The 60,948-nt window shown below is 45.8% G+C and overlaps 4 protein-coding genes and 1 long non-coding RNA gene across 13 annotated transcripts; all 5 read right to left on the minus strand.

Annotated features, from left to right (window-relative positions):
• Positions 1-2,178: 2,178 nt before the first annotated feature.
• Positions 2,179-4,590, minus strand: LOC133903586 (protein DETOXIFICATION 49-like). Its single transcript, XM_062345001.1, has one exon. The coding sequence runs from the start codon at positions 4,181-4,183 to the stop codon at positions 2,498-2,500; it is 1,686 nt and encodes a 561-aa protein (XP_062200985.1). The 5' UTR covers positions 4,184-4,590; the 3' UTR covers positions 2,179-2,497.
• Positions 4,591-32,469: 27,879 nt separating this feature from the next.
• On the minus strand, positions 32,470-36,703 carry LOC133903825 (ARM REPEAT PROTEIN INTERACTING WITH ABF2-like). 4 transcript variants are annotated; one of them, XM_062345285.1, is made up of 3 exons: positions 36,567-36,703; positions 36,310-36,437; positions 32,470-34,390 (listed from the first exon to the last, which is right to left on the minus strand). In XM_062345285.1, exon 3 carries the CDS (start codon positions 34,356-34,358, stop codon positions 32,682-32,684), a length of 1,677 nt encoding a protein of 558 aa, XP_062201269.1. In that variant the 5' UTR covers positions 34,359-34,390; positions 36,310-36,437; positions 36,567-36,703; the 3' UTR covers positions 32,470-32,681. The 4 variants fall into 4 exon arrangements, with proteins under 4 accessions (XP_062201269.1, XP_062201268.1, XP_062201270.1 ...); XM_062345284.1 differs by having other exon boundaries at positions 36,310-36,440; positions 36,567-36,696; XM_062345286.1 differs by lacking the exon at positions 36,310-36,437 and having other exon boundaries at positions 36,567-36,685.
• A 1,985-nt stretch (positions 36,704-38,688) lies between these two features.
• Positions 38,689-45,545, minus strand: LOC133903411 (protein COFACTOR ASSEMBLY OF COMPLEX C SUBUNIT B CCB2, chloroplastic). 6 transcript variants are annotated; one of them, XR_009907262.1, is made up of 8 exons: positions 45,312-45,545; positions 45,123-45,232; positions 44,966-45,037; positions 44,713-44,856; positions 44,290-44,443; positions 43,715-43,927; positions 42,840-42,899; positions 38,689-39,190 (listed from the first exon to the last, which is right to left on the minus strand). XR_009907262.1 is itself a non-coding variant. In XM_062344777.1 (7 exons), exons 1-6 carry the CDS (start codon positions 45,487-45,489, stop codon positions 43,731-43,733), a joined length of 855 nt encoding a protein of 284 aa, XP_062200761.1. In that variant the 5' UTR covers positions 45,490-45,545; the 3' UTR covers positions 38,689-39,190; positions 43,715-43,730. The 6 variants fall into 6 exon arrangements, 4 of the variants coding, with proteins under 4 accessions (XP_062200761.1, XP_062200760.1, XP_062200758.1 ...); XR_009907261.1 differs by lacking the exon at positions 38,689-39,190 and adding an exon at positions 39,199-42,624; XM_062344777.1 differs by lacking the exon at positions 42,840-42,899.
• Positions 45,546-50,612: 5,067 nt separating this feature from the next.
• Positions 50,613-52,886, minus strand: LOC133903601 (F-box protein PP2-A13-like). Its single transcript, XM_062345021.1, has 3 exons — positions 52,255-52,886; positions 51,802-51,920; positions 50,613-51,310 (listed from the first exon to the last, which is right to left on the minus strand). Exons 1-3 carry the CDS (start codon positions 52,588-52,590, stop codon positions 50,872-50,874), a joined length of 894 nt encoding a protein of 297 aa, XP_062201005.1. The 5' UTR covers positions 52,591-52,886; the 3' UTR covers positions 50,613-50,871.
• Positions 52,887-57,077: 4,191 nt separating this feature from the next.
• Positions 57,078-59,131, minus strand: LOC133902996 (uncharacterized). The gene is made up of 2 exons (XR_009907182.1): positions 58,154-59,131; positions 57,078-57,412 (listed from the first exon to the last, which is right to left on the minus strand). It is a non-coding gene; the product is annotated as an uncharacterized LOC133902996 (long non-coding RNA).
• Positions 59,132-60,948: the final 1,817 nt, after the last annotated feature.

A 60,948-nucleotide genomic window follows, 5' to 3' on the forward strand; every position in this document is an offset into this window, starting at 1 on the left:
CTGCTCTCTGGCTATAGCTTAATGTAGTTTCCATAGTCCGTATGGCCGGCATGATCCATCTACCCATTTGAAAAATGCAAGCATGGATCAGTTTACGCAAACATTATTGTTCAGAAAAAATTGCAACCATGGGATTGGCAACAGGATCCTTTTCCTTACGTAAGACATTACATTGGCTGGATTCCTTTTCAAACTTCAGAATATGCAGACGTATAGGATCTGTACTATTCATCATTATTCTATGTTGATATGGATGATTGGATTTGGAGAATTATATATACAAATGAGATGGCTGCAAATTGCTCTCTGGTCTTGAATTGACAGCGAGATGAAGAAAGCGAAGCACGCTAATAGATATGCAGAACAAAGAAAAAGTAACAACTGGGCTATTGTAATTTACCCACACCCTGGTCAGTGTAAATGATGTCATGTACGTGAGAAATTCTCCATATGTCGATCTAAGATTGTGTTTGAGCAACGGCTAACCGATATGTTGATGCATGTACACATGGGAGAGTGTCAGGTAAGAACTGGTTTTATACATGGAGAAAAAAGGTGGGAGCTTAACCTCAAATACAAGTTTCCGTGCGTTAAATTGCGGGTGCAAGGTTATTGTCAACTTATATAGACTATCTCCAACCGTATTCCCTTCATTTTATTTCCTTCCCGATTCACTTTATTTTCTCTCATCTCCAACAACTTTCTTTTGAGGGAAATCATGAAAAGAAAGGAGAGAAAATCCTATCCTGAAGGGAATGATTTTGAAAATCCCTTCATGATGGAGATCACGAAGGGAAACTATTGGAACGGTGAAGGGAACGAAAATCCCTTCACGGCGATAATCTAGACCCTGAAGGGAAACTCTTGGTCATGGTAAAAAAAATAGCATCTCGCTTGGGAAGTTGTTTTTAGAAAGGCAATGTTATTAATTAAACCGATCGCTACAAAGATGACTCGAAGCAAATCCCCTCATTGCACCATATCGTTGTTTCATTAGATCATTCCTAACCGATTTCTATCATGATTCAGAATCTCTTCACGAAAGTATTTTCGTTCCCTTCAACGCTCCAACGGTTTTCCTTCACGGTTCCCGTCACGAAGGGATTCTCAAGGTCATTACCTTTAGAACGGGATTCTCTCTCATTTTCCCTCACGAATTCTTTCGAAGGGAAACTATTAGACATGAGAAAAAAATAAAAGAAATAAGAACGAAAAGTGAAATCAGAAAAAAAAAACGAAATAAAGAGAATATAATTAAGGATAGTCTTATATTGATCGCTTGGGAAGTTATTCCTAGTTAGATGTAGATAAAAAAAGAGGGGGGATGACTTACATGGATGCATGCATGCCCTGTGAGAGCTCCACAATGCGATCATCGATGAGCTAGACGCACGTACGCTAGTGTGCACACGAGAACATGTCAACGAGCATACAGCAGCTGCATTTCCCGTGGATTGGCATGACCCGTTCTTCGGTTCTTACAGCACGGTTATAATACAGGCAAAACATCACACTCGATCACGTACATCCTCGCTTACGCTCGTTGGCCGGTGTTTGACGGCCTTAGAGACGACGTATCACGTACGTGCGCGTCGCTGTCGCGCGCGCGGTGTCGGCGGAGGCAGCAGGCTGCCGCCGGACCGGGCGCGCACAGACGCGCTCCGTACATCCTTAAACGCGCACAGTCTATTTTAACCGACCATTTTTTCTACCTGATATTTATCTATTTATTGATTCTCTTATTTACTAGACGATTTTTTTACCTTTTTAACATGAATCTCAATATAAATAAACAGTTCTGTTAACACATATACTCGTATATCCTTACGGAATTTTCATGATCACCAATCCACCGCCGTTTGCTTCTGAATTGAACCGTAGACATACACACAACCAGACACAGATCCTCTATAGTAATTACAGATACATTAGCAGTCACTGATGCGTAAACCCGGATACACGTGTCACTTACTGTTAATGCATCTGCAGGTCCCAGCGGCACGCAACCGCTTTTGTGTGTTCTTCAAAAAAAGATGAAGTACCTAATGCATGGCAGTGTTGGCACGTATAGCTGATATGTAATGTCTAAGAATGCTAAAAAGTGAAGCAAGAAATTCGATCGCATCCTCTGTATTGTGTGCACATGTATAAATATCCATCATACAACAGGGGAAAAAATTAAAAAAATTACAAAAAATGTCGGCATTCATGCCACCTAAAAGTGAACAAGAACCGAACTAGTTCGCTCAACACAACTAATTACGCCAGCCACGTAATTACTGAAAACACCTACCTTTTTGTACCTCAAAGTTTCAGGTGTTTTCCGCAATAACGTAGTACATGTACGTACATACTAACCAGCCAATATGAACCCCGAAAAAATGTTCAGACTGCAAAAAATGTGTTTCACTTCACCCGTACTATACACAGGCCAGGCTACCAGCTAGTTACCGTGATTCATACGTAGACGGCCGTCGTTGTCAAGGTGTTGTGCCGGTCAGCCCTGCACAGTGATGAGCAAACTGGAGTCCTCGTCGCCATGGGGCGCCGCAACCTTGACACGCGGCCCCGTGTCTTTCCCACCGTCTCCGTTCACATCGGCGCGGCCGCAGTCGTCGCCGGGAGCGACAACATTGGCGAGCACCTGGGCGAGCTTGGCCTGCTTGGTCCAGTCCGTGCGGGAGATAACCACGAGCATCACGGCGACGCAAGCGGCCTGCGCGGCGAGGAGGCCGAGCCAGAGGCCCTTGAAGCCCTGCCCCGCCCAGAACGCCAGCGCCACGGCAAAGGGCGTGCCGACGCCGTAGAACGCGCCGAGGTTGATGTGCGCGCCGTCCTTGGGGCGTGCGCTCCCGCGGAGCACCCCGCAGCCGGTGGTCTGCGGGCAGTTGCCGAGCTCGCACAGCCCGAGGATGGGCAGCACCGACGCCGTGAGCGCCAGGATGGCGGCATCCGACGTGAACATGCGCGCCCACACGTCGCGCACGGCCAGGGCGAACATGAAGGAGCCGAGGCCCTGGAGCGCGCTCAGCGCCAGCCCAGCGTGGGCCGCCGCTCTCGCGGCGCCCGGGCGGTTCGCGCCGAGCTCGTTGCTGACCCGCGTCGACACGCCGAAGCTGAGCGACGACGGGAAGATGTAGAGCAGGGACGTCGTCTGGATGAGCACCCCCATGGATGCGACGGTGGCCTTGGGGTTGGCCAGGAGGCCGCAGAGAAGGATCATGATCTCGTACCACCACCACTCGAGGCAGACGCTGGCGCAGCTCTCGACAGCAAGCCTGGCTAGCCGGATCCACCCGGTAACGTCCTTGAACAGCTTGTCAGACAGCGTGAAGCCACCGGTGGCGCGGTGCACGCCGGAGACGTAGATGTAGGCAAGGAGGAGGAGCACGAGGTTGAGATTAGCCCAGGCAGAGGCGAGGGAGACGCCTTCGACGCCGAGCCCGAGGACCGAGACGAGCAGGTAGTTGATGGGGAGGTGGATGGCGACGGCGACCGCGGCGCAAGCGGTGAGCGGGAAGTTGACGGACTGGGTGCGGAGGTAGATGCGTAGAGGGTGTAGGAACGACTGGAAGAGGAGGTCCGGCAGGCAGAGTAGAATGTAACGCTGCGCGGCGGCGGATATCGCCGCGTCCTGGCCGCACAGCAGGAGGAGCGGCTCCATGTGCGCCCAGAGGAAGGCGATAGGCACGGACACCGCGAGGAGGAGGAGCACCATCCGCCGCATGGTGGCGCCGACGAGGGGGAGGTTCTTGGCGCCCACAGCCTGGCCGCACACCGGCTCCATTCCCATGGCGAGGCCGGACAGGACAGAGTAGCCCGTGATGTTGGCGAAGCCGATGGCGAGGGACCCGCCGGCGAGCGCGAGCTCGCCGAGCCGGCCAAGAAAGAGCATCGAAATCATCGGCCGGACATAGAGTATGAGACCCGTCATCATCATCGGCAATGACATCCGCATGATCGACGCGGCCTCCCTCGCCACGCCCCTGTTCAACGACGGCCTGTGGGCCAAGACCAGCGGCTGCTGCTTGCACGTTGTCGTGGTCGTCGAATCGTTCACAACAACAACAGCGACGTCCGGAGAGACGACGACCGCGCCGAGCTGATTAGCATCACCGACGCCGCCGTCGCGGGCATTGCACCGGCACGGCGGCAACAGCTGGCCAATGAGCCCCTCACACATGGCGGCGCAAGCTTCTGCCACTGCACGTGTGTTTGTGCAGCTTTTGGAGGGAAACCGGGGGGAGGGGGGGTTCAAACGCTAGCAAGAGGCTAAATTTATAGGCGGAAATGGATATGATCAATCGATGGAAAAGAGAAAAGAGACTAAGAAAGATTCGAGGGTGGATTAGTTTAGGCGGAAGTGCTCGTCGTGTAGCAGCGAAGTGGCTGCCTCCCAGGCTCGCCGCTCGCCCGCCGGTCCCGGCCGGCCGCGGATCACCACGTACGACGCGCGCGCAAGGGGCGTTGTTGTATCGCGCGGCCCGTAGCTCGAGGAGGCTTCGCGAACGTACGCGCGGCGGCTTAGTTGGATCGCCCCCGGCTTGTCTGTATGGAAGGGGACAAATCGAGCGAGGAGCTCACCGAGGAGAGGGTGAAGGGGATGAGGAGAAGAGGAGCAGAGCGGGGTGGGTATTTATAAGGGGATTCGAGTCCATGCGTGTTAGCCACCGTCGAATTTGATAAACTAGCGCATCAATCCGTGCGGCTCTACGGACTAAAAATTTAATTTACGGTTGAATTTTAGATATTTATGTTAATAATAACTGCATACTAAGATACATCAACTATTTATATTTAAATATTAGAATGTAAAATATAAATATATTTTTTGTTTATAATATTGGAATCATGTTTATTATTTGTGAATAGATCTAATTTATAATTTTCATTTTATGTGTTATGCAAATTGATTTTTATTTGTTTCTTGATTTTTTGAAATTATTATTATTTTTAATGTCGTCACCGTATCTCATATTATTTTTTGAAATACATTATAAATTCTTTGATATTATTTTTGTGTGATAATCCGTAATATGTTTGCGTTATGTTGTTTTAATTTTGTAATGTTTGATTATAATTGATTTGAAAAAATGTATTGATTGCTAACGTAACTAAGTTGTAGTCTGCTAACGTAACTTTGTTGGACAAATGGTATCTACAATAAAAAAGGGAGGAAAGACAAGGTAAGAAGTAGTTTTGGGACTGGACTCTATGATTTATTTTTTAATCTTCTATGTTGTTTCGTCTGATTATAGATCAATGGTTATAGTTAGTCAATCAATTAATTCGACGGTCGGATGTTTTATTTTTTTATGAGAATTTCTAGGATTTTTTTAGAATTAACGTGGAGGCGAAAAAAGAGCCTCCAATTAGTAAATATAAGATTAACAAAGCACATGATGCTTGAAATGCCATCGACTATATAGTCTGTTATTAAATCATCATCCATTATTAATGAAGACTTTCGTAACCATAATTTCTAATATTTTGCACCCTTTACATACGTCATCTAATGCCTCAGTTATTATGTGTCCTCGAAGAGTGACCACATAAAAAATATGATTGTCTTTTTTATGAAGAGTAATGCTATTGCGACTTCGCCATATTAGTCTAATGCAAAGCAACTACGCGACAAGAATTTGTTTTTTATCTTTATGCCCTACACCCGCTAGCCAATCACCAATCATCTGGGTAATACTCCTAAGCATGTTTATACTAAAGGCAAGCAAAATAACAATCGAAGAATTGGTGTTGTATGCTCTTATTTTCATTAGAAAAGCAGCATTTAAAATTTTCATTCGAATTACGTTTTGCTAAATTATCTATGATTAGAATGATCTCTCTTTCTAAATACCAAAGGAATATCTTTATCTTTAAAAGAAGTTTTTGCCACATAAATTTACTTGGAAAGGATGTGTCTTATTCATATGTTCGTACACAGATTTGACTGAGAATTGTCCATGCACATGTGAATTCTATTTGAAAATAGCCCTTTCTAGAGATAAGCTAAGCTATGCCAAGCTATTAGTTTAGCTCCTATGATATATGAAGCGGGATAGTACTTATTATCGCTGCCATCATGGCATGTTTTTGCCTTGCAATGTCAAAAAACAATGGGTACTGTTCACTAAGTGAGTGGAGAGTAGCCAATTTTGTTTCTAAAACCATAGAATTTGTTGGCTAACTATGCGATTTATTATGGAATAGATTAGTAGAAGTCTCTGTTGATTTTGATTATATATTTCTTTAACAAAAAAAAAATATTGTTGTGAAGTTTCAGAGTTCGCTGTCGGGTCTACGAAGACGAGCAATGATGTTGCAAAATGGCTAATATAATGGAGTCAATGCCTTTTTTTTTTTTTGGTGTGTTCCATTGATTTCTTTCATCCTTTCGCTTTATTGAATTGTGAATAAAAGAATATAAGTTGAGAAGTTCAATTTGTATTTCTGGCTTTGATATAGTACTAATATGTTGTTTGACTTTTGGCATGTAGATTTTGGATCTATTTAGTTGAGCTCTATCTGATTCAAATTTTTTGGATGGAGTAATTCTCTAAGAAAAATAATTTTGGGTTGAAAGTAATTCTCTAGCGATTCTCTAAAGTATACTTTATAGATAAAGTGATTTTATATGTGAAGTGAATTAGAAAAAACTTTTTTTTTCTCTTAGCATCTAGTTCATTTTAATAAATCATTCCTACAGATTCTATTCGAAAAGCTAAAAATTGGAAACTCCTGCTCTGGTAGCTATGCCACTCAGCCCCATTATGGTAATGGTGTTCTGAGTTTTGCTTTTTATCCCCACCTCGTCACAATTTAATAATGTGACAACATTTTATATCTGCAATTCTGCATCCATTTATATTGGTCAAGACGGATTAAAAAGGTAAATCGCACTCTTGACCTTCTCAACGAATTGGATGTCCTTTTTAGCATGAAAATCTAGACGTATATTGGGTGGGATAGGACAGGGGGTTATAAAATGAAGAGAATGGTAGAAACAAATGAGCAACTAACCATGATATATCCGTAGAGACGTAGTGTTAAGAATTAATGTCTTGGAAAATTTGTTGAAGACGAAGGGAAATAAATGAGGGGAAATAGAGAAAATATCATTAAATTAGCATGCATGTTCTCTATTTCAAATAAGGTTGACGAATATATATGTCTTGCATTTCTATATAACTTTAGTGAGAGGATTATTTAATTAGATTTTATTTATTTATGTGTGTTTTAACTTCGCATTTCACCATTCTTGTACTAATCATGTTACCTTATTTGGATGCATGGCAGTAATATTTCTTTTCTAGAACGTGATGCATGGTAATATTTTTATTTAACGAACACAGTATGTTCATGCGGATTTACGGAACCTTTCACCAATACCAGTGCAAATATTGTGGATTTTTTTTTTCTGGCTTGCTATAGATATTTTAAATGTAAGATATATATTAATACAATTTTCTCTATAAGATTATTTGAATATGTAATCGTAATCCCTGACTTTTCTTTTTATATTCTTCTTTTTTTTGGGGGGACTTTCCTTTTTATTGACTTACCTTGGTATAAGGATTAACGATGGTCAACTAATATTTTGTATAGCGGATTAACAGGCTTCTAATAATGAGCTGTCAACAGTGGTCATGGTTGCTAGAGGTGAAAACGGATCGGATACAGACGGATATAGCTCATCCTTTATCTCTTATCCTATATTTTTTTAAGTTGAAGTCGGACACGAATAGTGCTAGATAATTGTTTCTTCATCATGTATTATATCCTACATTTTTTTTCTCGTAGTCGGAGCGGATAATCAGATAGATGTCGGTCAGTATGATAAATAAAAAAATTTCACTTCATTTGCATCCTCATACAGCGCACTAAATAGTATAGGGGTGCAATCAAAGTGAGCTTATAGAGAGTGATCGGTGAGATGTGAAAATAAGAGTATTCAGTATTATCTGTGTATAAATGTGTGATAATCTACTTATATATTATCATATTTTTAGGTAAAATCATAAAAGATTTTTTCGTAACACCTAACATTCAGATACTTCAGATGAATAACAATTATCTTGTATCCTATCCTACATTTCTTATCAGATCTGGAGCCGGATACGGATAGTATCAAATAGTATCGAACACGAATACCGGTCATCCCAAATATTTTCTTTGCAAGCCTTCAGGTAGTCGAGCAGACGGAAAATATTCGTCCAGTTTTCACCCCTAATGGTAGCCAATATGATTCACCATTAATGCTAAGTACTTTTGAAGAACATTGTGCTAAGTGTTGTACTAAGGCTACTCTCGATGCTTTATGTCTTAGGTTATATTTAAAGAGGAGAGAGACTAAGACATTAATATTAAGCAACAAGTTCGTAACGCATAGTGTCTCTAAGTTATTTCTTAGATGTTACAAAGCAATTAATTGTTGTATCTAGTGAGATCAAAACTTTAATTTAGTTCATGTGGCCACTTATGTTTCTATTTTATTGTAGAAGAAAAAAAACTAAATAACTGGTACTTGTAGATAACTAGATAAGTTATTCTCACAGTCATATTATAGGCAGGATATTAGACACAAATATGCATAAGCTATTCTCACAGCCATATTATATATTGGATAAACTATTCGTATAGCTATATTATAGATAGGGTTTGAAATAATTTATAAAATTAGTACATCACATGGGAAGAATATTAATAGATTTTTCTAGATTTTTGAGAAATTATTTTGTGGCATTAAAAATTACTAGAAGTTATAAAAGTAGTTAATTTTAGAGAATTTTAATTAACTTTTAACATAAGCTTTCTGGTCAAACCAATTAAAATGATTTGCTAGTTAGCTACAGTTTTCTTATAAAAAAGTTTAAAAAATTTAGACGACTACTACCACAAATAAAATTGAGAATTAAATAAAAAATATAAACACACGTGCACTCGGCCACGTGACCACCGGTCTCTGTCCTAGCTCGACGCCATGAAGCACCGTGAAGTGATCTCCTCACAGCAGCCCCGCTCCAAGCCATGAGGCCGCTATTCGTACGCCGTCGAAGTCCTGCCGAGCCAACCTTATCCTCTCTCACCATTTGTCTTCTCTCTCTCATTCTTCTCCCTGAAGAAAGCGCACAAAACCTCCAGTGGAACTTCTCCTGGCGTCAGCGGTGGATCTTCTCCTAGCTCTACGACAGGTCTTGACTCCTGTCCAAGGATGAACCATGGCATGGGAGATGATCGACTTGGCTATATGGAGCAGCGGATCAGTGGGGGGGAGAGAATGCATGTGAAGAGGAAACCCCAACGCCCTAACGTGGCTCGTGCGATGTCTTCGGTGTTAGATTTTGCAAGTGGCTTGTTTCTTTGGGAAGACATCAAATCTGTCGGTGTATTGAGTAAGGGTATCCTAGCTAATAAGTCTTACGAGGGATGCAGTGATCAGCGGGGTATTTTCTGAACTCTGGCCCATCGTACGACCAGCCTCCATGCAATATAATATGGTCTCACGACCAACCTTTGCTGGTCACGGGACGCTGATACCTAACATGTCTAATCATATTTGTTGATACCTACTTAAGTGTTTTCCTTCCCGAAGTACCTCCTCTAGCAAATAAAGTCATGACCGACGCAGATAGGGTTGTGCCATGTCCCGTAACATTGATTGAATGGAGTGGGGTGTTGCTGAATGTACATGATGTCGCCTAGAGGGCGGTGAATAGACATTTCTTGGAATTTAAAACTTCACAGCGGATTACAGATTTCGGATACTCCGGGTCAATCCGGAGACTCCAGGTTGTCCTGGATACACTGGGTGAACCCAGATAGTCCAAAAATAATATAAAATAAAAAACTATGAATTTTTAAGCAAATATAATTGAGTCTATGAGTTACCACAGGTTTCAATTGATGTATGAGTTTCTTTTCAACAACCATCTGCGGTCACAAACTCACAAACAAGTAGATTGTGGCAAACCGCCTAAAAGATCAACTAAACAAGAAAGTATGCAAGAAAGTAAAGAAGGCAAGTATTTGTTTCTCGAAGTTCAGATCGAATGATCCTATGTCTCCACGTTGAGGTGCTCACAAAGAGTCCGGTCTCTCTCAACACTTATCCTCACCGAGCGACCACAAAGATCGAGCTCGGGGCTTACTCAACCTTCATCTTCCCTTGTGAAAGCGAGAATGACCTTCACAAACTTCCCGGAGCACTCCACAAGCTTGAGTGCTCTCCGGGTGATGCCTAACCGTCTAGTAGCTTAGAGCTCCAAAAGTAATGAATGTGAGTCAACGGCTTGACGATGAACTCAAGTGCTCAAAAGATAAATGTAAGCTCACTAGCACTCAATCTCACTTTCCAATCCAAACTCTCAAATCATTGCTAGAATTAATGCACTAGAGGAGTGGGAGGGCTCTAAAGAGGCCATGAAGTCTTTTGTCTTGAGTTAGTTCAGCAGCTATGGATGAAGAGGGGAGGGGGTATTGAAACCCAACCCCCAAAAACTAGCCATTATAACACTTTTTGTACTGACCCAGAGTATCCGGGTTCACTCGAAGTATCCAAGTTGGCCATCGAAAGAGCCACAGAGACCTCTATCCAGAGCCCTATTCGGAGGGTTCGGACCTTCACCTTATCTCAGAGTATCCGGGTCAACCCGGAGACTCTGGGTTAGGCACTCAAACCCAAACAGAGAGCTTAACTCAGAGTCTAACCCGGAGACTCCGGGCCATTGACCAGAATCCGAAGTATCCGGGACAACCTGAAGACTTTAGATTTAGTACTTAGGTTCTATCCGAGCACCCTTGGCCGGAGCCTTACCTGAAGGTTTCGGCAACCCAGAGACTCCAGGGCAGCCCGGACACTCTGGGTGCAAACAAACAGTAAAACCTTATTGGAGTTTGTGGGGTGATTGTGTGTCTCATATTTGGTCTAAAAGAATTATTTGAGCACTGAGATATCTTCAAGTTAACCTAAAAGCATATCTCTTGATAATACGGCATTCCTAAACTCAAATTCGAGAATAAAAACAATTTAAACCTAATGAGTAACTATATGCCACTTCTCTTTTCTTTTTTAGGGATGCCAACGTCGTTTAACTTCTCCAATGGGACTAAAACTTGCTCATAACTTCAATAAATACATTAGTCCCTTAATCGTTTGTCATCAATTAACCAAAAAAACATAGGGGGCCTAGATGCACTTTTAGTTGCGGACCGAGTTGCGCCACGCGACGAATGGGACAAGATCTTTAGAACGACGAGGCAAGTGAATAATTTTTGCAGTAGACTTGCAGAGCGCAAGAACAGGACGGCTTGGCAGATGAACTTGCAGTGCACGGCGATAGGACAGGCCGGGCGACGCGGGGAGGAAGGTACGGTGGTGTTCCACAAATGGGATAGTCATGTAGAGCTCTCATGGCAAGTTGGGTTCATCCGGTTCTCCAAGATGATGATCCAAGAGTAGAATATCTGGTCACACATGGGTCTACTAAGCAGGACTCACTTGTAAGTTCTCCTTCTCTCTAGTATACAAAGAGGGGAGGACCCGTTTGTAAAGGTAGAGAGAGGAGGAGTGGAGAAAACTCATTAGTAACCAGTTCACAAACTTTGATAACAAAATACACAGGATATAGGGCTATTATACTTAGGGAAGCCTGAACCTGGATAATCCCTATGTTGTAGAGTTCATCACAAACCTACATGCACATCACAAGCATTGTTCACATACCCATCGACCGGTACACTCTGGAATCATTGTTAGGAACTATCCCTCAATAGTTGGCATTCCAGGTAGGGGCGGGGGTTTCTGTGTTTCGGTAAGTATTGAAGATTAGATTAGGCTACTGTTGGTGAATCAGGAACCAGGGGTCCCCGAATCCCGAGGTCAGGCCAGCAATCCGCCACGTGGCACCATCCCGCGGGGTCACCTCCGCGAGGTAAAAAAGTCTAAGTCCCGAGAGGGCGCTCGGGGCCACAGTTAGTGGTCCTTGAGTACCCAGGTTCCCCGATGATCTATGAAGACTAAGTGACGGGAAGAAAGTGCTCGAGGAGGTAAACAGTAACCCCCGAGCACCCAAGCCCCCCGACGACCAGGAGAACCAAGTACCGGGAGGGGTGTGCCCGGGGCTGCGAGCAGTAGCCCCCCGGGCACCTGAGTACCCCGAGGGCCCAACTGAAGGAAGTTCTGGGAGAGAGTGCTCAGGGCTGCGAGCCGCGGCCCCCGAGCACTCGGTTCCCCGAGGATCTGTACAAACATGACCAGGAGAGAGTGCTCGGGGAGGTGAACAGTAGCCCTAGAGCACTCGGTTCCCCGAGGACCAAGGAGGGGCGTTCTCAGGAGAGAGTGCTCGGGGAGGCGAACAGTGACCCCCGAGCACTCGTTTCCCCGACGGCCTAGGAAGCCCCTCCGTCAGTGGCCCCCACATGGGTCCAGCGATGAGGTGTCAGCAGGTGAAAGGCCCGAGGCCGCATTTAAGAGCACGCGTGGCCTGTCACCTCCAACTGCTCCTGCCACGCTCGGTGTCAGTTCCTGCCATATTCTAGCAGAAGGGCGTGGGGACATTAAATGCACGGGTCCCATCCAGTGCCATCCGGCGCGCCTCCGGATAACGTCGCAGGGGCCGAGGCGTTCCGTCTGCCGCGCTGCTGTGGCAGGAGAATAAGACAAGGCGGGCACGCCGGGCCGCTCTGCGACTGCCCGGTGGGCCCTCTCCACGACGCCCATTGCCAGTGCCATTATGGCGAGTGATGACCGGGCACGGGGCGCATTTTCAAGCCCTGGTCACTTCGTACAGAGGCTATGATGACGCCCTTTCTATTTATGGTGCCTTGGAACTCGTGCCCTCCCATTCGGGGCACGCTACTGCCGACGGGTATTTAAAGCAGCCGGTAGCACGGACAAAAACAGGTCTGAAAGGTTGAATCTCTCTTATAAGCGCACAAGCTGAAAAAGCCCAACAAGCTCTGCACGGTTGAAGAAGTTAAGGAAGTAGAGAATATCGAGAAGTCCAAGAGCACCCAAAGCCAACAGATACACACAGACCGAAGAACAAGGAGCCCCAGGCTCTATGATAGACAAACATTCTTGTAACCAGCAACATCCTTGAGGGACATTCTCAGGACATTTATAGCATCCATACAGGAGTAGGGTGTTACGTCTCCGTGTGGCTCGAACCTATCTAAACCCTAGTGCATTTACTTCATTCCGCACTAGATCATTCCACCCCGTCAGCCATCGCATTCATATCCATTTATTTCTCCAGCAAACATATTCAGAATCATCCCCCTGGCCGAATTTCTAAAAAGGGGTCCCTCAGGATCCCTGCGACAGGAGTTAACCCCCTGACAGCTACCATGGCCAGATCCATAGTAACCGCTGAGTCCCATTCCGAGGATCCCCTGTCACCACGAGGTGTTCATCTTGAGATACGACCTAGATGAACCTGGTGTGCTCCAGGAATGAAACATAGAATCGGAGCCCAAGGGCTCCAAGGCTCAATGGTAATTTTGTATGATAGTTCATGCAACGAGGGCAGCGGTGGCTCCCGTATTTCAGGTGCCGGCAATGATTCCTAGGCCATGCGCCCAAAGGGGAACCAGACCGGCGCTAGACACAGGGACGCTATGGCACAGCCTCAACCACCACAGCGTCGTAGCCCCAACTGAGGAGCTGCCATAGAGGACCCAGTCTTTGGTGGTGGCATCACCAAGGTTGTCACGTCGCACGAATGCCAAGAGCTCCCCTCCCCCTCGCGATATGTCACCACTTCGCGCTCGGTAGCTCGACTATGAGGCCATGATGCTTGCATAGAATCTGTAGACCGTGCAAATGTTTCTTAGCCACCCACCAGTAGCAATACCATAGGGTTCGCCAATTGCGCCATGGTTGTGTGACCTTGCTCTCCTGGTTGAAACCGCTCGATGTCAAACTGCAACGATAAACACCACATCGATTGCTAGGACTAGTGGAGGTTGCGATCGCCAAGAATCATGGTAGGCCCTATGGTAGAAAAGATCTCGTACTCCCTTGGTAACGGAGAGCACTCGAAGACCCCTGTCGCATTGAGACAGCCAACCCTCTGACTTGCATAACTCTCTCCACCAATGTGACTTCTATGGCGTGATCCAAAGCCAGATGGCCACACGAGAGCAGGAGGACCGTGCCCGGTGAGAGCAAGAAAAGGGCAAGCAACCCTACCACTCGCCTCTCCCACGTAGGGAGGCATCAGATTCCTCCATCCCATACCAGGACCACATGACTGTCATCTCTTCCCAAGCACGCTCCGTCACCCATCAGTGAGTAACTCTTCCTTACAGAACAGGGTGCAACGCCCTATCAGCCTGACTGCGAGAGGTGTGTTGGTCAAACAAGTTTCTATCGGTCCTAGCTGAAAAGTATGATGGCTCGACAAACCTCGAGGAGTTCCTGCAGATCTACACCACTATGGTGCAGGCCGCATGAGACCATGGGAAGGTCATGGCCAACTACTTCCCGATCGGCTTGATCGGTTCTGCCTGATCCTAGCTTATGAACCTCCCTCACAAGTCGGTTCGCTCCTAGAAGGATCTATGCGACCAGTTTGTCACCAACTTTTAAGGGACCTATACCCAACCCAGGGTCGAGGACGACCTGTACCAAGTCAGGCAGCGATAAGGTGAGTCATTGCGAGACTTCATCCAGTGTTTTACTGAGCGCCGAAACACCATTCCAAGGATCACGGGTGAATTTGTGATCATAGCATTCGAAAGAGGGGTCAGAGACCGAAAGATGGTCGAGAAGCTGGCCGGCCACCAAGGAAATCTGAAGCACTACTAAGCTCTTCGAGCTCGCAGATAAGTGCACACAGGCCACCGAGGCTTGGGAGTGTTCGATTGATGCCACGTCGCTACCGACCTTCAACTAGCCCGCCTCCTCCAAAGGGGTCAGTTAGAAGGAGAAAAGGAATAACAAACGCAAGAAGGTACTATCCGACATCATGGTGGTCAAGTAGACCAGCCAACCACACCAATGCTTCGAGAAGAGGGAGGGGAAGAAGGGTCATGGCTACTGCCCAATCCATCGCACAGATGCCCACGACCTAACTGAGTGTAAGGTTGTGCGACGTATCATCAACAAGAAGCTTGGAGAGCGTAAACCTAGGCACGACGAGGTTGGTGAGGATGGGGTCAACCCCGACCAGTCGGCACTGGGGAACTAGTAGGCCGACCACATGGTCCACCACATCTTCAGAGGCGCCACGACATATTCCTCAAACAGAGAATACAAGTCAAAGAGAAGTGTGGGCAAGCACGCCGGGCCTAAGCCCGTGTCTATAGTGATAGCGGGTGCCCCTTACCATCAGTCAGGCTGACCACCCCACGAGTGTCAAGCGACCTGGTCGCTACCCTATTGTGGTCGAACCCACCATTCAAAATATCTGACTAGGTCGTGTGCTAATCAATTGAGGGATCTCCATCAACCTCCTCTTCGCCGATGCGTTGGGCGCCCTACAAATCCCAAGGAGCACGTTGAAACCATCTCCCCCCTTTTTCAGGATTACCACAGACTCTTCGGCTAAGCCCTTAGGGTGGGTCGAGCTGCCCATCACTTTCGCCTAGCCAAGTAACTTTAGAACTAAAAAGGTCATGTTTGATGTGTCAGACTTCGGGACCGCTTATAACACGATCTTGGGGCGACCAACAATTGCCCAGTTCATGGCCATCACCCACTACGCATATCATGCGATTAAGATCTCTGGTTTGACTAGAGCCATCAGCATTTTTGGCAACACAAAGATGGTCATGCACTGCGACAAGAGGAGCCTCGACATGGTCAAGCTAACTCCCGGGTCACAACCGGAGAAGGCTACACCTAGTCACCGTCCACTGAAGGTTCGAGTTGCCGCTATCTAGGACGAGCAGCTCAAGGCAGTGTGCCTTGATGACTCCGACCTGACCAGGATTGTCCAGATATGGGTCGGTCTGGACCCCAAATAGGAACTCACGCTCATCACTTTCCTCCGAGTGAATGCGGATGACTTTTCATGGAGTCCATATGATATTCTCGGAGTCCCTAGGGACGTGATCGAGCACAGCTTATCCATGCGACTTGACGCACGACCAGTCAAACAAAAAGCATATCGGTTCACAGCCGATCAAAAAGAAGCACTTCGTAAGGAGATCAATAAGCTCCTGGAATCAGGCTTCATCCGAGAAATACAGTACCTAGAGTGGTTGACTAACTCAGTCATGGTTTGAAAACACAATGGTAAGTGGAGAATGTGCGTCAACTTCACCGACATCAACAAGGCGTGCCCGAAAGATCTCTTCCCTCTATCCTAGATCGACCAACTTGTTGACTCAACCAATGGTAGCTGTCGGAGGGTGAACTCCTAAAGCAAGGACCCGGAGGGACCCCCTTTGAGATTCGGCCGGGGGGATGATTCTGAATCTGTTTGCGGGAGAAATAAATGGACGTAAATGCGATGGCAGGTGGAATGGAATGATCGGATGCAGAATGCAGTAAATGCACTGGAGATTTTTAGACACGTTCGGGTCGCACTAAGCGTAATACCCTACTCCTGTGTGGATGCTATAAATGCACTGAGAATGTCTCTCAGGGATATTGCTGGTTACAATAATGTTTGTCTATCCTAGAGCTTTGGCTCCTTGTTCTTTGGTTCTCAGCTTCTGTGCTTGTACTGGAGTGTTCTTCTGTCTTCGATCTTCGTCCGGACTTCGGATGTGTCTCAATTCGGCGCCCCTTTCCGTGTCCACCAGCTCCTCTTAAATACTCGCCGGTGGTAGCGTACCCAGAAAGGGAGGGCACGAGTTCCAAGGTACCATAAATGGAAGAGCAACTATCATGGGCTGCTGCGCGAAGTGACGGGGGGGTTGAAAACGCGCCCCCGCCCGGTCTCGGTCGTCATGATGTCGTTCTGCAACGGGCGCCGCGAAGAGGGCCCACCGGACAGCCACTGAACGGCTCGGCGTGCCCGCCCGGTCTTGTATACCTGACACAGCAGGGCGGCAGGCGGGGTGCCTTGGGCCTCGCGATGTTATTCCGAGATGCGCCAGATGACGCGGGATGGGACCCGTGCATTAAGTGTCCCCACGCCCTCCTGCCAGAATGTGGCAGGGACTGACACCGAGCGTGGCAGGAGCAGTGAGAAGTGGCAGTCCACGCGCCCTCTTAAATGCGGTATCGGGCCTTTCACTGGTTGATACCTCACCGTTGGACCTCTGTGGGGGCCACCGGCAAAGGACTTCTTAGGCTGTCGGGGAACTGAGTGCTCGGGGATCACTGTTCACAGCCCCGAGCACTCTCTCCCAGATATGCCCTTTTTTGGTCCTCGGGGAACCGAGTGCTCAGGGGCCACTGTTCATGGTCCCGAGCACTCTCTTCCGGAATTGACTATTCAGATCCTCGGGGAACCGAGTGCTCGGGGGCCGCTGTTCGCAGCCCCGAGCATGCCCTTCCTGGTACTCGGCTTTTCTGGTCATCAGGAGACTTGGGTGCTCGAGGGCCACTGTTCATGGCCCCGAGAACTTTCTTCCCGGCACTTGGTCTTTGCGGATCATCGGGGAACTCGGGTACTTGGGGACCACTGTTCATGGCCCCGAGCACCCCCTCCTGGGACATAGTCTTCTCGTACCTCGCGGAGATGATCCCCGCGGGAGGACGCCACGTGGCAAATTGCTGATCTGACCTTGGGACTCAGGGACTCCTGTTTCCTGATTCACCGACGGCAGCGATCTTCTAAGCTTCTTAGGTGCCCGTTCGGGGTACCACCAGATTAGCACGTATAAAGAAGATAAGGAGAAGACTGCTTTTGTGACACCCTTTGAGGTCTTTTGTTATGTAAAAATACCTTTTGATTTGAAAAGTGCCAGTGCCACTTACCAGTGTTGTATTTAGCTCATTCTTCGACCACAACTCGGTAGAAACATCGATGCATATATTGATGATGTGTTCGTAAAGAGTAGGACCAAGGACGACCTGGTCACGAACCTCCAGGAAATGTTCGATAACCTTTGGAAATACCACATGAAACTGAACCCTGAGAGGTGCACGTTTGGAGTCCCATCAGGGAAGTTGCTTAGGTTCCTCATTTCCAGTCGAGGGGTAGAGGCAAATCCTGTCAAGATCATAGCCATCGACTAGATGAAATCTCTGACCAGGCTAAAGGATGTCCAAAAACTAACAGGATATGTGGCATCTTTGAGCAGGTTCATCTTAAGGCTGGGAGAGAAGGGGTTGTCGCTCTTCAAGCTCTTAAAGAAGAGCAACCACTTCTGCTAGACCTTAGAAGCAGAAACGGTCCTCCAAGATCTAAAAAGGTACCTCTCCTTCCTTCCTGTACTAACCGCACCTCGAGCAGACGAGGAGCTCTTGCTCTATGTTGCAGCTACCCCACAGATCGCAAGCGCGGTATTGGTCATCAAGTGAGAAGCATCAACAACCAATATGCTATCTCAGTGAGGTCCTACACGACACGAAGTCTTGGTGCCCACATGCTCAGAAGCTATTATACGTCCATTCTGATGGTCTCTTGCAAACTTAGACACTACTTCCGGACCCACAAAATTAGGGTAATCTTCGCACTCCCGATTAGAGAAATTCTCCACAAAACAAGGATGCGGCAGGAAGAACAGCAAAGTGGGTAGTAGAGCTCGGGTAGCTCAATCTCCAGTTTGTCCCCTGAACTACTATCAAGTCCCAAGCGCTAGTCGATTTTATGGCTGAGTAGTCATCCTTTGAGCCTGAGCAGGTACAACGACAAGAGGCGGATGAGCACTGGACCATGCACTTCGACGGATCATTCATATTGAAGGGAGTGAGGGCTGAAGTGGTCCTAACCTCACCAACCAACGACCTCCTAAGGTAACTAGTACAGTTATATTTTTCAGCCACTAACAATATTGCAGAATACGAGAGCCTCTTGTTTGGAATGCGAGCAGCCTCTACACTTGGGATTAAACACCTGTTAATGATAGGGGACTCGCTATTGGTTGTTAACCAAGTGCAAAAGGAGTTTCAGTGCTCTGATCCGACAATGGCGGCATACCTTGCCGAAGTGAGAAGACTGGAGCGATGTTTTTTCAGTTTTGAAATGAAGCATGTCCCTCGCAAGGAAAACTTCCTAACCTATGAGCTGGCTCATCTAGCTTCTTCTCGTGAACCTGTCCCGATCAGAATCTTTGAAGAAAGACTCACACGACCATCCACCGCGGTCTTGATCCAAGGTGAAGGGGATGCTCTGTTTGAAAATGGAGCACCAGAGGCAATACCTTTAAAAGGCAACACCTCCTTCATGTCATCGACCTTAGATGGCCATCAAGTAGTTGCCCTGCTCGATTCGGGTATGATCTGGATGGATCAGATCTCGGACTACCTTCAGAATCCAGCAATCCCTGATGATGATGCATCAACAAAAATATATCGCAGCATGCTCGTAGATACTCCCTAGTAGAGGGACACTGTCGGTGAATCAGGAATCAGGGGTCCCCGAATCCCGAGGCCAGGCCATCAATCCGCCACGTGGCACCCTCCCGCGGGGTCATCTTCGCGAGGTAAAAAAGATTAAGTCCCGGGAGAGGGCGCTCGGGGCCACAGTCAGTGGCCCCCGAGTACCCAGGTTCCCCGATGATCTGCAAAGACTAAGTGACCGGGAAGAGAGTGCTCGGGGAGGTGAACAGTGACCCCCGAGCACCCAAGTCCCCCAACGACCAGGAGAACCGAGTACCGGGAGGGATGTGCCCGGGGCCGCGAGTAGTGGCCCCCCAGGCACTCGAGCGCCCGGAGGACCCAAGGAAGGTAGTTTCAGGAGAGAGTGCTCGGGGCTGCGAGCAGCGGCCCCCGAGCACTCGATTCCCCGAGGATCCGTACAATCAAGCCCGGGAGAGAGTGCTTAGGCCGTGAACAGCGACCCCCGAGCACTCGGTTCCCTGACGACCCAAGAAGCCCCCTGTCAGTGGCCCCCACAGGGGTCCAGCGATGAGGTGTCAGCTAGTGAAAGGCCCGATGCCGCATTTAAGAGCGCGCGTGGCCTGTCACCTCCAATTGCTTCCGCCACGCTCGGTGTCAGTTTCTGCCATATTCTGGCAGAAGGGCGTGGGGACATTTAATGCATGGGTCCCATCCCGAGGCACTCCGTCTGCCGCGCTGCTGTGGCAGGCGAACAAGACCAGGCGGGCACGCCGGGCCGCTCTGCAGTTTCCCGGCGGGCCCTCTCCACGGCGCCCGTTGCTAGCGCCATCATGACGACTGAAGATCAAGCGCGGGGCGCGTTTTCAACCCCTGTCACTTCGCGCAGAGGCTATGATGACACCCTTTCCATTTATGGCGCCTTGGAACTCGCGCCCTCCCATTCGGGGCACGCTACCACCGGCGGGTATTTAAGGAGCCGGCAGGCACGAACAAAGGCAGTTAATTGGAAGGCAACGCTCGAACTCTCAGACAGGCGCACACAGAGTCCAACAGAGATCGAAGAACACCTTCGTACGAGCATAGAAACTGAAGAACAAGGAGCCCAAGGCTTTAGGATAGACATATATTCTTGTAACTAGCACATTCCTGAGAGACATTCTCAGGACATTTATAGCATCCACACAGGAATAGGGTGTTACGCGCAGTGCGGGCCGAACTTGTCTAAAATTCCCCCACCGCATTTTCTCTTTTCTGCATTAGATCATTCCACCCCACCTACCATCGCATTTACATCCATTTATTTCTCCAGCAAATATATTCAGAATCATCCCCCGACTGAATCTCTAAAAAGGGGTCCCTCATGATCCCTGCGATAGGAGCTAACCCTCCGACAGACACCTTTACCGCTAAGGGAGCAACAACCTTATACTTAAATGTATCACTCAAGGAAAGGGGAGCACAGTGCTCTCTGATTTCCATAGAGGCATATGTGGTACCACGCTCTGGTTGAAAAAGCGTTTCGTTAAGGATTTTATTGGCCCAGTGCTCCCTAAGATGCTTGCAAGCTGGTGAAACGGTGCAAGTCATGTCGGTACCATAGCCGACATACCAACTTACTATCTCAAGCACTACAAACTATACCACTCTCTTGACCCTTCGCTGTCTGGGGGCTCGATATCGTGGGACCGTTCCCTAAAACCCTAGATTGTTTTGAATCATGTTCGTGGCAAATGACAAATTCACCAAGTGGATAGAGGCGAAGCCTGTCAAGAAGATCATTGTCGTAGCAGTGATTAAGTTCATACGAGAGCTGTTAGTGCAGTTTGGCGGTCCAAATCGCATAATTACAGACAACAGGACTCAGTTCGCCAATAGTATTTTCTAGGACTACTGCGAAGAGATTGGAACCAAAGTTTGCTATAAGTCGATGGCACACCAACAGAGCAATGGACAGGTCAAAAAGGCTAATGGAATGATACTACAAGTGATCAAAACCCGGATCTTTGATCGGCTTAAAAGTTATTCAAGACGCTGGGTGGATGGACTACACACAATACTCTGGTCGCTGCAAACAACTCCCAATAGGGCTACAGCTGAAACCCTTTTATTCCTTGCTTTCGGTGTAGAGACAATGCTTCCCTCCGATATCATCTTTTAATCGCCCCGAGTGGCCAACTACTAGAAGGATGAACAGGTGGTTTGACGAGAGGATGATGTAAACCTGATCGAATAGTTCTGTAAACGTGCTCTAAATCGAGATGTCCGGTACTAGTAGAGCCTCAGATGCTATCACAACCGCAAGGTGCAGGAGCGAAGACTGGTTATAGGTGACCTCATCCTTAGGCAAATTTAGAATAAGACTGGTCAGAATAAACTTTTCCTCAAGTGGAAATGGCCCTACAAAGTGGTCGATGTCACCTGACCTGTTGTAGTCAAGATAGCCATGGAGGACGGCCATGAATTACACAACTCCTGGAACATCACCCTATCGCGCAAATTATATATGTAGGGTTGCTCGGAGACGGGCCTATTTCTCTATTTTGTACAACCTTCTGGACGAGCATGGAATATAACATGTAAGTTTTTCAAAAAGTTAAAAAGAACAAACTCTCTATTTTGCAGGATTTCACGACCAACAACGAACTCCCGCGAGGTCGGCTCTCCGACTACAGCACGCAACAATGCTCGACGGCCACTACGGGACTTGGCAGCTAGGAAGTTAAAATGACCAGGTGGCCGAGAGCTCTTGAACAGTGTGGAATTGCTGCTCACGCAATATCAGATGTACGAACGACTCGGGATAACGACCATAAGGCCTCAAGTCTCCACTCGGGTCGGGCGCTGGTCGCCGTCGAGGGACTTATCATGCTAAGGGTTGTCCCGTGCTTCGAAAGCCTAACTAATGAGCAGGGCAAAATAGTCAGAGCCTACTCGTCGCAATAGCATAAGAAAAACTCTCTAAAAACTCTGAACAATGGTTCGAACCAGACGGTCCAAAACCCGTAAGGCTCTCGGATGGTCTTTCAGCCATCAACAAGGCCATCAGAAGTATCAAGGTTTAACTCTTGCATATTATAAAGATCCACCACCTCACTCTCGGAAGTACTGAGGAATCTCAACCAGTGCAGCATCTGAACTGCTCGAAATCCAAGGGGGCGTGCATGGGGAGCCGAAAGTCCCTCGAGCCCGGTGGCAATCAATATTTCTCTCTCTCTCTCTCTCTCTCTCTCTCTCTCTCTCTCTCTCTCTCTCTCTCTCTCTCTCTCTCTCTCTCTCTCTCTCTCTCTCTCTCTCTCTTCAGGATGCTTAACCTCCCCTCGTGACATGAGACCACGACCACAGAGAAGCTTGGGGGCTATTGTCAGTGTATTGAGTAAGGGGGTATCCTGGTTAATGGGCCCCACAAGGGATGCGACGACCGATGAGGGGTATTTCCTGAACCCTAACCCATTGCGTGACCATCCCTTGTCACGCATGACCAGCATGAGGCTAGCGCGACCTGTCTCCTTGCAATATAATATAGTCCCGCGACCAGCCCTTGCTAGTCACGGTACGCCCATAGGTAACCTATCTAATCACATTTATTGGTATATACTCAAGTATTTTCCTTCTCGAAGTACCTCCTCCAGCGAACAAAGTCATTGCTGACGCAGATGGACAGTGCCCCGTCCTATATCATTAATTGCTACGGAGTGGGGTGTTGCGGACCGACTTATGCCACATGACGGATGGATAGGATCTGCCAAACGACCAGGCAAGTGAATGATTTTTGCAGGTAGACTCGTAGAGCGTAGGGACGGGACGGATTGATAGACGAACTTGTAACGCACGGCGATGGGACAAGCCGGGCGACTTGGGGAGGCAGTTGCGACAGTGTTTTATGGATGAGACGGGAATGCAGAGCTCTTAGGATAAATTGGGTTCACCCGGTTCTCCATGATGATGATCCAAGAGTAGAATATTTGGTCAGGTATAGGTCTACTAAGTAGGATCCACTTGTAAGTTCTTCTTCTCTCTAGTATATAAAGAGAGGAGGATTCAGTTTGTAAAGGCAGAGAGAGGAGTGATGAAAAATTATTTATAACCAGTTCACAAACTCTGATAACAAAATACGTATGACATAGGGATGTTATCCTTAGAAAGACTTGAACCTGTATAATTTTTGCGTTCTAGAGTTCATCATAAACACACGCACATAGCAAGTATGTCCATCCCAGAATCATTATCAGGACCTAACACTCGACAAGCTGATTCTCTCTCCTCTTTAATTTGATTGTCATATCATATTTTTACCTACATGGATCTCTCTTAAATGCCTAAGACACTGGCCATGGTGGAGCATTGGGAGAGACCTAATGTTTAATATCCAGGCATGAGGATGAACATACTTCATCAGATTTAGCAACTCATAAAAAATGTCAACTATTTCTTTGACCCCAAGGGAGAGAAAGTCAGCTAAACTCATTTTGTAATAGTGCTTAGTCAGCTAAACTCATTTTGTAATAGTGCTTATTATAGTAATCATACGTGCCATGCATATCTTGGACCACGAACGGACTTCTACGGGGATATATCAGGTTAAAATACGAATGCTGCGAAAATTCAAATTTTATATCTCAGCAAAGTTTGAAGAGCAAACTCCCAATCAAAGTTATGAGACATGTAAAAGGAAAATACTTTGCAAAACCTCGAAGCAAACTCTGTTAACATATGTATTTATTTTAGATTTTCAAAAAAAATTGTGAACAATTTAGTTTTCAACTTTGAAAGTCTTCACTGCAATAGATATTTCAGGTTAGAGAATGCCAAAGTGGTGCCCCAAAGTCCATGAGCCCACAAGACTACGCCGGAGCCAGGAGGACGATCTGTCGGACTCTGTTCTAACGAAATATCAACCACTTCACTTTCTCCGGTTAAGTAGTCAAGAAATATTGAAGTGCAAGCTGACCTGCACGAACATTATTCTGTACAAGTTTGTTAACTACTGTACCCACCTCAGGGTCAAATCACTAACCAGGATGTAAGATTCTTCTCTTACAAAAATATCAGCAATAAGATTCTTGTCTCGGTGCATACATGGTTACCTTCTCACGGAACAAGAGGCAAGGCATGTTTTGACATGCATTTGCTTATGCGTACCTTCTCCACAATGTTTGTATTTTTTGAGAGTTAGAGGCACACATGTACTCACCTATCTACGTCGGTGGATTTTAATACACATCTAAATTAGATTTAATGTCTAGTCTTATTATCACGAACACGAGTTTTGATCACTAAATACACCTAAATATACATGTAATATTCTTAATTTTTGGATAAATTACAAAGGAAAGTTGAGCACCCATGCCGTATTCTTAAATTCTAGGAATTTACTTCTAGAATAAAATTAAGCACTTTTACTAAGTCTAGAACTCGAATTTGGTGGAATCCATCACCAGGATCCATCCTAACCATCGGAGCTCAATTCTCATATTGGGATGTCATTCGATGCTTAAAAACAACTGTTTTATGTGTTCCCCTCTAGAAGATTACGAACAACTGTTTTATGTATTCCCCTCTAGAAGATTACGAACACAGAATGCCTCAACGCCTGGCATTGACCTGTGGTGTTGGGACGCGACTCGTGTGGCACTCCAGTGTGTCCTCTCAGCGAAAGAGCGTGTAGCTAGCTGGTGGGCGCGTTGTGACGTCGCCCCACTCTTCCGGATTCCATCCTTGGATCGGCATGAGTGTCGTATGGGCATTGTTTCCTTGTACACGCGTACGCGCTTAGCGAATTTCATTCTATAAAGTGTATATGTTTTTAGAATACGTACGTGTATATGTATATTGGGTGTGAGTATGATATGAGTGAGTTATGCCTCCTGAGGTGTCTCCATCTAAAAAATGTCTCTCAAACTGACCATTCGACTGGTCTTCAGTCTTGGCCAGAGCCGAGATCTTCTTTCACGTGGTCGCTTATCAGCTGCCACGACTCAACCAAACGAGCTGAAGCTTTCGCATCCTTTTGACCAATCTGAACTCTGAAGTTTACCCACTGCACGAATCTCACTATCTCAGACCACGTCCAATGTGGTATGCTGGTGCAATGCACGCCCGTGACTTGTCAGTATCAGTGAACATCAGGGACGGATCCAACGAGGGAGGGGCATGCCAACCTTCTAGAGGGTATATTGGTCGTGTTCAACATGTATGAACAAACGAAGATGCTTAGTTTCTCTTGTCAAATAAAAAGATCGATGGAAATGGAAGCACTTGCCTCCGAGGAACCATCATGAATGCTAGCCCAAAGATTGCAGGCGACTCAAACTTGAGCTCTCGAGTCTTGCCTGTTTCTGGAACGTGCGACACATGTTTGTCTCCTCGCTGCGCCATCGGCATGACCAGTCGTGGATGGCGTTAGCAAATCGAGAAAAGTGCAGTCTTCCGGGCACCAGGATGATCCGTGGAGATCGAGTTCACATGTGTATTTATTCGATATTATCAGATAATTATACATAATTAGTTACGTGTTGGATTAAAATTATATTAGTGGTATATACTGGAGTTAGAATATGACTTACGTAACACAATCTTTTTATAAGTATGAGAGAAGGATGTTGTTGTAATCATGATGACATGATAATAAGGTTGTTAGGGAGATGGCAGTACTGCCGAGGCTCCGGAGCGACTAGTGTCAAAATCATAGGAAGTAACGCCCGTACTTATTTTTTTAACAAGTGTTATCTGGGTCATAATTAGATTAAATCAAAAGACGATGGGGAGAAGATCATGTAGAAGTACAACGATTATACATCTACCAGGTGTCGTACGGTGCACAGTGATAAAAGATGTATACAGCGCAAAGCATTGTGACGGCCAGTGCGCGCAGGCGCTACACGTACGGCCGCGGCAGGTCGACATGAGCATGGACTGCGAATAAAGTTGCTAGCTGGATGACATCGTTAATGGGCGACACGGATATCGTCGAGGAGTTGTGGACGCGTGGCGCGAGGTGTGAGTAGGCGCAGTTCGGCTCGCGTGATACGCGGAGGCCGTTCGGCGGCGCGGATGTCATTGGTGGCGTCACGGACGGTGACGCGGAAGATGTAGTCTAGGGTGGCACGGACAGCGTTACGAACGGCGTCGTGGAGTCGGGGATGCTGTGTGGCCGGCGATGCTGTCCCCGGACTCGAGCGCGACGTGGCGGTGCTGGAGATAAGCGGCGACAGCCTCCATCTGATCCCCGTGGACGGCGGCGAGATGTTGCGTGACCCAAGCTCGCGGCTGGGCTGGAGAGGCGTGCGGCAGCCCAGCACTGCTGTGCGGCGCGTGGAGCGGAGAAGGCCGGGCGGCCTACACGAGCGCGTGGCAGGCCAGCTGGCTGCTTGGAGTGCAGCTACGTGAGGCCAGGAGTGCGCCGCCCATGTGGGCGTTCCGCCCGACGCGGTGGACAGGCAAGTGATGGGCCGGAGAGAGCAGCGGCCTGGGCGAGAGCAGTGCAGCGGCCCAGGCGCATGCTCTTAAAATTTGAAACATTATCAAAATATCTCCTACATAAAAAAGTCTTACATCCACTTGAATCCCACGCTCATCCTGAATCCCTCGCTCCCGATATGTGAGCTCCTTCTCTCTATGTCCTATCCGGCGTTCTACCTCCCGATTCTCCGTATCCTACGTCTCCTCCACATCTCCCATCTAATACTGGTTGGACCACAAACTCATCCAACTGCATACGCCGCAACCACAGCTCTTCCGCTACTTCAAGCTCCTCATCGCCATCCTCCTCCTCCTCTCTGGCTACTTAGAGCTCCCTTCCATCTCCTCTCTCTCCACCCCGCACCCCTCGTCGCCGGCTCCTACTTCCCCACCGTGCTTGACTCTGTCGGCTCCAACAAGCGACCCTCGTTCACCTCCCTCCTCACCATGTTCAGCACCTAGGACGCCACCATCGGGTGCCCCTGCATCCACTCCAAGCTCACCGCGGAGCCCGGTGCCAACGCGGACACGACGGCAACCTCCTCTGCGTCCATCACCGGCAACGTGGGGTGGAGTGGTGTCAGGTGCGAGGAGCTCATGGCGCGGAATGTCGGGGTGCTCGTCAAGGGCTGGACGTGGATCCACGACGTGCTCGATGGGGTGTACACTTGTCGCTACAAGGTCAGCTACGTATGGAGCAAGTCCACCGCTGTCGTCGATCGCCTCGACGCACTACTCTTCGAGGATGCCACGCCACCTCAGCAGGTACTGGACTTCTTCCCCTCTTTCTTGCCTTGGGTACGATGCAAAGATGACCTATTTTGTTGAAATGATGCATGAGCCGCGACCTGACTGTTTAGGAGGAACTAATAGTTGGTGGATTTGGGTACTTGAACACTTAGAGAGATCAAATTGGCGATGAATTCTGATATTTGCTCAATAATGGTTGTGTGGTGGAATCAGAGAATTGATGAAGCAAAAAATTGATGAAAATTTGGGAAAGGAGGTATCTGCCAAGTGCTGACTCAAAGTTCTTTAAATGCCAATTGGTGTTGTTGCTTGCTTCCCTTTCTTTGAATTTTCAATGTTGGTTGTGTTATAAAATACTTTTGAAGTGCTATAATAGTCTTAACTTTGTTTTTGTACACTTGATGACCAATTATTGGGCAAAATATTTAGTGCGAATGTTAAGTTTCCTTTTCAAATGAGGGATACATTTATAATCCCAGATATTCTAAAGAACATGGATTCAATTGGTTGTCGGAGCAAATTGGTGAAACAACAGACATTGCTTCCATTGGCTTGATGCATAAATGAAAAAGATAATGCCTTTTTCCCTTTGCAGCTTACTAAGCCTACAAACACTGAATGCTCTGTCAATTAATTCGGCAATTAGTTAGATCTTAGGCATCATAGAGCATTATTTCTCTATGAATTAAGTATTACCTTTAGCATCAATGTTTTGTTTTCTTCATGTGGAAAGTAAAATAATATTATGTGCGAGATTTAGGAACAATTGCAATGTAGTGGTGCTAAATTTAGGATCCATTGCAACGCACGAACATTATACTATATTATGAGGAATGCTAATTGCATGATTTACTACGAGCTACCAATTTAACATACTCTTTTATATTCAGCATTGCTAGTGGAAGCCTTGGGTTGGGATTTGCAACCTTCAAGTCTTGGACAACTAATTGATGGGGGAAATGGTAAAAGTATCACATATCACATGATTTACTACGAGCTACCAGTTTAACATACTTTTTTTCTTTGTCTTTCGAATGTAGAATCAAAGCTATTAGTGCTAAAAACTGAAACGATCCTTATTATTTATGCAGGCTTGCATTAAGATACCACTACACATGATTTCCTTTGAAATTATTGGTGTTTCAAGATAACAGGAAGGTGAACACATGTTACCATGGTATAGCATTGAATTCTGGAAAAGACAATTCCGGGTGATGAGATAGATCAAGCATTATGGAGCTATCTGTTATAAATAATGGCTGTGTGTATTAATTTTGAACTCGTTGGTGTTTTGGTATAGTGTATACCTGGTTTAGAAGGTGCACCATTTGATTCCTCTCCAATTGATGGCACGATACAATCTTTCAAGTATTCCTAGCCTTTTTTCATCATCCTTATTTATTCTAGAGGCGAGTCTGACCCCTTCTCACCCTTAAGTTTATTTAGCTCTTACATAAAATCTATGAGACATATCTTTTCTTCAATTTTATGTTTGTTGCTCTTACCGTTCCTTACATTGTGGGTTTTCATTTGTATTGCAACTAATTTATTTTCTATAGCGAGTTTGATCCCTTCACTCTTAAGTTTATTTAGCCCTTACGGAAAATCTATGACAAATCTTTTCTTCAAGTTTATGTTTGCTGCTCTTACAGCTCCTTATATTGCGGGTTTTCATTTGTATTGCAACTAATTTATTTTCTATATACATATGATTTCAGTCCCCAGATTGTTGTTGTTTTCCTTTGATAGATGGAAATCGCAAAACATTATTGTGGTGGAGTTGTAGGGCTGCTATTAACCAAGTGAAGTGGGAGAGGTTCTCCAGCTACATAATGGATAACTAAGTCACCAGATTGGAGGGTGATATATCTTGAAGGAATGATAAATATGTAAAGGGCAGTAAAGTAACATGAATTTACATTCTGCATGTCATCCTTCGATTTTTAGTTACCTATTATTGGTGACAATGTTTTTTCTGGCTGGCAATATTTCTTTGTGAATCACTGTAATAGATAATATCCAATTGGTGACTAGCCTTTTTCCTAAATAATTTTAGATATAGGAATCTTGCAGTGTTGTAGGACCATCTGACCATATATCTGTGGAACTACAAAAGCTATATATTTCTTGGTGCTCAACTAGACAATTTTTCTATGTGTAAATGTCCTCTTATGTGAGCTAGATAATCCTGTTTTCTGCATAACTAAATTAATGTAACATGTTTTTGACTTCTTCTTTTTACATGCTCCTTCATGCTACAGGGTCATCATTTGTCAGCAATGTACCATGGCTTCCCCATGACTCACCAGTCACCTCCTTTGTTAGTAACGACGGTGGATGAGTTGACGTCTACTTCCTCTTCTACCTACACTGTTATGATCTCCTTTTGGTCCTATGACAGACACCTAAAATTTCAACAAATCATCCACAACCCTCCAAAACAAGGAACTGCAACAAACTGAAGTTGGTATGGGTTTTGCCATGAGACTTTATTTTAGGTATACGATGTTGCCACAAAGATCAACTATACAATAATGCCATCAATGCTTAATTCTGTATATGATGCTACCACAAAGATCAACTATAAAAAATGCCAGTAAGGTCCATAGGAATTTGTTTATGATACCTTTCAAAATCTTTCTTTTGTGCTATCTCTTCTGTTAGAGTTTACTCATGTAGACTAATACAACTTAAATTTGTGTAGTGCAAGGAATGTTTTGACCTTGACTACACCATATAGAGGGGCGAAAGCAAATGGCAAATATTAAGATAAGTATGTGATCAAGAGACTGCTTGGCAAATATGGCGGGATGAGCTTGGCTTTTAATTTGGTTTGGTGTGTACAGAGTGTAGAGCTTTACTATTATTATTGAAGTTGTTGTCATCAGGTTGCTGAAGGTGTCCAAAAGGTAATGATTTGCTAGAACGTATGTCATCTACTTATTTTAACCTGGATATAAAGACCATATATCTCTAATGGTTACAATAGATTGGCAACAGAAAAAAGTGATTATTAAAATTTTCAGTACCCTTTGCAAATATATGAATGTATGAATATATTATTCTAATTAGTGTGCACCTGTAGAGTGTCTGCTGGGGGAGAATTTTCATGTTTTGTTTTCATCTATCTTGAATTAGATATAGGAAGGAATTTCAGGCAACAGTGGTGGAGGAGTGTTGAACAGAAGCAAAAAAAAAAGAGAGAGAGAGAGGAAAGATTGAGATAGAAGAAAGCATGTGGGTATAAAAAAACCTGCAAATATGTAACTCTTTGCATATCAAAGAACCGCAGACTGAAAATTCTAAAGATTGAATCTTTTCTTTGATTTGGATAAAATTCATTTTTTAATCAATAAATGTCATATTTTGCGCGAGATCTTTGACAATATTTTAAACACACTTACAAATTTTTAGCTTCCATTATAATATTATTGATTGTATGTTTGGTGTAAAATTACATGTTGGAATACTTTACATGTTCTGTTGTTTCAAATTCGTATGCTCGGCACATGGTGTCTGAAAAATTATTGTTTGTATAGAATATGAAAGCGTTTTGTAAAATATAGGTTCCGTTGCAACGCACGGACACTTAACTAGTAGTTATAAAAATTCTAAAAAAAATGGTAGCGCAGAGTGAGAAAAAATATATTATGATCTAGCTTGTTAACAAATTTTAGACAAAAATATGATTTGTACAGTGAGGAATAAAAAGACAAAAAAAATTACTCATTGTAAAAGTACTTGTTTGAGTTGAAAATCTTTAAGAGCTAGATTATAGCATTCTTACACCATGCTTTTTGACTATTTGGATAGTATTTCGATTTTTGAGAGCATTGAAATATAGTATTTTTAATTTTTTTACAAGTCACCCGTTAGAAGGGAGATAAGTTTATTTTTTAAAACATATCTCCCGTTGAAAGGGTGACAATAGCCTTTTTTGGTAATTTTTTCAAACGGGCCCCTATTTTGCAATTTTTTATTTTAGAAATATAAAAATAACAAACTTCCATAATGTTTTGCTGTTAATTTGGGCCTAAAGCGTGTGTGGGCTTGCTTTATTCAGGTGATGCCCACTTGTGTTACATAGCACCTGTCCAGGGCCGTCTCATACCGAGCGATCCTATGCTGATGCCCACTTCCGTTGTTCAAGCCCGTTGTTTTGTCTCCCATAACCGTCGCCGCTCCCCTGATCTTCCCTCCGCTTCCTCTCCTCCGTGCCCAGTACAAGTCACGGCGGCGTGTTTCTCGCCGACGGCCTCGACCAGGTGGTATCTCGCCCATCTCGAAGCAGAATTCAGCTTGATTCTTCCAGGTCACTCTTTGAACGCATACACACATGGCGGAAGCAGAATTCAGCTTGATTCTTCCAGGTCTGATCTAGCATGCGTCCGACGGTGATGGCACTTCACCCAGTTCACTGTTGCGGTAGGAAGGGGACCGATTACCAACTGATAAACACTCGAGACTGCCCAACAGAAAGAACGGGACGACAACGGCATGCTGAATGCCTAATCATTGCCAACGCGCGCGTGCGGGCACCAATCTGCGATTTGTCCGCATCATGCTCCAATAACCCAGTCACTCACGAGTCGGCACTGCTATTAAAAGTGATGACAAAATCAGCGTAGTACCAAGCTTAAAAGGACATGCTGATTTTCTTATCCAGGGATCAAAGGTCGTGTGCTAGTATGCAAAAAATGCGCAAAACTGATGGAAATCGATGGTCTCTAGAATTTTCTCGTTTGACAGAGCCAAGAAGAACACGAGAACTTTATTTTCAAAGATTGAACATTTGCAAAATGAAGCAACTGCAGCTCCTCTCCATATTAAGCAATTATAACCAAACTGTGCAAATGATCTTGTCTGAAGAACTTTTATTGGCATAGACGGGGCTGCAGGAATTTAACCATGGTTAGGAGCTAACGAACGAACTGCCTGACACACACATTAGCCAGCGATATTACAACGCGACATGTTCAGTTCACATGAACACAGGTACTTAAACTTCATAGAGACTATGAAACAGGTCGGGATTTTTTATACAGGTTACGGCAAAAAGGACGCATCACCACTACTTCCTACTGAAGAGGCTCCGCAGCTTGCCGCGCTCCAGCTTCTCGAGCAGCTTCTTGGCGCCGGCGACGTCCTTCTCCGAGAGCTTCTTCAGGTACCCGATGGCGCCGTGCGAGATCATCAGCTTCTTGCAGCGCTTGCTCGCCGACAGCGACAGGAGGCAGGAGATGGCGTACTTCTTCGCCGTGTTCTGCGGGCTCGGGTCCAGCAGCTGCACCAGGTTGGGCACGCTCTTCTCGTGCTTCTTGATGTCCCTCGCGTTCGGAGGGTAACTCATCAGGCTGGCCACCGCCTGCGCCGCTGCCTCGCGCGCCGCGTTCGACTTGGCCTCCAGCAGACGGACCAGTAGCGGGATGCAGCCGTGCTCGCCCACCAGGCGCTTCATGTCCGTGGAGCTGGAGATCTTGCAGATGGCCGCCGCGGCCGCCTGCTGCGCGCCGATGGAGCCGTCCCGGAGCACGTGGACGAGACGCGGGAGCACGCACAGTGAGACAAGGCTGTCTGGCGAGACGGCGGTGACGAGGTTGCGGAGCGCGGCCACGGGGGATTCCTGCGGCAGAGGGCCGTCGAGGTAGGCGAGGAGACTGCGCAGGCCACCCTCGGACACGACGGCGCGCCGCAGGTTGTCATTGCTTGACGTGAGGTTCTGCAGGCACTCCGCGGCGTACTCCTTGGAGCCGAGCACGACGCCGGAGTCGAGCAGGTTGATCATGACGCGCACGACGCCTTCTTCGGCCAACGCTTGTCGGACTTCCGGCACTGCAGAGAGGTTCTTGAGCGCTCCAGCCGCGGCGGACTGCGAGATAGAGTCCCCGGTCTGGCAGATGTCAATGAGTGGGCGGACGCCGCTGTGGCCGACGATTGCACGGGCAATGTCGGGTGACATGGACAGCCGCTGCAGCGTGATGACGGCCTTCTCCCGGCCGACAAGGCTGCCGGACTCAGCCAGCCGGATGAGCGGTGGCAGCGCGCCTTCAGACATGAGCAAGCCCTCGCAGCTGCCGGACTCGGCGATCAAGCAGAGAACAGTGGCCGTTTTCTCTCTGACTTTGGGGGCCGTCGCCGTGAGCAGCTGCACTAGCGCGGCCACGTTGCCACGGCCGAGCGCCGACAGCACGCTCTTCTCGTCCTCGCGCAGAGCATCAAGAAGCCCATCCACCGCCCGGTGTTTCGCCTCCGCGTGCCCGATCTGCAGCCTGGCAAGTAGCTCCCGCACGTCCGTCTGCGCGGCCGCCGCCGCCGCCGCCGCCTCAACCGGGGCCGCCGGAACCGTCGCGTCGGACAGCACACCGGTCTTGACAAGGAGTGCGCAATCCCGGAGGTTAAGGTCCAGCTTCCCGGCGAGCGCGTCGAGGTCGCTCTGCATCTGCAGCTTCCCCGCCCTCGTCGGCTCGCGGCAGCGCTCGCCGAGCTCGGCGGCCTCGGCGAGCGTGGCGGCCACCGACTGCAGCAGCTCCCGGCAGAGCGAGTTCTTGGAGAAGCAGGGGTGGCTCGACAGGTCCGACAGGCACGGAGGCACCCTCTCCAGCCTCGCCACGATGGCCTTCCACCGCCCGCCGAAGCCGGTGGCCGCGCGCGCCGCGGCCAGCGCGGCCGGAACCAGCACCCTTGCCCGCTCGAGCAACTCCTCCGCCCTCACGTCCCCGGCCGCGGCCGGGCAGCTCTGCAAGCTCATTTCTTGGGAGGTACAGCACCGCAGCTCGTGTCCTGCAGTACTCACACCAGAGAGATTAGTGCTCACTTACTCATCAGTATAGAGGAGTACAGAAGCGGACAAATTCTTGGGAAAGAAAGCAGCGGAGAAGAAGCTAGAAGGAGACAGAGGAACGAATCCTCGACTATTTTAAGCGAATCAAAATCCATCTTGGAGACTTTGAAAACCACAGCAAACCATTAGCCCCACCGACAGAGCTACTCACCTTGATCGTTTCTTGCTTTGGCTGGACGATTGGTACATCCAATTGAAAGGCGTAAATGCGGCGACAACAGCCACGAAATTATGAGCTGGTACGAAGGCGCTATCAAAATTCCCATGCTTTTATCACTGGTTATCGAATGCCAAGTCTGGGCATTTCAAATTTTGACTCGAGAGATGGTGGCTGGGTGGGTGACGAGTGAATGCGAACGAACAAAAAGAAAGAAATGGCCAAGTGGCGCGAGTTGAACGGGATATTACACTGAGCTGCATGCTACGTCTGATTTGAACCACTCTGTTCAGATGAGCCAATGCAACGCAATTCTTGTGAGCTTGAGAAAATTCAAAAGAAAAACTCCCATTCGCTTTACACAGAAAAATGTGTGATTAAAAGAGAAAGCTGAGTGTTTACGACTGACCCGCTTTGCAAAAGGAGCAAGATTTGTGTGCTCATAATTTTTCACATAGCTTTCTAGTATTCTAATCCAAAGAACTCGCGCTTTCTTCACGCAAAAGAATCATGGCGGAATAATTGCGTGGGGAACGCATCGTAAACGAACCGGAGTCCTTCCAAAAGATGGATGCGATATATAAAATCTCACCAGGGATGTTTCCCATAAAGTTTGCCGTGACCTACCACGCATGCATGCAAAGAAAGATCAAAAAAGATTTGCCTTGGCTAGAGATTAAGAATTGACACTAGCAGTGGGGTTAAGCAAAAAGAAAACATGTACTTGCTCCAATCATAAATAAATATCGTTTTAGATATCGATATAATCCTTAAAATTTATATTCGACTCTTTTTATATAATATTTTATAAAATATACCAAAGTTATATTAATATGAAATTATGTTTTGAGACAAATCTATCAATATGGTTTTCAAATATCCAAACTTAATAAATAATTTAAAGTCAAAAATTAAAAATATTAACTGCACGTAACCTAAAACAGAACAGTAGAAAAGCCACGCGGGCCCACTTGTCATAGTCGGCAGCACAACCACGCGTGCGAATTGCGACCTGTGTCACACGGCGCCTTTTCGTGGCAACCACTTTTGCCACCAAGTAAAGGCCGTGTGGGTCTCGTGGCAACTCCCGTGCAGGCGCCACAAGAGACGGGGCCCATCCCGTCAGTGCTGGACCGCCGCCCCGGGGAATCCAACGAAGCGACCAAGCCCAAGTCACAGAGTCTCGCTCGAGTCCGGTGCGCACAGGTGGAGGGGCGGCGGCCGGCCCAGTTTCCTTCCTCCCGAGCTCCATCCAAACTCCAAAGGCGGCCGCGAAGCTACGGGCTACGGGCTACAGCTGCTTGCAAATTGCGGGGTAGTTCGGTCGTTTGGCAGGCAGCTCCGCCGTGCGGGCACACCGGCGGTGGCACAGTCGGCGCGACGGCGACGGCAGAGACAAGGGCCGTCTTTCTTCTGCTTTTTCCTAGCTGTGTGTGGATTGCAAAAGGCCCGAGAGGCCGAGAGACATGACCCTTTTTTTTTGGTGATTTGTCAGAAACAAAGCACCCTTAACCTCCCAACCAAAGGACGATTCGGCGCAATTTCTAGGAAGTTCGAGAGATTTCCGGCAAAGATCATGCCTGGGCAAGAAAAGCGGACGCTTGGCTTGGAAGCCTACCAACCGAGCACGGACAAAGCGCGATCGAGAAAGAGGATCAGAAAGAGGAAATGGCAAACGAGAGGCAAGGCCTGGGGGGTTACCTCTCCCGCCGACGCCTTCGCTCCCGCCGGTCGCGTCACCGCTCCTCGCTACTCCTCGAACTCCCCCTCCAGCCCTCCTCCCGGCGCCGATCGCCGCGGCGCAGAGTCTCCAACCGGAGCTAGAGCAGCTGCTGCGACCAAGAATCCAACCGTCAAACGCGTGCCTCTACTGCTACTACTCGAGTGCTGCGTGATGGGGAGGAGCGAGCAGTGGACAAGATAGAAGCGGAGGATTGGGGAATCATGGCTGCACTCACCACGGGATCTCCTCCTCCGGCACTTGCAGCAGCCCACCGACAGGCTCTCTCCTCTGGTGTCGCGTCCTGCAGTCTCCGAGTCGTTGGGGATGGTTTCCGAATTTATTCCGGTGCTGGACTGGTACAGCCCGGCGCTGCTTCGAAACGACGAGGTTTTGAATTCGGGGCGAGGCGGGCCGTCGGATCGCGGTGGGTGGTGGGGGCGGGGAACCGGCGGTGGGGATCCGGGCCTTGGCGGCTGCGGGATCCGACCGTTTGAGGCGGCTGCTCGGGTACGAGAGGATTTTGAAATGGGGAGGGTCTGGCTGACGTGTACACTGATACTGTGGTGTCGCACGACGCAGCCGCTCGGTGAACTCTTTTACAGCTTTTCGCTGACATCTGCTGCAGCAACACACTAAGAGAGGGGCGAAGCTTGAGATAGAAATAAGGGCCATCTCCAAAGAAGTCTTTAAATTTGAGGATTCTAGTGCTACAGTGTTTTGCGGTATACTGTAGCCCTAGAAATCCATCTCCAGATCTCTATCCAGTGATACAGTACTGCTACAGTGTTAGAGATAGGGGATGCTGTAATAGTATTTTGATGATGAAGATTTGAGGTAGCTGTTGGAGATGGTCTAATACCACTTATCTATATACCTGATGATATACATAAATTTATGTAGTCAATATGAGGAGGTTACTAATAAAAAATATTTTCACTCGGTGCCAATACACCACTCAAAGTTGCATGCAATTGCCCATGGAGACTGGTAGGATTTTTGAATTCAGGTTGGCGTACGTACATTACGCTTGAAGTTTTTTTAAAAAAATTTGGGTCGCTGCATTATTTGATCGAGAGGAGATGGGCATGGGTTTCTGGGAGAGGGTACTTCGTGCGGTCCATCCGAACCGGATCCGTGTCTTGCTCTCACATGTTTACGTTGCGTGATCAGTGATTCAAGGTTGTGGGTGACAAGCAAAAAATGTGGAATTCAGAAAAATCGAGAGATTCTCAACGAGATATTTCGAATTGCTAATCATCAGCCACGAGGTAGACTGGCAGAGCCCGTGCTGATGCAGATTTTGCAATGGCAAGCGCCCTGTACAAACAAAAAAAAATGTTATTGCCAGAAGTCCGCTCCAAACATTTTTCTCGTGGACCCCTCCCTCTTTACGCAGCACTGAAGCTACACATGCATGGAGATGCAAGCAGGACATGAGTCGTTGAGGACATGATCCTCCCCACTGTCCCTTTCCTGGCACACGGCAAACCGAGTACCACAGGGTACAAGATACAGGCTGCATCAACCACAACCACATCCCGCTACGCAAATTAAACAACCTCTTAGCTGTGGACGGTACGTTAGGAGTGGCAACCGGTTGATTCTAGGCCGGATGGAGTAAGAACGTATTAGGTCTGAAATCTAAAATATCAAATACTAGGTGTAAAATCACCTCTAGCCTCGCACGGGAGCCCGAAATCCAACATTTCATCTTCTTCCTCTGACCACACCGGTGTGCGCCCTCCTTGTTAGTGGTGGTGATCAGCAAGTCGGAAGGTCTAGATCTAACCCTTCTCATCTCAGCCCTCTCCAAATCAGACCCTCCTCGATCATCCCAGCGATGGCGCACACCCGTACCACCCTTGAGCTCACCTTACGTCGAGGCACCGATGGCCGAGCTAACAGAGGATGAGGGATGGGGTGAGGGTCAATGATCGGGGCAAGGGGGGTGGACGATGACTGATGGCTATGAGAAGGGGGATGGGCAGTAAGTGACAACCGATGGTTGGAGGATGAGGGCGGTGAGTGGCAACCAATGGCTAGGGAGATGGGGCGGCGATTGATGGCCAGGGGAGGAGGGATGGGCCGATGGGACTAGGGAGTGGCAGAGCGTTGTTTAGTGTTAGTCCTAAGTGGCAACCCATGGTTTTGGACGAGGAGCCAAGGATCCATAGGGATTAACGATCCAAAGTGTTAATAGACCTCATTTCAAGGCCCGCGAGGCACCCACGGTGCAAATTATGACCTAAACCAAACTCAAATTGAGACTCCAACCCAATGACCTCATAGGGCGATTTCTACACTCAAAGTCACCCCACAAGGTCCTAACCCAACCCAGCCAACTGCTATCCTTAGGGTACATGTAACAACGTAGATGGTTATATGATAGGATGAAATTAATGGTAACCTTAAAAATACAGCACAAGGTCCCTACAAGGAGCTTTTTCCAAAACAAAAGGTTCCTACAAGTACGCTCTCGTCTGCACATGAGGCTCAAGGCCAAGTGATTTCAGGCCATATCACGAGTACACAAGAAACCAAGATAGCTTATGTCACGGAGACGGCTGAATCGTATCCCTGCTCTTGGCTCTAGCTCAAAGCCTCAAACAAAACCATTACTGTGCCGCTGTTGATGTTCAAGGTAAAATATCATTCAAGAGGTCCAGGGAAATCCTGAGCTGATAGCAGTAGTCTCTGCTTCCACACTTCAAGTATTTGCACCACTTTGTTGTGGATCCTTAATGTTCTCTTGATGAAAACTTTTCATTCTGTTATCTCAGCCTTAATAGGTATGGTCAATATGAATTCAACCACTCCTTCAACTGCTTAAGACCATTAAAAACATACCTTCTTATCCACCTATAAGATGAAAAGAGACTTAATTATACACAATGCCGATATGTAAGTGCACATGGACACTGATAAAGTGAGTGCTAAAATTGAATTCCCTACAGACCAGGCAACAGGTTAAATTGGACTCAGCAAAGCACAATAGAGATGGAGGCTCATATCACTCCTCTTGAAGATACAACAAGTTCCATTGATTGCTTCCCTTAATGATTTGAAATTCCTACTAGCACATGCCGACACTATCACCAGGTCAGTATATCATCCTGGATCCTGGAAGGAAAACATGGTCCTACTAAAAATGTCATCCAAGCATCGTTCCGCTACAGCAAATGGTGATACTGAACCAACTCTTGAAAAGTTAATCCATCTTCACCGTGTAAATCCTTAATCCTCATCCATCTCAGACGATACACTCATACTGTTAGGATAATTATCTACCTAGAGGATAGCCGAACGACATCAGCTGCTAAGGGAGGGATTAGACAATATATTGGAGAGATATCATATTAGGAAAGATTAGAGAAGGGGACTGAAAACTAGATATATTCTTCTTGCTTGATTACAATGGGGGTTGCGCTCTCCTTTACATAGGAGCTGACTCTAACAATCTAAACTAACAAATCTTATCTCTAACTAATCTCATCTCTAACCTGCTGCTACAGCAGCCACGCATTACTATAGCACCGATTAGAGATCAAATTAGGGATCAGATTAGATTAATTAGAGATAAAATCTATTAGATAGTCTTAGAGATAAGATTTGTTAGTTTAGATTGTTAGGACCGACTCCTATATAAAGAAGGGCGCAACACCTATAGTAATTAAGCAAGAAGAATATATCTAGTTCCCAGTACCCTTCTCTAGTCTCCCTCAACATGTTGATTCCTCGATATATGGTCTAATCTCTTCTCTAGCAGCCGGTTGTTTACCCTAACATTTGGTATCATAGATGGTAGGTTCCGAATACAGCTATGGTTCTATTCCTCCAGCAGTGAAGGGATCTATATCGTCATGGCCGCCACCACAGCTCGAGAACGAGCAATCTTGCAAGGAGGGGTGAAGCTGTTATGTGTTAGAATTACTGTTCAAGGACAGATATTGTAGCCTCTTGTTACTGTAGCACATGTTAGAGATGGATTAGATTATTTAGAGATAAGATTATGGCTGGATAACAAGCCAGCTCAGCTCGTTTGAGCTCGGCTCGTTTGGCTCGTTTAATATAACGAGTAGAAAAGTCAGCGTGGCTCGGCTCGGCTCGTTTAGCTCGCGAGTCAGCTTGTTCAACTCACGAGCAGCTTGTTACTTTTTTTTTAAGGGAGCAGCTCGTTATTAGGATGAAAAGAATATAAACATCCACTGCAAAATATATCGATAAAATCATACAACAATAGCAATGACATCTATAAGTATAATATTTCTTTGCATGGTTTAACCATAGGTATAGTTGTTGTAAGCTGAATCTCTTTTGAAAAATTTTTAAACCCACATGCAGCACAACAGCAAACAGATCTACCTATATATGTTCTGCTATGGAACAAAACATTCCTCAGAAAAATATATGAAACGTTCCCCACACATCCATCTATACATGCAAAGCCTGAATGATCGATGGGAGAAGAAAAAAGATAAGAGTTGTATCATAACGAGGAACTGACCAATAAAAAGTTAAGTAGGCTGTCGAGGAGCCTCTTCATTAAAGATGAAGATGACCAATGAGCAAACTGATGACCATAGTGAAAGGGAGCGATATGATATAGATGATGGATCTGGCTCGTTTGGCTCGCGAGCTGGCTCGTTATCTAAACGAATTAAAACTCCGGCTCGGTTCATTAGATTTTGGAATGAGCCAAGCCAAGCCGAGCCAGACACAATTTGAGCTAGCTCGCGAGCTTCGAGCTTTTCATCTAACCCTACATAAGATCTATTAGTTAGTCTTAAAGATAAGATTTGTTAGTTTAGATTATTAGAGCCGACTCTTATATAAAGGACGACGCAACATCTATTGTAATCAAACAAGAAGAATAGATCTAGTTACTATGTCCCATTCTCTAGTCTCCTTCAATATGTTATCTCCTCAATCTATGGTCTAACCCCTCTATTAACAACCGATGCCACCTGCCTATCCTCCCAATAGATGATTGTCCTAACACATATAATATATACACTATTGTTATTCAAAACAACTATCAGTAAATCTATACAAGTAGAATCAGTTAAGAGTTCTAACCCCTTGTTTGGATAGATTTTTTTAGCTTTTTCCTGAAAAAACCCAGAAGCTATCTAAACGGCTGGCTTCTGGCCCTAGCTTTTGGTGGCTTTTAGCTGCCTGAGGAAGCGATTATAGCTAAAATAAACTAAAAGTTGAGAAGCAAGTTCTGGCCGACTTTTCTGGCTTTTGGGTGTGCTGAGAAGCTAAAAGTTTATTATAAAAATCGACAACCAAAATTCAACAGTCACAACCGCTTCCTCAGCTAAACAGAAGCTTTGAAGTCATAGTCTATCCAATCAGGTCCTAAGATTTGTCCCTTGCAGTGAGAAAAAGCCAAAAGAATTCTTAGAAGTATGCTAGTACCCATCAGCAATAAATGTACCCAACCAAGTAGTACCAGGAGGGAAGCACAACTACATGCTTTGCATATCTGGGGCGTGTCATCAGTCATCAGAAGGTGCCATCCAGATTAGGTCAGATATTTACAAAGTGGTAAGAAAATATTTTTGGATTATACCTTCATACTATCATATGAGGCCCTCTCTTATTCACCTACTGCATTTCATGAGAATTCAAATGGGTAGTCAAATTTCTGTGACCTGATATAATATAGCATGCTTGTAAGTTCAGTATTCAAATGTGAACCCAATGTTCAGATAATTTTCTTAGCTTCAGCCAGGAAAGAATTTTCCACTGACACGACCTATAAGGCATTCTAATTCATATTCCATCTAACCAAAGGGGGTTGATTTAGCACTGCTAGCAGAAGCATGCTAGGATATATTTCAAAATTGTAGGCACAGAGAGTTACAAACTATATGTTGGACAGGAGATCGTGCGCTGCAATAGCGGAAAATGCAGAAGTTAGAATAGCAGCATCACCAATATTGCCACCGTAAGGACTAAATTTCTAGTGTAATAAATAGCTCATCAGAAAGCCAGAAATAAGTCTCAGAAACTAATAGTCTGGTAGCACAGAATTATGTTTCCCAAACTACTCAAATGCCAGGTCTACATTTTCATATCAATACATGACGCAAACCATGTTCAATGCCACACAGAAAGATTAGAATTTCAACCATGTGGAAGGTAGTGCGCTTGAAGGTAAATGATACACTCACTTTGGTAGTATAGATGAGATGATGTCCGATGAGAAAAGTTATTGTATTTTTGAATGACAAAATTCAAGGTCAGGAAATTCTAGTTGGCACCAATCAGCTCAACCATCAAGAGAACTGCAGAGGTTTTGGCAATTGATAAAAGGATAAATAAAGTAAACCAAATCAACACTTGAACATCCACAGCATGGTTCTATATAAAAGATACCAAATTACCAATTACAACCAACCTGAAGCAGTGACTTACAACAGTGGTCAACAGAAGTAACAAACATTTCTGTCTACAGCTATGTGTGTGTAAGTCCACAAAAAAAAGTCAGGAGGGCTAAAACCTGTAGTTTTGAAGTTGCAAACTCCAGCTTCGAAGCAGGTGTATAGTAGCAAATTGAGCCCTAATTTCAAATAGTAGCAAATCAGCATTTCAAACGTCAATAACTAGCCGCACTTAAAACTCTTATTCCATATATGGTAGATCTTAATTGATCAGTAATGTCTGCAAACCCTGACGTTTTGATTACACTTTGGACTCAAAAGCTCTTGGTGCTTATAATTAAAGGTCAGGCAGCTGACTAACTTATATGGACTGGATGTGCCATGTAATTTCTGATACCATCACTAGTTTGAATAAGACATTGAAATCCCTGGAGCAGCTTTCTGCTTCAATTGCAAATCCAATAGACATGACAAAACGCAAGTACAGGGATGAACCAGGCATCAACATTATGACCCTTATCCATTGAACAAGATATTGCTGGCCTATTTTGCTTCAACCAGTGCCACTCCCAACAAAAACAAGTTCTAACTGCCGATCTCCCTTCAACTGAAAAATTATCTTAGATCACATCTCCACAACCTTGTTGAACCTGTAAATCTACTTTACGCACCCGAAGCCCTCTGAGTCCATTTTCCAGTACTGCCCAGAGCCCCAGACCCACAACATTTCTGTAAAGCAATATTAGAACTTATTCAACAATTGTCAGTGAACCTATGCAAGCTCTAAAATAAACACATCAATAGTCATCTGAAAAGCCAACTAACAACACTGCAATCTGCCTTAGTGCATACGTCTAGAATTGGAAAGATGAGTAAATGGCTTGTCCAATTATTTTTTTTAGAAAAATAACCACTTGTAGTCCTATGTGAAACTGGAAGTTTGGATTACTGAAAACAAGAAAAAAAAAAAGGCCATTTGAAGATATAGCAATACCTTTGGTATCTCTGAACTAGGAACGCTGAAATTTATTTGCAACTGTTCTTATCCAAACCCTATCTTTTTCACTATATGCATAATTTGCATTGGAGGCCAGCAGTATGACCCCTTCAGTTTTTGTTTCGCCATTAGCTCGATCGGGACTGCTAAGAACAGGTTGAGCTAACACAGAAAGGACCCCATCTGGCAGAATCTTCCCAAGCCGTGTGTCTGATCAAAGTAGAATGGTTGGTATATTGTAAGACACATTTAATTTGAAGATATCAAATACAGAGAAGCAATGTTATGAAAATCTCATAACCAGCTAATCACCAAGAAAAAAAATATATCAAGACTGATCGACCGAATAGACATCAGTATGCAACTCTTGTTCCTAAGCTGCAGAGTAAACTTTGTAATTAGTATGAATTTGGCAAATAAAAACAGTGGACATGTCCACAGAACCATATAATATGGACATGTTGCCCCAAAAATTATAAAAGCAGCTAGATGCTTAGATTGGACAGCTAACTAAAACTTTTTTTGTAAACAACAGCGGAATATGTTCTGATCAGCAAGAGTGGCACTCTTACCTGAAAAATTAGGGAAGTACAAAGCATCCCTCAAATCAACAAGTCCAACTTGTTGCATCTGACTTTTGAACCACTCAATCATGGCATATTTCGAAGTATCTGCAGGTGGATCCCAATATCCTCGTATGCACAACACATCCCCAATTGCTATGAGCTGGGGAAACATAAAAGCAAGGTTCCATTAACAAAACACATCTAACTGGTTCAAAATTTCTGATTCTTTCTAACAAAATTCGCACGAGAACTGAAAATGTTCTAGACAAATAGACATTAGCAAAACATCCACAATTGCACACCAAGATGACAATATTAGAGCTGCATTCCATCAAGGTTTTTTTGGGCAGGGACCATCAAGTTTAATTTAAATCTGTAGTTTCATTAAAAATTTAAATATGTAAGACCGATAACAATCTGAAAACATACCACAGATGTGGTATTTGTGTTCCGTAGCAGAACGTACGACACCCACGCCATCTCCTCCTTCTGTGCCGCCGACAGATTCTCAGACATCACGAACACCTGCCTGCTCCCCACGGGCAACGGCACACGGCCGGCAGCATCAGCGCCCTGCAACAACCAAAATCCGAATCTCGCACACTCCTCGGTCTCCACCATCCCACAGCAACGAATCGTTCAATCAAACAACTTCAGGGAAAGGGAACCACTAGATTCACACCTCCAGGAACCTCCCGAGGAACGGCAGCGTCGCCGAGAACGCGGCTAGGCACAGCCCCAGAGCCTCGGACCTCTGCGATTCGCACAACCAGTTAGGCATGTCGGTTATAGGTGGAGAAGGACGGCGGCGAGAGGTGAGGGGATTGCCGAGGACCGACGAGCTGAGCTGGCGTGGGGGACGGGGAGAGGACGTGGTTGAGGATGACGAGGGCGCCGAAGCCGAGGCCTATCCACCTCGGGAGGTACGACTCGTCCAGCCCCGGGATCCCTGCGTCAGACGGGAACACGGTTAGAGCGACCAGCTCCACGCCGGCGGCTGGCGAGTGCGAGGCGGAGGGGGTTGGTACCGAGGGTGAAGCGGAGGACGGAGAGGTTGACCTGCTGCTGCGGAGGTTCGGAATTGGAGGCGCCGACGCGGGAGGAGGGGGGCCGGCGGTGGGGTTTGGCCGCCAACACCGAGTGTGGGAGGAGGCCGGCGGGGAGACGGTGGGAGTGGAGCGGCGGTGCGCGGGCGAGGAGAGGCATGGTGCCTGTCGACTGGATGGGGTGGGTGGTCGCAGCGGGTGCGGCCGTGTCGTCTCGCGCGATTCGCCCTGGGAAGGAATTTTTTTATTTCTAGATTTCAAAATTCGAAAAATTATAAATATATATGTTCATTTTAAAATTTTGCAGATCTAGACTTTTAAAAAAATAATCATATTGTCCTTCCGACAGCCAACCGATTAAACAAATAACAATAAAATATTCTAATGTTCTTAAAATTCAAAACATTATCAAAATAGTAATGAAAAATCTTTAAAAAATCATGATGCAGGAGTTGTTATCTTGTAGCTCTTCAAAACTTTTCAACTAAAATTACTTGGACAATGTGAAACAAAAAAAACAAATTTGAACATCCTTAAAATTTGTCCTTTTCATTTCTCATATTGCAAGTAATATTTTTATCTAAAAGTTTTTTAAATAGGTAGATGATATCGTCCTCTACACCATATTTGTTTTAGAATTTCTCATCACTATTTTAATACATCTATTTTCGAATTTTGTAAATTTATATAGGAGTATATATTTACAAATTTTGAGAACATGCATATATATTTGCAAATAGTGGATTTAGGAAATATAAAAAAAGTTGCCCTGGAAGTGGGGTAGCTGCTCTGCACTGACTTCACTCATGCATTGTAGTTCTCCTATGGGCCATTCCTACCTTAGGCCCATCGATGAACGGACCCAAATAGCCCGTTCCATTTTCTGTTGGGGCTCATCGGCTCGCCCAGCAAGTCAAAGGAAAGGCTTCCTAGCTTGCGATGAAATATCCCTCTACTAGCTCGCCTAGTAGGACGGACAGTTCTGGAAAGCTTCCGAGCCGAAGCGATTCGGATGCGACATCGAGCCGATCGGTGTTCGGCCGGTCTCCTCACCCCGACAGCTTGCCGGCCTCGGTGGAGGAGAGTGGTCCGGTCTCACCGGTGGTCAGTATTACTATAATTAATAGTTTGTTTACTTTTTAATATAGTTATTAGGTTAGTTTGTAGTTTTTTTATGGATTTAGAGATAGAATCATGGATGTTTTTTTAATTCTTGATTTCTCCATCGAGAAAGAATCCAGGAGTTTCTTTTGTTCTCCGACTTACTAGCTTACCGTGTTGATTCAGCGTTCTAATAGCATTTTGCGCTATTGTTGGTGGCTAAAAAAGTTTATTACCTTCAATAAACCTATCACATCGGTGGAATTCTCGAATCGTCACATGTTTCTATTTCGGCTGAATTGTTGCTTTCTAGTGGCCGACCATAAAGGTTCTTCTGAGAAGAAGAATCATAAGTAGATTTATCGATATTAGCTCCTCCGATTCAGCTTGGCAGCGACATTTGAGGAAGCTTCAAGTGTTGCTGATCGGGACCGTGTGCATTTTGCTATGTAATATTCAGATTTTTGATTGTATTGCATTTGTTATTGATCAAATAAAGTCACTCCGTTTCTTAAAAAAAAGCTTGCGATGAATTGTATCCTCTCAAAAAAAAAAAGGTGCGCTGAATTGCGAGTCCGGGCTCGGTTGAAGATGAACCACGACCAAAAATAAAACAGTCTATCAACAAAAAAAACAACAGAGTCAAAACTCAAAAGACTTGTCCTAACAGCACAAACTCGGATGAGCCACGCGTGGTACTGACCAGCAGCCAGATGAAAAAAATGAAGCAGAGTGGAAATTTCCGTGAGCCACGGTAGCGATATTTACATTTCAGTCAAAAGCGATGTCGCCGCGACTGTGAGCATTCCAGGAAGATTTGGTCTCTTGACAGGGAGCACATCGTCCCCGCCACGGCAAGCCAGTCAACTCTGCAGTAGCCAGCGCAAGAAAACACGAGGAATTGGTCGCTGCGGCCACAATTTTCCCGGTTGGTATAGCGGACGGCGAGAACTAAGAGTCAGCTTGACGAGTTCTTAGAATAGCTCTTAGAAAAAAAAAATAGTAAAATCTCTATCAAGCGACAGTTTTCACTTTTTTTAAAGTAATATCGTAAACGTGGTGTTCTAAAATAAACTAGGTATTAAAAATTGAAAAAATCGGTTTTTTCTAATTTATTTCTCCTACAAAATCACTTACTTTTTTTTTTTTTTGAAACACTGAGCAGGAGCACTGCTCTTTCATTTAAGCGGGAAGAGAATTCGATGAATTACATTGGTTTTGTTTACATAAGAGAACAGGAAAAACGCCTCAGAAACAAAAATACCATAGCGGCAGCTATGTAAGCACCGGCTGGCCATAGGCCAACATCCGCATACTCATCTCCTCCTTGATGAAGCTGAACACCTGTATTGGCAGCGCCGTTTTTTGTTCAAAAATTCTTCGGTTTCGCTCCTTCCAGATATTCCAAGCTGTGTAAATGATGATCCCCGCTGCCGATCGCCTTCGAGTCCTTGAGTGCTTTTCCATGTTGGCATTCCACCATTGGCTGATAGTTTGGTTTGTTGCCGGTGCGATAATCATATCTTGCGTCCAAACACGAACGAGCTCCCAAACCTCTTTCGCATAGCTACAGAAGAGGCAAAAATGTTCAGTTGTTTCTTGTTCCTGATCACATAATTGGCACACCGGGTTGCAAGGCCAATTCCGGCGTTGGAGCTTGTCTGCCGTCAGTAGCTTTGCCTGTATCATCAACCAAGCAAAGACCCTGTGTTTTCCTTCCGCATTTGCATGCCAGATAGCCGAAGCATCAAAGGTTGTGAAAGATCCCTGGAATTGAACTAGATATGCTGACCGAGCGCTATACTGACCGTCAGCAGTCCATCTCCAAACGATTGTGTCTGGTTGGTCCACAAGGTGCACTTGCTCGGTCACTTGCCATAAATTGATGAATTCAGCCATTTCTTCTGCTGTTGTCATTCGCATCAGTCCCCTGGTCCATCTGTGGTCTTTTAGGTCTTGTTGCACTGTCATGTTCTTTCTCCATGCTAGCTTGTAACATCTTGGTGCTATGTCCATTGGTGCTCGGCCGTTAGCCCAAGCTGATTGCCAGAATTTCGCATTTCGGCCATTTCCTAGTTGAACTTGCGTGCTCAACCTGAATAAATGTCTGTCTGTATTATCGCAAGGCGCATCGGTGCCCACCCATGGCCTCTCAAAGTCAGTCCATTCGAACCATAGCCATCGCAGGTGCAGGGCTCTACTGAAGAAATCCAGATCCTTGATCCCGAGGCCTCCTTTATTCTTCGGTCTGCAGACTCTCTTCCAGTTTACCAAACAATGGCCACCGTTTGCGTCCTCTGTTCCTTTCCATAAGAAGTTTCGTCTGATGCGGTCAATTTTCTTTATTGCCCACTTCTTAAAAGCAAACACCGTCAGGTGGTATACCGGGATAGAAGACAGCACGCTGTTAACAAGTGTGAGACGTCCTGCTTTGTTAAGCATACGTCCCTTCCAACTTGGCAACTTTGCTGAAATTTTATGAATCAAAGGCTGAACCTCTCTTCTGGTTAGTTTCTTTATGTTGAGCGGCAACCCCAGGTATTGGCATGGGAACTTCATGATTGAGCAGGGGAAAAACTGCATTATATCCTTGATGTCCAGTCCCTCACATCTGATTGGGTATACGACGCATTTGTTTAAATTTGTAATGAGTCCAGAAGCAACTCCAAAAGACTCCAAAAGCTCACGGACTGCTTTTACTTCTTCCTTTGTCGGATTGACAAAAACTGCAGCGTCGTCTGCATACATTCTTACTTTATAAGAATCATCTTAAAAAATCAATTTTCACATCGAATCACTCCCCTATTAAATTTTGATAAAAAAGAAGCTCACCCAAACATACTCTAATACGGAGAAAGCGCACTCCTTATCTTCAGAGAAACCGAGCACCGGTCGAGCTAGCGAGCGGCAAGGGACCGAAGGGACGAAGCATCGTTTCGCCGGGCGACACGAAAACGAATGCTCCCGCTCGGGCTCTCGGCGAAAGCAGGGGACAAGGCCGAGACAGTTTCATGGCGGCGTCGGCACAATACAGGTCGGCCAGAAAGAACGGCAGCGGCGAAACGATCCATCCAAATATCCAATCCTCGGGCGCACCGAAAGCTGGTGCGTCGGCCAAGAACCGCGCGCACCGAAGGATCCCTTTGGTTTCCTCGAGCACTGACACAGTGGAGTTAGCTCGAATGCATAATCGCCCCAGGTTGGGCAAGATCCTACGAAGAACTAAGTCCGTGTTTGTTTTTACTGTGTACTGTTACCATATAGATTTTGTGAAGATCATTCTCAGCAGATTGTAAATTTTGTAGAGATTCTGTAGTACAATTTAATTTGTAGATCGTGAGAATCAGCTATAAATAGAGATTTTTTTTTTTGTTTTACTTTAAAGCTAGAATTCATAATTAGAATAAAAAACAACACAGGACCGAACATGCAGCAGGAGACGAAAAAGAATCCGGGCAAATAGTTTTGTTTCAAAATAAATCCAAACAAATCGACGGGAAAAAGGAGCGCACGCCCACACTCCACTGCAAGATGCGATGTTCATCTCCGACTGATTCGTATATGCAATAATAATATCAAAAGGAGACATTTAGAAAAACAAAAAATGGCAGATTGGCAGATCGTGGTGATGACGATGACACAGCGGACTGGCAACTTGCAAACGTGCAAGCAGCATGTGAATGCTGAATAGTCTATAGAGCGTGCACGATAAAAGAAAGCCATGCGAATTTGGCGACGCTTTCAGATCGAAACAACAGCCAATATGCAGTGTCGCCCACTGATCCGTTCATGCTATCGTCTGGATCGTTATCTTAGCACTTGCACTCCTGCCTCGTGCCTACCCTCTAATGTACCATCGATCCATCAAGCTTTGTGGCACTTTGCAATAAAGCGGAAAGACCGTTCATGCTACCATGCTACCAGCCCATCAACATCAACATCTTCCAAGCCATCTTTTAAAAGATCTTTCAAGCCTGCCAGAACTGACTAGAGGAAGAAATATGGACAACTACCCTTGCGGGCCGAACAGACAAGTTAAACTATCAACTTTTATAATTCCTTCTGGACAAAGCTCAGCAACTTCTACAGAATTTCTTGCACTGGATCGCCAAAGCTCATCTGATTACACGTATCAGCGTTCAGAGTACAAACATAGGGCAACACCACCAGCAGGAGAATATATAACAAACAGTGGAATCAAATATTCGACCTCATTTCAGTACAGTTAATCGATTGCTCAAAGTCTCAATTCAGCTCAAGGGGGGGAAAAACGACCTTGGGAAAGGACTGACAAAGCGCTTCTGATCTCACTGACCACACAAAATTTGATTCAACAATCATATACACTTTCATCTGTAGCATACTAGAGCCCAAATTAAAAATAGGATTAGGCTGCAAGCTGCATTGATCTAACGTCCTAATGTAACTGCCTCCACAACATCTACAATCTCATTTCTGAGACCTGACCACCCTCCTGCTTAAGGGATCCCTTCGGATAAATAAGCACCGAGTCGACACACAGACCGCCTTTGGTGTGTGTGCAGTCGATCTGCGCCATCGAGAACTTCAGCTTCATCTGCTGGTCAGGTTTTGAGGCCACAAAATCGCCAGCATGGCACAAGACCCAGCTCCCTGGCTCCTCCAGGTAGCATTGAGATAATGCGTGCTGACCGTCGGAGGTCGAGAGCTGGAAGCGGACAGGCTTCTTGTCCCAACCATGGACATGCTCTGAGCTGCAAAGACGACGGCCAAATCGCTTGTAGAACTTCCCAAGATGGACCCGAAAGTACAAGCTATATGTTCCAACAGGGAAGCAGAAATCAACTTCACCAACCACCTCTAACCACCAGATTTGCTGAAGGTAAGCTACAGAATGGAATCTGCATGATAAAATTCGGTAGCTGTTGGTCAGATATTTGATTTTTAGTAATATGGTATCATCTATCGTTATGTGCTAGAATAAAATTACATTGGAAGATAGTAAATCCCAGATTACTAGAATTACATGAGGCACCCCTAAGTTGATATCTTCCATTACATTGCATTCCGATAACGGTGATAAGAAACAAGCAATCATATATTTGAATTCGCATCTCTTGCACTACGCAGCAGTCAGCTTATGCATATCCTAAAATATGACAACATGTATGCATCCATATCTATCATGTTTCAAAGCAAACAATACTATTTTACGAGTTGAATATAAAGGAATTAAGCGTTTAATGAAGAAACAAGGAACAGGTCAATCACACCATCAGGTAGTATTTCTTCTGCTAATTCCATCGCAGCTCATGTCACCATATCTTTCAGAAAACTAACACAAACTGAACGAGCAAAATATTAGTAAATGCGATATCAAAGCCATATTCACCTTGATTCTGAAGTTGGCATGTGTTGCCAGTATCTTCTGTCATCAATCCCAGTTATCACCAGTGCTTTGGACGAAAGCGCCATACAAATCCTACCTTTGCTCTTGTCCAGCCAAAATTCCTACAATTACGAACAAATACAACTTTAACAAACCTGTTCTTGTTCTACCGTAAAAAAAAAACTTCTAGTATTGAACCCTAAAAAATAGCAAGCTTCCTACACTGGGCGGCAAGGGACAGTAGTTTATATCATTTGAAGCCAAAGATGGAGAAAATCCCCTTTTCTGAAGAACCATTCCCTGCCTCAGTCATGAGCACAAAGAACGAAGACCGATTCAAGGAATACGGATTTCAGTCCTCCAATTAAGCACAGAAACCACTAATAAAATCTCAACTCCCGTAACAAAAATTACAGAAAGTCCCATGTAAGCAAAAAGAGAAGAAAGAAAAATCACCTTGGTGCCGTCACCGAATGGCACAGGCCTGGCGAGCCTCGCGTAGATCTCCTTCTTGCCGGCCCGCCGCCGCCGCCGCTTCCCCTCCTCGCCGGACCCCACGAACTCCATCAGGTACCGGTAGTTCTCCGGCAGCTTGGCCTCCCACACGAAGTCCGCCCCCGCCGCGCCACGGAACGCGTGGTTGAGCCGCGCGAGCTGGCAGATCTCGGGCGGGTCGAGCCGGAGCAGCACCTCGGCGGCGCAGCGCTCCGGCAGGTCGCCCAGGCCCACAGCAGCAGGCCCCGCCGCCGCCGCGCCGTACGCCCCAAGCAGGCCCGACACCCACGCCCCCATGCCCCTGCGCCGCCTCCAGTCGCAACGATTTTCTTCCACCAAAGCTCTGTAGATGAAACCCAATCAATCCCCAACAGCTCGAACCCAGGATCAAACTTCTCGCCCTGCTCCTGGTCCCGCCGCTCCACTCCACGCAATACCCAGTCGCAATCGGAGCTCTCGCCGACGGACACCACCGAATGGAAACCGCCCAGAAACTTGCTCGAATCCGTGCAGTCCGCGAGATAAAAACGCCAACTTTGGGAGCGGGGGAGAGGGGAGCAAGAGCAAATATAAAGAGGAAGGGGAGACGCCAAAGTAGACGACGGGAACGGGGCCGTTAAAGGCAATGGATATGGGCCTTCTCTCACACTCATACCCCTCTTACTTTCCCTAATTACTATCCACCCCTTTCACAGGGACCTATTTGTAACTTTAATTACCATTCACCCCTTTCACAGGGACCTATTTGTAACTATAATTTCCATCCAACCCTTCCGTAGGGGCCTATTTGTAACCATAATTATCATCCACCCCTTGCACAAATGCACAGGGACTTATTTGTAACACTAATTACCATCCACCCCTTCCACAGGGACCTATTTGTAACACTAATTTCCATCCACCACTTCCATAGGGACCTATTTGTAACCATTTACATAAAAAAATGCTAGGATTTTCTTTCTCATTAATGTTAACAGATTGGATTGGATGGTGGGGGCCCCTGGACACGGTCCATGCGCCGGGCGGGTTCTGGCGCCTTCGGGGCCACGCGTCAGCGATCGGGTCCATGAGCTTTGACCCGTACGGTAGGTGCATGGGCGCCACAGTTGGCGCCCTATCGCCTGGAGACTTCCGCAAATGCCCCCGGCAAGGCGTGCGGGCAGCCCACGATAGGCTGGAAAACCACGCGCCATATCTCCTCCTTAACCAAAAACCGGCCGCCAAACTGGAGCAACTTGAAACAGCTCACTCATTACCGCGCACGACAAAATCCAGGAGCGGATAATGCTGACAGGAAGCACACGTGGCGCACGGCGCTTGATCGGGTGGAATGCAATCACCCGGTCATGAAGCCGTCCACGACTGTACCGTGGCAGATCCAAAGCGCTTGGAGTGATACCGTAGTATCATGAGAATTAGGAGTGATATCTTAGTTTAATTTTAGATGATATTTAAAAATTAAGAAATAGATTATTCATTAATTTTTAGCATAATTTTTTATTTATTTTTATTAATAAAATGTATCACATATTCATACTCGATAACAAGCTGCGGAGGCTATAGGATGAGAGTGAATGGTAAAATTTGATAAATTATTTAAATTTTTAGAGTTTTTATTAGATGAGGCAAAAATAAAAAAGAGAAAACATAAAAACTAATTCATATTTTATATAGTAAGGACTCTTCTTTTTTATCTTTATTTTTCATATTGAAAAATTGAAGGATGCATGAGGTAGGAGGGTTTGAGCACCTCCACCCCCACGGTGAATTCGCCCGTGTGAGCGTCGCGGTGTAGCCTAAGGTTTGCAACGAGGGAAGGAAATTTTATGAGATTTTTCACCGAAAGATTTCTTTAAGGTACTAATACATATCGTCCTTATTTAATCTAACAGCTAATAACTATTGAGAAAAAAAAATACATAATACATTAAAAATAATCTTCCTATAAAACCAGATCTCATATCCTACAACTAGAGCTAGTCAAATGGTTTCGCAAGAGTTCCATCACGGAGTAGGCACGCCGACCAGTGCCCGTGTGCCTCGTCTTTTGTTTATCTCTGGATTCTGCATGCGATGATGGTTGTCCATTGGCATGCACGTGTCAGTATCTGCTCCGATTTACCAGATCATGACGGAGGGAAAGTGCCCAGCTTTCTGGCCTCGCTTTTGCGCATGGGTACTTTGAAGCGTATTAACGTGTAACCTTTTACAAAGTGGCGCTATAATAACCTCGGCTCCACTCGAGCTACTCCAAAATTCGGATAACACGATTTTTTTCCTTCTCGTATCAGTGGATAATTAACCAAGCGATTAGGTACGGGATCACTACGGAATATCAATCACCTCCATTGTTATGAACCAATGATCAACACCGAAAATTGCTTTGTTAGGTCTCATATCCTTTCGATGAGATATTTGTTCAAAAAGGATGTATATCCGTTGAATGGATACCTTTCGAATATATATGAACATATTTGTTTATCTTATATAAATATATAATTCAATTAAATAAAACATAACGAATTCAATCTCGAGTTCTATCTCCATCTATACAATCTCTACCGCTCTCAACATCCATCGCAATCACCAGCCGCACGATCTAGAGATGGCAATGGGGCCTGGTATCCAAGACCCGACGAGTAATTACTCTATTAAGCAATTTTCATCCTTATAGGTATGTTAACAGGTAAAATCAGTACCAATCAGGTGAAACAAGTCCGGATATGTTCTTCTACTCCCCGTACCTGTAACACATGGGACCCCGAGATCCCCCAATCCAATAGTGACCTGACCGTAATAACTATTGGATGGCCCAAGCCCCAAACAAATATGAAACGCTAGAGCTTAAATGAACCCACCCTTATCCCACCCACCTCACTCAGCCGCCAGTCGGCCACTCTATTCAGGACAGGCTTGGTTGTTGTCGTGGGCATCCTCACGAGCGTCTTCTCCATCACATTCCTCCTCCTGCTCTACACCAAGCACTTCAAGGGAAAGCGATATGGAGTCATTGGGCCCGTACGGGAGTGGCAGGGGGTTCAGGTCGTCCAAAGGGGGCACTGCGAGGGAGAGTAGGAACTCCGACGTCGATCGCGTCGTGGTGAAGTCGCTCCCAGTGTTCCGCTTCGGTGCGCTACGCGGGCAGAAGGAAGGGCTCGAGTGCACTGTCTGCCTCGACCGGTTCGAGCCGATATAGGCACACTAGCGCATCAGACACATGCCGCACTAGCCCTCCTCGGTGGTGGGAGCAAGACGTGGGCCCTCCTCGATGACACAATGTGAGGGTAGATCGGCAGAGGCTGCGCTCAATGATAGTGGACAACCGCCCATTGCAGGCGTCCACCATGCGCGTCCTTGCGCACGGCCATTCCCTGTCGTGTCCTTTCTTCTTGGTGACGTGGTCACAGTGGTGCATGAGCTCGACAGGGTCGTACGGCATCATCAGATCTTTCCCCTTCCTAGCTCGACGGGCTGTCGGTTGTAGGTAACCCATCGGGTGCCTGTTACCTGCACGAGGGCGGGTATGGGGGAAATATTGTACCCATGTACAGGACGGATAGCAGGAGTTTTCAATCCGTATAGATGCGGGTACTATGTTTGCACTACCTGGCGGGTATAGCCACATTGCCATCCCTACTTTGAAGCGTATTAACGTGTAACCTTTTACAAAGTGGCGCTATAATAACCTCGGCTCCACTCGAGCTACTCCAAAATTCGGGATGAAAACGAAAATGGTAATTCTTGGTATTCCAGAGATCTTTTTGAACTTTTTCGACCGTAGCAGCCGGAAATGATATATCAAAAACGCAAAAATGGAAACGAGAAAACTATGTAGAAACGATTTAGCCATTTTCCGATCATTTTTAAATTCTTCCATTTTTTGGTCGGGAATTACCGCTTGGAATTCCCATTTCTACTTCTACATGGTCTATCTCAACTCGAACATGGGCCAACAAGCAACATGCCTCCTAGGCTCCCACCCTCCTAGCCCAGCCTCCTATTGTGTATTTGCCTAGTCACCTATAGTAGGCTAAAGCTAGAATCCTAAAAGCACTTACTAAATACCTATCACTTAACCCATAAGATAAAACAGAAAAAGCTACGACTAAATTGCTTGCAGTGCATTATTTTAGTAGTGTGGAAATAAGGCACCATGTGTTAGATCTAGCGCTCAGAGCTACAGTTCGGTGCTTTCGTATTTGAATTATTAATTCTCGATTGATACCGGCATGTTTCTGTCTCGACAACAATGTTTTCAGTTTTCTCGTATTATCGATGTCATGCTCATTTCTGATATTATCATTATCAACTTTGTTTCTGAGAGAAAATATGGAACTGAAAGTGGTTTAGGTATTTTTCGATTGTTTCCGTACCACGATCGAGTTAACTTAAGTGGCTTTCCAGCCGTGATAGTGAACTGATAATGTCGCCTAACATAACTGGTTTAATATAACTAGGCAGATTGGTGCGCTTCACTACGCCCGTACATGTGATTGTATCATATGTATTTTTTGTTGTAAATATTGACATATCGGAAGTATAAGGAAGGTTGCATGATTTTTAACCAACAAATGCCAGGGTCAGCTTCATTCAAAGCATGGAGTTTTTAAATGCATACACATGAGCACATTGTCTTCAAGTAATCCAAGAAAGCTTGGCACTAAGCATCTGATTTTGAGCTCTAGTGCTGCTGCTTGTAACCGGAAGGAGTACCAAAAAGGTAATAACGTTAATATTTGATATTTGAGCACACAAACAGTTACGGAAATATATTTCTTCGAAGCACATGAGAAGAATACTATTTGATTTGCTCAATGGCCACAAAGAAAAATAGCAGTATCAAATCAATAATTTATTGAGTGAAGATGAAATTTATAATTATTGAAATAAAACATGGAAGGATGTTGAAGCCCACTTACTACACAGAATATGAGCTCATGGAATGTAAGTGCAATCTAATCCAGGGAAATAAAAAGAAAGCATTGACCAATTGTATATAGTGAGAGCATTACCTTAATCTCTTATGAGCCAAGGCTTCCTGTTCTTGATGCAAATCAAGCAGAAACAATATTTGAGTTTCCACCCAGCAACCCCAACTGATTTCGTAGCAGCTGCAAAGCTTGACAATGGTTTGAGCGTATCAGCTGTACAGAATAAGAAATAATCGCAAGCAAGAGATAATGTATGAAACGAAAAAAATAGCTAACTACATGCTGAAGTGGTCATAAAGCGTGATATATCAGTTCGCAACATCTAAAGCAAATTTTCTTTATGTATGGCATAATTGTCATGGTCATCTTGCATATTATCTAAAGTTGTAGAAATGGAACTGAAACTATTTATTGAGAGGCAGCAAGGATTATCAAGCATAAAAAATATCTCTACCATGATTTCAGAATTAGTGTATGACTATATTTCCTTTAGTTTCATCTAATGCTATACTGTGAAAATCTATATTGTCATACTTGGCAGCCAATCAAGTCATATATAAACCAAAATTTAAGATGCATATCAGTGCACAACTTGCAACAATTGCTACAATCTCTAAAAATTCAATTAGGTGGTCAATTTCTTAATGAGGCAGCACGTTGTATCATAAGACAAACTAAAGCATTTGCTATGGAGAGAAACTGAGATGGGTAAATCTGACGTTTGTAAGATACATAATGCAACAAATATGTCAAGAGCCAACATTATTTCCCCAGTTCAAAGAATACCAGAATAACTAGGAAAAAAAACTTGGCAATTATGAATGCAAAGAACATTATCTTTAATCCAAAGGGTCACCCCTCTGGATTCACAGACCAAACAAAGACCACATACATAGTATAGATTTGAGATAGTCATTTATTGATAGTACCTGCAGCTTTATACAGGAAGTTCTTGAGGCCTCTCCTCTTTCGAATCAAAGAAAGGGGAAGGTCTTGTTAACCCTGATAGAGAGGACGGACACGTCGTGGCCGAGGTGGTGAAGCAGTAGGCACACGAGCGTGGGAGGTGGTCTGCGACCCTGCCATCGATGGAACTATCATCCTCTCCTTCACTTGAGTCAGCCACGCACTTGAGCCGGCGGTGTGCATCATCGATCGGAGGAGAGAAAGGCATCGGAGTGTTCGTGGACCCCACACCTGGCGAAGACAAAGGAGTGGACATGTTCGTGGATACCTTCATGTTCATCAAAGGAGGGCGACCTTGTCGGGGATTTGTCGATCACTGGAGCCCGCTGCCCTCCACTGTCAATACGATGCTGCCACCGTCCCCATCGCCTTTCTCCTCTCCGCCTCCATCATTGTCAGTATCGAACGGCCCAGATCCGCCCTCACCCGAGCCAGATTCGGCCGACACCATCTCATTTTGCCGGTTGCTAGAGCCTACAGTCGGTGCCGCCGCTGCCTTCCTCCTCTCTATCTCCCTCTCGATCCCGTTCTGAGCAACAGATTCGACGCCTCCCTCTGGTGGTGGTCGGGGGCAAAGATGGCCAGATGGGCCACTCGGGCTGGCCCGGCATAGGCCTGGCTTAGTACGATCAGGCTACGGCACGACCCGAACGGCCCAGCTACTTTAACGAGCCATGCCGTGTCGGCCCGCGTGCCTTCCCCTCGGCACACGGCACGGCCCGGGCACGATTTCGGCTCGGCGGTATGGTCGGCCCAATGAACACGGTGCCACGGGCGGCCCAACGGCACATGGGCCTCCTGTCGGCGTAGCTAGCCCGAAAAAAAAAATGCTACAAAATTAAAAAATATATAGAAAATAGATAAATATATATATAATAGATAAAAAAATAGCTATAAAATTAAAATATATATATATATATATAATAGAAAATAACTAGATCCATACGTGCCGGGCCGGATCGTGCCTAACCGTGCCGGGCCCATGCCTGCCTGGGCTGGGCCGTGCCCGTGCCAGTCCGACTCAACCGGGCCGTGCCGCACGCTCGATTCAGGCACGGCCGCTAGCCTCGTGCCGTGCTGGTCCGACCCATCTCGACTCGGACTGTGCCGTGCCTGAATCATACCTACAGTGTCGTGCATCGGGCCGGCCCAATAGACACGACCTATTTAGGCATCTTTAGTCGGGGGCTCACAGGTGCTCAGGCTCAGAGAGGCGAAGAGGGGTGGGGAATTGAGAGAGACGACTTGGACTGTAAGAGTGGTTTATCGACATCGGATCGCTGGAAGGGGTTAGGAAAGGTGGAGGGGCAAATAGGAGACGAACGGAGCGAGAGCAGAGAGGAACGCGGAGGATGGAGGTGACCGGGATTTTTGGGCCCACTACTGAAATCCACGGAGAAGAGAGAGTGGATCTCTCTAAATGCACACAGGACTCACATATCATATACGTGCTACAGGAGCCCAATGGTCTCCGTGGCCTTTAGGATATATAAGATATATTCATTCATGGCCATCCAGCTCTCCCGCCGTGAGAAAAGCTCGATCTCGCAGGATTCTCCTCAGGAAACGGGACAAGACAGCTACGGCTAACTTGAAGCTTTTCGAAAGGAAGAATATCTCCTGTTAAAATTGAGTAAAAACAAAGCGTGTAGATATCGGTTAGATAGATATACGAGCGTCAATTATTACTTATCTGACGTGTACCTCTGGGATGCATGATATTGGTGCTACGTGGAAAGAGAGACGACCACGATAGCAGTACGTGGAAGGTTACGATCGAAGCGGAAGCCGTGCAGCACTTCAATTCGGCAAACTAAACCACGAACTCCATCAACTTAGACTATTTTCAGCCGACTTCCTAAATCTGAGAGTATCTCTAAAAAATCTCTTTAAAAAAAATTCCCTTTTTATTTCTTAACGTGCTTCAACCGACTCTCTAAATCTCGCTCACTAAAATTCCACTCACCTATATTTTATTAGTATTCTATAATAAATAATATTTGTAATAGCTAAATTTTGTATATATTTGAATTTTGTTTGAATTCAAACTGAATTAAAAGAAGGATATTACATGAAATGATAAAAATATATATAAATGGAGCATTACAAGGAAGCTTATTTTTTTCACCATATAACTTAGGGTTGAAAATAATTTTAGAAATTAGTCTATCACTTAAGAAAAATATTAATGAAGTTTTTCAGATTTTTGGAAATTTATTTAAGGCTCTAACAATTGTTAGAAATATAAAAATAGCTTTTTTAGAGAATTTTAGTTTAAATTGTATACATGCTTTTTGGGTGAATACAATTAAAATGGATTGCATATGGATTATAGAAAACGTAAAAAAATTTAGGAGTTTTTGGAGAAACAGAAGACCATTGTTTTAAACAGAGAAGATGAAAATAGGCAATTGGAGAGGTCGAGTACTGTTCATCATCTCCTTCCATCGTCGGTTCTTTCGTGTGCGCGAGCGTCAGGTGAGCGGGAGCGGCTGCGTTGGGAGAGCGCACAAAGGAGATGGAGAGCTCCATTTCGGTCCCACGAAAATAGGGAGCACCGAGAGGAAATACGAGCCCAAAAATTAGCGAGGGGGATAGAGCCGGTTGGAGATGGATTTTTTGGCCGATTCGTTATTTTTGACGATGGGAAGCTGGTTGGAGTTGCTCTTAGAGACTGTTTGTTTTAGCTTTAAATTATAACAATTCAATTCAGTTCATAGATCTGTGGAAGCTTCTTCCCACCAGATTCTGAATTGCA

Source organism: Phragmites australis, chromosome 21, assembly GCF_958298935.1.
Source record: "Phragmites australis chromosome 21, lpPhrAust1.1, whole genome shotgun sequence".
Taxonomy (NCBI): Eukaryota; Viridiplantae; Streptophyta; class Magnoliopsida; order Poales; family Poaceae; genus Phragmites; species Phragmites australis.

Bases quoted from the DNA above. Each gene is read 5' to 3' on its own strand.
- LOC133903586 (XM_062345001.1), bottom strand. From the start codon at position 4,183: ATGTGTGAGGGGCTCATTGGCCAGCTGTTGCCGCCGTGCCGGTGCAAT.
- LOC133903825 (XM_062345283.1), bottom strand. From the start codon at position 34,717: ATGGGAATTTTGATAGCGCCTTCGTACCAGCTCATAATTTCGTGGCTG. The intron at 34,391-34,602 runs GTGAGTAGCTCT...TGAGTACTGCAG, and splicing joins CAAAGCAAGAAACGATCAAG to GACACGAGCTGCGGTGCTGT.
- LOC133903411 (XM_062344777.1), bottom strand. From the start codon at position 45,489: ATGCCTCTCCTCGCCCGCGCACCGCCGCTCCACTCCCACCGTCTCCCC. The intron at 45,038-45,122 runs GTCGGTCCTCGG...TGCGAATCGCAG, and splicing joins CCCCCACGCCAGCTCAGCTC to AGGTCCGAGGCTCTGGGGCT. The intron at 44,857-44,965 runs GTGTGAATCTAG...TGGTTGTTGCAG, and splicing joins TCCTCGGGAGGTTCCTGGAG to GGCGCTGATGCTGCCGGCCG.
- LOC133903601 (XM_062345021.1), bottom strand. From the start codon at position 52,590: ATGGGGGCGTGGGTGTCGGGCCTGCTTGGGGCGTACGGCGCGGCGGCG. The intron at 51,921-52,254 runs GTGATTTTTCTT...TCGTAATTGTAG, and splicing joins CATTCGGTGACGGCACCAAG to GAATTTTGGCTGGACAAGAG. The intron at 51,311-51,801 runs GTGAATATGGCT...TTTATCATGCAG, and splicing joins ATGCCAACTTCAGAATCAAG to ATTCCATTCTGTAGCTTACC.